This window comes from Coturnix japonica, chromosome 6 (genome assembly GCF_054131305.1).
Source record: "Coturnix japonica strain WE chromosome 6, WE-NBRP24, whole genome shotgun sequence".
Taxonomy (NCBI): Eukaryota; Metazoa; Chordata; class Aves; order Galliformes; family Phasianidae; genus Coturnix; species Coturnix japonica.
In genome coordinates this window covers 14,185,789-14,257,877 of record NC_140668.1, presented here as the reverse complement: position 1 = coordinate 14,257,877, position 72,089 = coordinate 14,185,789, and the positions used below count along the sequence as shown (strand labels likewise).

General features: G+C 46.7%; 1 protein-coding gene across 1 annotated transcript; it reads right to left on the bottom strand.

The window, feature by feature from the left end:
- Nucleotides 1-15,311: 15,311 nt before the first annotated feature.
- On the bottom strand, nucleotides 15,312-71,737 carry LOC146760332 (myosin-binding protein C, cardiac-type-like). The gene is made up of 3 exons (XM_085551413.1): nucleotides 71,680-71,737; nucleotides 24,773-25,048; nucleotides 15,312-15,581 (listed from the first exon to the last, which is right to left on the bottom strand). Exons 1-3 carry the CDS (start codon nucleotides 71,735-71,737, stop codon nucleotides 15,466-15,468), a joined length of 450 nt encoding a protein of 149 aa, XP_085407539.1. The 3' UTR covers nucleotides 15,312-15,465.
- Between the last annotated feature and the right edge of the window lie 352 nt (nucleotides 71,738-72,089).

Below are 72,089 nucleotides of genomic sequence, written 5' to 3'. Positions count from 1 at the left end.
ATCTCTTGGAGGTTGCTCCCCAGTTGAGACTGCCTCAGCTTTCCAGTCAAGGCATTGACATTGGTGACTTTCCCTTTGCTAATATCCTTTGACTATTTACCACCATCTTGGTTAACATCTTTTTACTAGCCACCCTTACAGAGACCAAAAGGGTTTGGGCTTCCAAACACTCAGCAAGCATTTGGATCAGCCAGCTTCCTGCTGGGGAGCCCCCTGCATCACTGCTGCCTCCTTTGGTACCAGACCCGCAGATGCTTCAGAGCTCATTAGCATGGACTTCCTTCCTCCCCTCAGCAGCCGCTCCTGCGCTCACCTTCATTCCTACTCAGATACCGGCCGCTTCCAGCACCAGCTGACCTGCAAGACACAGAAAGGAAAGGTGGGAGTCATGCAAACGCACAAGCCCAAGGCTGTGTCACCACGACGTATGGCAGCCTCGGGAAGTCAGCTGAAACTACATCCTTTGTCAGAATGGAGACAGGCACCGTCAATTAAGTGTGACCTCTGAACTCATTGCCACCATCAGAAATAGGCACTGAAATCGCTCACTTCTCTGCAGCTGGTTAACTCCAAATTCTTTTGCTTTTGGGAAAATGCGGACACGGAATTGAAGGACACCAGAAAAATGACATCTACTACATTGTGGGTGGTTAAGCTTGGAAGCAGGACTTGAGCAAGAAAAGCTTCTCAGCTCCTTGCAAGGCACTAAGTGATGGGATATATCCCATACCTTCAGAAATCCTGACCTCTGCCACAGGTGGCTGAGTGACACAAAAGCTGTGTCCTTGGTTCCTAGCCTTACCTTCTCATGCTGTTCATCTTGCTCTGCAGCTCTTGCTCTGAATAGTCTTCTTATGTTCCCACATGACAAGTAGAAAATGAAGACACAGCCCCTGCCAGGTCAGCTCTGCAGCACACGTTACCTGAGGAGCACTTGGCTACTCATGCAAACTGCACAGTGCCAGGAAGATTGTTACATGTTGCACTTCTTCTTCTCCTGGCTCAGAAATTAGTTTTCCTACCTAGTAAATGGGAAAATAATAATAATAATTAAAAAAATAAAACAAAACCCTAACCTGACATAAAGCAGACGTGATTGTTACTATGGAATTCTGGGGGCAAGGGATTTGCCCTCTCTATGAAGAAGCTGACTGCAAAGGACTAAGAACAGCCATGATCACGTTGAGAACTTGCGGGTAAAATTCGGGACTGAACCAATAATGGGCTTCTGGCGGTGAGGGTCTGCTCCAGGCCGCCTGGTCAAGGGAGCCTGTTGATGGGCCCTGCTTACTGCAGCTACCAGAAGCACCGCGCTCACTGACTCTCAACTTGATGGGGGATTCCAGTCAGGCTGGGAAATCAGCATGGCTGGCTGCAAGCTGTCTGAGAGACTGCTGGACTGCACTGGGAATAACTTTGTGGGCCAAGCATTAAGCACACCAAGCAGAAGGGAAGCATTACTGGACATGCTGCACAGCAGGGGTTAAGACTGGAGGTGGTCAGGGCTGTAGTGACCATGCCCTCCTAGAGTTCCTCATCTCAAGGAATGCGGGCCTGGCAAAAAGCAAAGTCAGGACCGGAAGCATCAGGAGAGTCAGCTGCAGGCTGTTCAAAGAATTCTTGGACGAGAGACACTGGAGAACTGCTTTTAGGGGCAAAGGGTTGAAACATTCCTTTGTCTGCACCTGTGTGCAACCCAACTCCTCAGCACAGCCCTGTGCAAGCACACATTTGTGCCACCGCATCCACGCACTATCTATGTGCTCACACACACTCACACAACCACATCCCTTAGTGCAGCCCTGTGCGCACACACACTCACACATGTGTAACCCCTTCCTTTCACTCCCAAAGTGCACGCACACACCGGTACCACAATGTCCTTGTGCAGCTCCAACACTCTGCACACCCCTGTGCACGTACATATATGTGCATGCTCGTCCTTGCACACATACCCACAGACCTACACACACCTGAGCAACACCACTGGTTTGTACACTCATGGACACAAATGTGTGTACAACACCATCCATGCACAAATACACACACACACACACAACCATGGATCCCCACTGCTTTGCACAATCCTGTGCACACTCACGTGTGTCATGCACTGATTTCCCATCCAGTCCTCGAGGGGTCTCTTACTTAGGACAGGAGTGCAGGGGAGCAGCCAGAAGCTGTTTGCATTCCCTGCTGTCTGCTGGGCAGCTTTGCTGGAGATGCTTGAGTTGCTTTGCTTTTCCTTGGGAGGTGGGAAGGAGCTTTGAATTTGAGGCACATCCCGTGCCAGAGCATCCCGATAGCACAAGGGGGATCAGGGCCCCTCTATTGGTTACCTCGGTGGCTTGCAGCAACTGGAACTTTCCCCCTTTTGGAAGGGTTCACCTTGGTGGTTGTTTTGTGTTTTAATTCTTTCACTCGTGCCTGATGTAGATGAATCCACGGTGGTACCAGATGATGGAGACCAGGATTCCTACAATCGCCTATTGAAAAAGCTAAAAAGTGTGAGTTCCTCCTGACCCATATCAACAAAAATCTCAACCATAAAAAAGAGACGTCTTCGTATTCAAGCAAATGACAACAGTAAGACCATGCATGTTGTTTTGTTGTATTTCCTCTGTAATCATGGGGAGGATATGAAGAAGTGGTATAATTCATCCACTTCTGCACTTCAGGCACGAGTTCCTTAGAATTGGAAGAGACCCTTAAAGGCCATCTAGCCCAGCTCCCCTGCAATAAAAAGGGACATTCACAGCTAGATCAGGTTGCTCACAGCCTGGTCATTAGTCATCCCAGAGGCAAAACACACACTGAATGATCTCTCCTTCAGTCATAAATCCTTGGAGACAACAGCATTGACACCGCATGTTACTGAAGCAGTAAAAGAAATTGCTCCTGTAACTCTCCTTGTGTTAAGTAAAATGATGATAAAAAGCAATGGAATGCTTTGGCAGGACACCAAAACCATCCTCCTTCCTTGATATCTGCTGCAATGGAACCTTCCACTGGAAGAAAGCCTCTGATGACTTGTCACCCCAGAGAGGTCAGCTTTAGAAGCAGGATTGCTGCACAATAGAATGAACTGGAGCTCCTTAGCATCTCTTACATCCAGGAGGGGTGTGATCAGACCCACCTATCACCTTCAGGTGCGCTTTCTGACACCTTGTCTGACTTCACTGTCACTGTGCCAGCATCCTCAGGCTTAACCTGCTTCATTGTCAGTGTGCAGCAATTGCCAACGTTCTTGATGTCATTGTAATTGTTGGTGTAAAGGAGGTTGCCATTCAGGAACCATTCCACGTCCTCGTCATTATGGGACAGCTCGCAGGAGAAGACAGCAGAGCTCTCTTCTTCAATTTCTACATCCTGCAGGTGCTTCGTTACTTCTACATTGCGGGCTGTGGGGAAACAAGGTGAACTGTTACCACTGTTACTATAAATCATACTGGGATGTGGTAGAATGGTTGGACTAGATGATCTTTGTGTAATCTTCACAGTAAAGATAGTACATTTATAAAGTTAGCAGGAGAGAACGGCAGAAGTCAACCTCAAGAAGAGAAATCTGAGGTGAAATAGGACATGGAAGAGGCCACACTCCCTGCTCATACCTTCAGCTGTCAGCGTGGCCTCAGTCTCTGCAATTCCTGCCTTGCACTTGTACACACCAGCATCATCGGGCTTCAGCTTCAGAATTCTGAGCTCTACTGAATGCTTATCCCTCTTGATCTTGTACTTCTCAGAGGGCTCGATGGGTGTGCGGCCCTTGAACCATTTCACAACCTTTGGAGACGGCCTGAAGTCACAGGACAGGATGACAGAATGACGTTCCAAAGCTGTCTTGTCCTCCAACTTCCTGGTGATTTCTATATGGTAATCTGCAAAGCAGGGCTGGAAGAGAAGAAAGGATGAGGACAATTGGAAGAAGAGGAAAGTCTCTTGCGTGTATTCCATTCCAATTAATGTCATGTTCACAATGGTTCTTTGAACGACTCTAAAGATAAAACAAACGATTGTCTATAGGGAATGCCATTGACTACATTTCTATGAAGTAATACTGTACAGTATCTACCAAATGCAAGGTCCAGCTCTTGTTTTGTGCTTATTAAATTGCTCCCAGTTGAGGCTTTTATTCAAATAAGAGTGAGTTGAAAATATAACAAGTACTTTAGGATGTGAATGGATAATCTTACGCTGGGGACAACAGCAGATAAAAAGCCTGCAAGTTTCTTTCAGATGAAATCAATGACAAACCGCACCAAATTTAGGTGCTACCAAACTTAAACTTGTCTAGTTCAGAAATACAATTAATTTCACCTGACTTGACTTCTTTGCTATAGCCAAGGACAAAACCTCAGCTCTGTAGATCTGAATAGTAAGCACATCACAGCTATTCAAACAGATCTTTTACTGAGATGCAGCTGTCTCATTTAGTGTCCAACGACTTTGAACTGGAAATGGAGCAGACCAAAGCAGAATCTAAACATGGCTTCTACAAGGACTGATCAAATGCGGCCACCGTCAAATTCAAAGTATCTGATACAGAAGGATCACACTCACAGTCAGACAAAACCTCTTTGGAGAGGTGAACTGACTGCCCTGTTCACCCCCACTTTGGAAATAACTGCACTCATTTCCTACCTGCTCCCGGCAGTGTGGGATGGTGGGATAGCATCACACTTCCCACACTAAGCATCCCACCATGTCACTTGTTCCACCTAAACCTCAGTCCCAAAACAAAAGGGGAACTCCCTTCTGAACCCTCTTCACTTCATTTCAGATGTCTTATATGCTTGATCTCCAACCCACCCCCCACTCAGGAGAAAGATCCCCCTCTTACACCCTACCATCTTGCCGCATTCTGATGTTGTCATCAGCCTTCAGCTTGTTGTCCTCTTTGTACCACTGGGTCTGAACCTCATCGTGTGAAATCTCACAGACAAAAGATGCACTCCCATATTCATTCACTTCCACATCTTCCAGTGCTTTAACAATCTTGATATCTCCAGCTGTGAAACAGTAGAGACATATTTGTCAGGGTATTTCTTTAACTGAGTGCAGCATCTTTTCTTTACACCTATTTGCATAGAAAATAAGTAGGATTATGTTTTATTCTAAACCATCATCCATTCCTGAGTCATTTCCCTTTTGAACACAGTCAATGCATTATTGCCCTTGAACACAAAGATAGACTTACTAGCTACAATGGAGCTCCCTGCAAACAGTTTTCATGGAAACCAGAATCTCATTTATTCTAAAACCTTTCAAGCAAAATTAAGGGTAGAAAAACAATAGAACTGACTGAATCTTTAAGGTCATTTAGTTCCAGTCCCCCTGCTATAGGCAGGGACACCTCCCTCCACACCAACTCTTCTCCTCAGGGTCAAGGCTTCTCTCAAATCATTCTCCTCTAAGCCTGTGCCTGTGCTTGGGATTGCCCTGACCCAGGTGCAGGGCCTTGTACTTGGCCACACTCAAGTTCATGAGGCTGCCAAGGGCCCACCTCTCCAGCCTGTCCAGGTCCCTCTGAGTAGCATCCCTTCCCTCTAGCACATCAACAGTACCGCTCAGCTTGGTGTCATCTGCAAACTTGCTGAGGCTGCATTTGATTCCACTGTCCATGTTGCCTACAAAAATGTTAAATAACACTGGTCCCAACACCACCCTCCACCTGGACACTGAGCTATTGACTGCAGCTCTCTGAGTGTGACCATCCAGACAGTTCCCTATCCTGCAACTGGTCCATCCATCAAAACTATTTTTCTCCAGTTTGGTGACCAGGATGTCATGCAGGACGGGATCAAATGCTCTGCACAAGTCCATGTAGATGATGTCAGTTGCTCTCCCATTATCCACTGATGCTGTTACTCCATCATGAAAGGCCACCAAGTTTGTCAGGCATGGCTTGAATTTGATGAACCCATATTGGTTACCACCAATCACCTCATCTTTATTTTCCAAACTATGCCAAGGAGAACTAGACAGAACTCTACAATGTCGTGTCACTACAAACCTGTCTGAACCATTGGCTTCTCTGCATGCTCATCACTAGTCTCTTCTTAGCTTGTGTGCCCACAAACAATGTATGGGGAATGTCAGCCACAAATCTTACCTGAGGGACATCTTTGCTTCAAAATCCTTTGAACATCACACAATCCCTTTTAACTCTCCAGGTCTGCATTTATTTATGTCAGAATCAGGCCATATTTCTGTGCTGCTATATCCCTTTTCTTCTGAAGGGCCTGGATACAACTTGGATTAACCTCAGGGGAAGAGTTCCTGTATAGAATCATAGATTTACCCAGGTTGGAAAAGACATTGAAGATCATCAAGTCCAACCGCAGCCTAACCAGTACCCTAACTCTAAAAACCCTACACTAAATCATATCCCTGAGTACCACATCCAAAAGGCTCTAAAACACAACCAGGGATGGTGATTCAACCACCTTTCTGGGGAGCCTATTCCAGTACCTAAAATCTCTAGTACCTAAATCTCTCTAAAAAAGCACAGGTATTAATCTGACCAGAAAGGTTCCTGTTTGTTCATAAAATGAGCCTTTTCCGCTCCATCTTGCATAGGCCACTGGGCACAGGGTAGCTGGGAGGCCACAGAAAAAGTGGTTCTGTGAGCAATAGGGAAACTACTGCCTAATCCAACTCCTCCAATCTCTGCGCTCTGCCAGCATGTCTAAATAGGGTGGCAGATACACACAGGAGATAAATATTTCCACTTCCCTCAGCCAACACTGCTCTGAATTTCTATGGGACACACAGTTAGATGAAAAGGCATTTGACAAAGAAGGAAATGAAAGAGTTTAATCTGCTGTGTCATTCTCTCGGTAGCCAGAATAACTAACCCTCGCCAGTGTTAGTTCAAAGAATAGGCAGATTTTATCTCCTGACATGAGCAGTAATTCAAAGAAGCTGGTATATGATCCAGTATCCTGCATATTCACTGCAGGCAGGCAAAGACATTATGAGATAAGGGAGATCTACACATCACTTGTTATGAACACCTCATAAAGATAAAACCACACACAAGAGGAGAGTTTAGGAAGAGGACCACTCTTGGACTACTTTCCAAGAGGCATCAATTAGTAACTCTCTTCGCTCATTTTTCACACTACTCCACAGTGTCCTCCTGAGCCCCCTTACTCCTGTTGCCAACTGCTGATGCAGGGAATCCTGAGGAACCAAGGATTCATAGTTGTTCCATCAGTAGTCCTTGGTCAGCTCTCCCTCCCTGCCCCTTCTGTTTTGATCCTACTAACCAAATTTTAGTTAGTCTGAAAAGAGGATGGAAACCTCCGCAGCAATTAGTTTCTAAATATCTTGCAATGGGCAGCTTGTAGGAGCCCCATCTCAATGCCCACAGCACAGGAGGCAGGACTGCTTAGCCCATGCACTAGTGCATTTACCAGCACAGATGTAAGCCCAGATCTATGCACACCAAATACAGGCTCTCAGTTTGCACAAGGAGGCATCCATGGAGCTGAAGTATTAGGCAGATATTGTGGTGGGGCAGCAGTTATTGAGACGCCAGACAGAAAGGACACAGATAACGTGGCAACTCAGCTTTACCATTATGACTGATGATGGAACATCTAATTTCACTGCTCAAAAGAGAACTTCCATATAACTGGAAAGAATGAAATTCACAGGGGAAACCACACACAGACACACACAAAAGCAATACAAAGGAGATGAAGGATGGTTCACATACTAGTGATTCACTCTGAGACGCAAGCAAATGAAAGAGTATCCCCAACCATTTGCCTCCTGAAATGCTAAGTATATAAACTCATTGCTGTGATAACTCTGCCAGACGTGAGTCATACACTGTAAAACCTTATGGGGTCAATCAGTTTAACTTCATAAATTCATTACACCAACAAAAACAGACCATCGTGTCCAGGCTGGTTCATTTCAGCTCTTCAAAGCTGTTGGTAAAACTGCCTGAGAGCTGAAATGCTTACCAGCAAAAGCTAAAAACTGTAAATCAAATGTAATAGGCTGGCTTTGTCTACTGTATAGAAATGATGCCTGAAAAAAAGAAAATAAAAAAGAACGTAAACCAGAACAAATGGAATGGCTACATAAAACAGCCAGTACTGAAACAGCAACCCAACCTGGTTGCAGAATGAGAGAGAAAATGAGAGTTCACCAAAGTCATGGGACAGGACACATGTTCATGTTCATGCTAACACTGAACCCAAGTGGCCACATGAGGACAGCATCTAGTAGGAAATCAGAAAAAAGCATCCTTTCATACGTCCCTTGGGAAGGTGGCATCTACCAGGGCACAGCAGACCCGTGTGTTCAGTAACAAGTCTGATGCTTCAGAGCCCAATGATGAGCTACAAACTGGGGTTTAACCAATGCAACACATGGAGGGAAAATCTGTCTTGAGCATAAAGAAGAAAGAGAAAGGTATCCAAAAGGACTAACCAAGAAATGCCCAAACTGCCCATGAAGCATTTCTTCCCGTGGTGCAAAATACCACAAGAGGATTTATTTGCTCTTTCAGTTAAACATAAAATGAACCTTTAGGGTAGCTGATGTCTTGTCTTAGGCTGCTCAGCATGTGGATGTTCCCTGATCTTCATATTCACACTTGTGAATAATGAGACTTCTCTTATTTCCCTGGGAAGTAATGCCCACTTTTTTACTTTGACAGAGCTCCTTCCCATCCTAGAAGGGAAAATATCAAGTCAGATCTCCATTAGTCCTTCCATCTCTGCACTCAGCAAAGGGAGCCTTCAGATCTATGCTTAATTCACCCACTCCCCTAGAATTAATGGAACTGTGCTTACTGGAACATATGCTGAAGCTTAAGCACAGTGCAGTGTTTTCAACATGAAGGAATGGCTATAGAACATGCATAAATTCTGGCTGACCTATGACAGCTTAAAGCACTGCGGAGGACTGTTAACAAGCCTGTTTGGACATCACCTTGAATAAATGACGTTATCCCCAAGTAAGGGAAGGAACAGCTGAGCACCAGGGAGGTACACAAAGTGCCAGAGCAAATTCTCACACTGTCAGGTGCAAAGAAAACTGAGATTTCACCCCAAAAACCCAGTTCACAACAAGGCTACAAAATCCCGGCTGAGAATTTCTGTGTTAGACTTGAAGCTCAAGACTGTACTGTAGTTCAACCAACAATATTTTGTGCAGCATGACCTAAAAAGTTCACAATAAAACCAAAACAAACTTCAATTTCAACTTGATAAATGAACTCAGGACATAATAACAAAGAGTGCTGATCTGGGCAAATAAAAGAGCATAAAGAAAAGAGAGCAGTGAAAAAGCTATCAAGGAAAAGCTCAGACTCGCATCCCTTGGAAGTGAAATTAAAGGCTCTCATTCATTTCCAGAGAAGTCAGAAAGGAAAATACCATTACATGCTATACCTTGAACCACTTGACGTCCATGTTGGGCCTGGACAGCTCACACTCAAATGTGACCTTGTCCTTCTCAATGACGCTACTGTCTGCCAATGGTTTGCTGATTTTCACAGGCAATTCTGAGAAGGAGAAAGAAGAATGTGGATTTAGTTGGGAACTTAGTTTTGTTCATAACCAGGTCCATGTGTGCTCCTAAATGAATCCTTCCAGATGGAAAAAACATTTCAGGTGGCCTCCTAGATTTTACCCCTTTTTGTGTTGCACGCAAGACTGAAAAAAAAAATTATTTCTGCAAAGTTCTTCTTGTCATAAGGAAACAAATATTTGGGGAATGGCAGAACCAGGTAAAATTTTCCTTCACGTCAAGAAAGTATAAATTTCACTCTCATGCTCTTGGTGTGGTTTCTGCTATGATTATTTGGACTAATTAAGCTTCTCCCTGATGAAAGCCTAGAAGTATATCACAAGAAGGACCAACTTACCCGTGACCTTTTATTTGTCTTACTCAAGCATCTCCTCCTGACCAAAACTGACAATAAAAGATTCAGCCAGACTACAGGTTTGAGCAGCTGAGTTGTTTCTAGGATCTCCTGCAATCTCAAGCTTGGAACACACACTTGTCTTTTGACTAAGTGTCTCTTATAGTGCAGTAAAACAACAGGTTTTCACACAGCGATTCCTCATTTACCTTGATCTGAAATCATTCTCAAACCATGTGGGATCAGTCCAGGGAGAAGGGGAGGAGAGGGGAAGGGAAAGGGGAAGTCCACAGTCCTCTAAAATCAGGCTTCTTAGCCTAAAGCTCAACAGCAAATAGCAGTCCACTTCCCCACATTGCTAGACTCCGAGCATTTAAAGAACATCAGCTGACCTCATTATGAGCTCTAACATAGCCAAAGGAATTCATATATTCAAATATTCTCTTGAGTGATGAGAAATATGGAGCATAACTTCAGACTTCTGCTGTTAAACTCTCACTTCTATCATAAACCAGAGTAAGAGTTCAATGCTGTTTTAGATGGAGGACTCATATTTTAAATAACTCATCTCATTAAGGCTTGGATTCCCTACTACAATTAGTTAAATTCCAGTTTGGATCATGCTTCACCTTGGATCACTTAGGGATTCAGCCACGTAATGGAACTAACTCAATTTGTCTACAGAGAAGCTGTTTTCTATAGCAACAATAAGCTGTGATTGCAACTGGATGTCGGGAGAGCACAAATCCCGCAGTTATCCTGTACCAACATCCTCTCCTTCCATCAGAACAGCAAGTTTTTAAACCAGACTCATGCAAGCTTGCATGACACACCTTGTGTAAAACTGTTGGCAGCCATCAGGACAGCCAGTTGCTTCCTGTATAGACACTGTTCCATCAGTTTTGGTTTTTTGTCTCGCTAGAACAACAGCCAGTGTCTGAAAACTCCCACAACTGAAGCAACCACGCTGATATACCGCAGTCACTGGAGGTGCTCAAGAGCCACGGGTATGTGGCACTGGGGACGTGGTTAGTAAGTCCAGTGAGGGTGGGCTGGGTTGGACTCAGCTATCTCAGTGGTCTTTTCCAGCCTTGGGTGCAACTTGTAAGAGGGAATGAAGCAGCAAACTGCCCAGCACTGAGCTGCATTCTTCTGACACATGGTATCAGTGAACTGCTGTATTTCCCTATCTTCTCTGGAGCTATTGATCTAACCTAACTGAAAAAGTAAGCCTGAACCTAGATATAAATCAGGATCATAGTCACCCATGGTTGCTTATATATTCAGAAAGACACTCCAGAGGGTAATTCAGCGCATCTAGAAATTAAAGTAGAAGTTCCTTAGTCAAAAATATTCCACAGCCAGATTTTCACCTCGCTACCACTACATTAAAAAGGAGAATCCAACTTGTGGTGTGGGTCATTGATGTTGTTCCGGGGGGAATTGTGGCTGTTCCATGCCCACAGGGTAGAAGACAGCCAGTCTTCCTCTAAGCCACATAAAAAGCTGCTTAGTGCTCCCAAAGCGAATGCTCACCAGTTGTTTCCAACTTGAAGGTCATCTTCTGGCCAGCAGCCTCGCAGATGTATTCTCCAGCATCTTTCTTCTCCAGCTGCTCCACAACCAGACGCCGTGTTTTGCCCACAGATTCCATTCTGAACTTTCTGGAGGAGGCAAGCAGTCTTCCATCCTTGTACCATTTTACTTCTGTTGGATCCTGTGCTACTTCACAGCTGAGGGAGGCACTTGCTGCCAGGGCAGCACTCACCTCTTTCTGCACCTGCTCCTGGTTTATAAACACAGGTTTTGGCTCTGAGGGAAGAAAAGAAAAAGTATTGACTGAGGGACCGAAATGAGACCAACTGGCAGGTTTGTATGTACAGGTTGGAACAGGTTTAGGTTACCACTTGTGCCCAAACTAATAGCCTTCACTAGAGAATATCAGCTCTTCTGTTGAAACTAAGTGTCAAATCTAGGCAAGAAAGAACCTAGGAACTGAAGGAACCAAGAGGGTCCTTGAACACCATCCCATGGTTGCAAGTCACTATGCAAACATATTGAACCCAAAAGAACATCTGTCCTGCAGGCAACCAAAACCTGAGTTCCTTTTACTTAAGACCCACTGTGAAACATCAAAACACATAAACATGTGATAGTCAAACCACTGGCTGCCTTTTCATGACCCAGAACAGTACTCCTGGCTTCCTGAACAGACTCCTCATGGCCTCTACCATTGCCACAACTGTGACTGTCAAAGGCACAAAGGAAATATGCTCACCAACGCAGTCCTTTGTTCTTTGTGTGTGATTTGCAGATATCTATCTTACTTTGAGCTCTGGCAATAGTCAGCTCTACCAGGTCTCTTACTGTGAGTAGCAGACTCACCTATCCAGATGCAGCCTCCAACATAAAGGCATAGTAAAAAGGCAGTGTACTACTAGGAGAAGTTCCTGCTTCTCCTGCCATGAAAGGCTGCACGTAGAACATGCACTCCAGCCTCACTGCACATACTTATCTTAGTCAAATGTTTAGGTGAACAAGAATTACAGTTTGGGATCTCAGGCACAGGAGAGATTTGAATAATATCTTGAATATTGCTTCCACTGTACATATATTACTAATTATTGCTCTACAGACAGACTGAAACAGGTCTTTGTGTCATACTGAAACCAAATACTTTCTACAAACCCAGGCAATCAAGTCTAGGGAAAAAACCTCAGCACAGACTACAGTGATCCAGGTGCAGTATAATAGAAACTAGATTTTACTTTACTGTTCTCTGCTGTATTTCATACAACACCTGTCTTACCTGTGACATGAATCTTGAAGGTGAGTTTCTGGCCAGCAGCCTCGCAGCTGTACTCCCCTGCATCTTTCTTCTCCACCTGGCTCACCACCAGCCGACGCTGTTTGCCCTCTGACTCTACCTTGAACTTCTTGCTCGAGGTGATCAGTTTCCCCTCCTTTTATCACTTGACCTCTGTGATAAAATGTTTGCTCATTAAGACCGGGATGTGGTAGCATTGTGGTGGAGTGCTTGTTCATTAGGACCGGGATATAATGGTGGAATATGGAGGCCACAAAGGTTGCAGAACACTCTAATTTTATGGGTAGATTGTGTACTCTGCGTAGTTACAGGCAAAGCGCGCCCCGATGGATACAAAGTTCCACGGAAGGACCAACCAAGGAACGACACACCAAGTCGCACGATCACAACCGACCAATTAAAGGACAATACGCTCGGGATGGACAATACAAAAGAAGTTGCAAGGGACGGGACGGCGCGGCAGTTGGAGGAACAATAATCCCCCTGTCGCCCAGCGCTGAATTGCCTTTTAGTTTTACCCGCTACAATTAATAAAAGTTTATAATTGGAACATTATTGGCTCATTGCTTATAAATTGATGACAACCTCCATCTTCTCTTGGGCCACCTCGCAGCTCAGCGTGGCATTTTCTGTTGTTGCAGCCTTCACCACCTTCTGTACCTTCTCCTTGTTTGTAAATACAAATTCTGGCTCTGAAAAGAGAGAGATACATTAGTTTGGCCTCTTGAAAGAAGAGCAGGTTTTGGGGAAGGAGTCAGAAAAATGAATCAGTTCTCCCAGTCTGATGCCCCAAGAGAATGATGTGGAGAGAAGTTGTGCAATTTATGGATGCCCCATCCCTGAAAACATTCAAGTCTAGGCTGGATGGGTGTTAGAGCAACCTAGTCACAAAGAATGTGTTCCTTTCCAGGACAGAGATTGGAACTGGATGATCCTCCAGGTCCCTTCCAACAAAAGGCATTCTGTGATGCTTCTTGTATGACTCTCATGACTCTTTCGTCCCCTAGCTGCCATTTACTTATGTCTTCAAAACATCAACTTATACAAAACATTCCTGTAGTATTCTCTCCCATGCTAAATGAGCCCTTCCAAGACAAAAACATGTTACATAGAGCACACCCCCTAGTGCTTGACACAAAGCCCCTGTTCTGAAACTTCCTGAGACGCAGCTGCATTGCAGAGTTGTTCTAGTGGTACAGGCACGTGGGAATGGAGAAGTGCAATCAGAACTTTCTTGTCTATGGCCTCATTCCCACAGCAAAAGGAAATTCCTGAAGATTTTAAAAGATGGAGCTGCCTCACAACTGTATTTAGAATAATTTGTTCAATTTCCTCATCAGAAATTAACCACCCCAAAGTTCAGCTCCAAAAATTTTAAGCATAGCAGGGAAAACTTACAAACTAATGACCGTTTTCTAAAACATTCTAGAATGAAAGGCCAAAATGTGTTCTCTCTCACCTGTGACATGAATCTTGAAGGTGAGTTTCTGGCCAGCAGCCTCGCAGCTGTACTCCCCTGCATCTTTCTTCTCTACCTGGATCACCACCAGCCGACACTGTTTGCCCTCTGACTCCACCTTGAACTTCTTGCTCGAGGTGATCAGTTTCCCCTCCTTGTACCACTTCACCTCCATCTTCTCCTGGGCCACCTCGCAGCTCAGCGTGGCATTTTGAGTCAGTGCAGCCTTCACCTCCTTTTGTACCTTGTCCTTGTTTGTAAACACGTCTTCTTTCTCTGCAGGGACATCACAACAGTCACACCATTTTGCTGTAGTCTGCTGCAGAGCTTACTCCAGTTCCCCATTTTCATTATACTTGCCCTTCACAGGGACCATCATGATGCCTCATTAAGACAGGAAAATACTTTCCCCTCTATTTTGCCTTGGGAAATGAATAGGCATATCATTTCATATCATATCATAAATCTAAACATTTCGCAGTCTGATAGCAGATTTGGACATGAGATTTAGAACACCTGCATGCACTGCTGAACCTCCTCCCTTCTCTTTGTTTCTTCTGATGTCTCTCTACATTTCCAGTAAATCAGAAGGGAATGGCCCTCTAGAACAGGTTGCCCAAGGAGACTGTGGATGCTCCATCCCTGCAGGCATTCAAGGCCAGGCTGGATGTGGTTCTGGGCAGCCTGGGCTGCTGCTTGGCAACCCTGCACATAGGAAGAAGGGGGTTGGAACTGGATGAGCACTGTGGGCCTTTGCAACCCAGGCCATTTATGAGTCTGATTAGTGGCATTTTCCACCTCATTGTGTCATTCAAATTTTGTAACCAGATCTCATCAAACACCTCCCCTTTTCTCACTCCTTGCATGCCTGGTGTGCTCTTGCACTGTAACCCTGCAGACACCAGCTGACTACAAGAGCTGCACAAGTTACCCTCCTTGCCTATTGTTTGTTGCAGTAATTCATTCCTGGATGGAAAAGCACATGTAGAAAAGTGTTGCTATGACACTAGATGACAAAGAAAGTCCTATAGCCAAAATGTTTTGCACCAGAGAGGCTGTAAGTTGATCCTCCAAATGCAAGACACACAAAATGAAGTGTTCCTTTATCTCTGGGATTCCAAGCATTTTCTCACCTCTGACTTTCACTTGGAATGTTGCTTTGTCATCTTTTGTTTCACAGCTGTAGCTCCCTTGGTCTTTCAGGGTCACATTTTTGACCATGAGCTTGCGGTGCGTCCCCTGGGAGATGATGGTTGTCCTCTGGTCCTGCTTCACCTCTGTTTGATCTTTCTTCTATACGACAGCTCCGCTTGCAGCTGACACCTCACACACCAGCTCCAGGTCTTCAGAAGGACTGACTGATATTTCTGGAGTCGTTTTGGACTTGCTGACAACATTAATGGCTTCATCTGAAGAAAAAAAGAGAAAGTGGTTTACATCCTGACTCAGGCTTATTCAGCACAGCATTAAGATACAGTTAGAACTGATTGTAATGTCTCTGCTCATTACATCTGGGGGATCAAGTTTCACCTCTGGAGGTACTCACATACAAACGTGTGCTTGATTCTCCTGTGTAAGGAAAGAGTAAGTTCTATGCAGACAGTTCTTATTTCTTCTAATCAATTCTGTATTCTGCACATGTTCTTCTGAAGCTAAAATGAAGGCAGCTAAGTAACCTGTTTGCAATACATGAACAAACCAATTCAACACCTTGTCTCTAAGCTAACAAGCAGCGTTTGATGAGCACATCAGTATTTCATGCCCTTCATTCCATCCAGACTGTATTGGCAATAACTATGCTGGTATTAACAAGGATAGCAATTACAAGCAAAATGGTAGAAATACAGAAGATATAAGGAAAAGGGAACTCACCAGAGCTGAGGCGATCCTCCCTGGTGAGCAATCTCCAAGAGATGCTGCCTCAGTGAGGGTCAGCCCTTAAATGAGGTCTCAGAGGAGGTGGAGTCGAACTCCACCCCTCCAGGGAGCACAGCTACATAACTTTCACCTGTGCTCCCACAGCTGACCCCACACTTGCCTCAGCTGATCAATCAGTGGTTCACATTGTGATCTCCCATACACTCCACCCCTTCACAACGTGAACCAATGATTAGGTGAGTTCCCCTTATTACAGAGACCCAATCACGACGCTGATACAATCTCCCGTCGCATTAGATGTTGATATTATTCAAATGATGATGATTGGATGGGTGTTTATGATCTTCCATGGGCCAGTGCTTGATAGATGTTACCGGAGACAAATCATCTTGAAGTGCAGGTCCGTCTGCGTTTCATCAGTCCAGAGTAATGGTCCTAGAGGCTTAGAATCAATCTTAAGGGGAGTAATATAGATGTTTCAAGGGTACTAGGAGGGGAAGATCCGCCCTCCAGGGCAAGATACAGGCCGTATTCTTATCTTGGGTCAATACTTCTGCATGTACTGGATTATGTCCCGGCCTCCGATACCATACCCTCTGGCCAGATATCTGTGGCTGTATAACTATATCTGGCACCAGAGGAGGAGTCTTGATCTGCCATAGGGACATAATAGGTGTTCCTTTAGCAATAAAGGCCGGAGTATTGACCACGATGTCAGTAGGCCATGTACCTATCACCGAGGGGGTGACTGAACCTCCCACCTCCAATAATCTCCCCCAAGGTGCAAGTAGGCCACACCATTTGGGTCCTACCTGCACCTTCCAAGGCCAATTTATCTTATGGATTCCCGGTTCTAAATTCTCAGGGGCAGGGAGCAGAAGATTATTTTCAGTACCAACCTGCGGTTTTACCTTATTATCGGTGCCTGTAATTTGGATCCTAAGAGGGGAGGCCCATATAGTTTGTAACATTTTCAGGGCACTGGGTCTGCCATCCCGAGGTCTTTCATTCAGGTCCCGCACGGTTTCATATAATCTTTTTGTCCACCCCTGCAGGGACTGAGAGTCTGTTTTCAGGGCAGCCTTAAGGATACCATTATAACGTTCAATAAGGCCTGCCCCTGTTGGGTTATATGGCAGGTGGAATCGCCATTCAATGTTGTTTTCTTCTGCCCAGCGCTGTATCATCGCTCCAGTGAAGTGAGTCCCTTGGTCACTCTCGATAACTTGAGGTGTCCCGTATGCAGACATCAGTTTAGTAAGTGCCTTAATTGTGTATGCTTGATTTGCCTTTGGTACAGGATAGGCTTGCAGCAGTCCACTTACAGTGTCAACGCAGGTCAGGGCATATCTCGCCCCCTCAGACCGAGGGAGGGGCCCAATGTAGTCGACCTGCCATCTCTGAAGAGGACTATATCCTCTAGCAATGTGGGATGTTGTTTCAGGCAACGGTCTCGGTCTCATCTTTGAGCAAGCATCGCAATCCTGACATGCTTGAACGATATCAGATAGTTGTACAGGCAGCCCCCATGCTTTAGCAGCTGCCCACATTATCTTCTGTCCAGCATGCCGTAGCTTCTGATGTAACCAACGGGCAATATTTTCAGATTGTGAATTCTCAATCCATCGGATTCGGGCCAGTGTGTCAGCTTCATCATTTCCTGGTGACTGCAAGGGTTGATGACCAGAGACATGGTAGACACATACTGTCCTGTGTTTGACCGTATTCCAAATGTCTACCCACATGTCTTTACCCCAAATCGGTCGGGCGTGGATAGTCCATTCCTGGGTAGCCCATTGCGTAATCCACAGAGTGAGCCCCCGGTACACAGCCCAACTATCTGTACAGATGTTCAGGATGCCGTCACCAGGTTCTTTAGTTATAACCATCCACACGGCTCGCAATTCTGCCCATTGGCTGCTTTGACCATCCCCCTCATCAAACCAGATGGTCTCAGTAGAGGGATGGTATGCTATTGCTCGCCACTTGCTCGGGTTGCCTCTGCTGGACCCATCCGTATACCAGGCATCTTCAGGAATAGGATATCTTCCTTCCTGAACGGGACTCTTTTCTGGAAACGCTTGGACTTTATCTACTACCGCACTGGGTAGTACTTTGGTTTTCCCGGACCAAATTACTCCCAGGAATTTTACAGATAGCCCCGGACCTTGCACCTTCTGTGGGTTTATAGCCCACCCTCTTTTCTGCAGGTAAGCTATCAACAAATCTGCTGCTTGTCTCACCGCCTCTAACGAATCGGATGTTAACAGGAGGTCATCAATATAATGATATAAATTGACATTATTTGGCTTTTCCCACTTAGCCAGATCACGTGCCACTAAATTATGACAAAAAGTGGGCGAATGTACGTACCCTTGGGGTAGGACCTGGAAAGTCCATTGCCTCCCTTCCCATGTAAATGCAAACTGATCTTGCGATTCTTCACTGATTGGAATACTGAAGAATGCATTCGCCAAATCCAAGACACAGTGATATGTTTTGATTTCCCTGCTTAGTGTGTCCATTAGGGAGGCAATATTGGGTACAGCCGCATGAACAGGTGGCGTGACCTTATTTAATTCCCTATAGTCTACTGTCATCCTCCATGTTCCATCCAGTTTTCGCACTGGCCATATTGGGGAGTTATATGGGCTATGTGCAGGCCTTATAATACCCACTCTTTCTAATTCCTGCACCGTCTTTGTTATTTCATCCTGCCCACCCGGGAGTCTGTACTGTTTCACATTAGTAATCCGGCGTGGCTTCGGCAAACAAATAGGCTCATGTTTTGCATGGCCTCTCAATATTGTCTGGATTGCCCGGATACTAATGCATCTCTGCCGCAATCGGAACTCTCCCACTGTTGTATGGAGAGCCAGACCCCACAGGATATCAATTCCTAATATATACTCTGGAATTGGGGCAATGGATACCTTGTACTCCCGTGGTGGAAGACGCCCGACCCCCAGTTTTACCCAGGTTTGGGTGACCGGAATGGTTTGTCCCCCAAAACCTCCAATCATCACTCTATTACCTTTAAATTTAGTTGGGTCTCCATATATTATAGATGTCTCTGCCCCGGTATCAACTAGGGCCATAACCTTCTGTATATTCTTTCGGGACCAGTATATCGTCAGTTCCACATAGGGCCTCCGGTCCCGTCTAGAGGCCCTAGGAGGACTGACATCCCTCGTCAAGCCATGAACTGAGCCAGATTCAAGTCTTTTACCTCCGATACCTCCGGTGTCATAACCCGAGGCACCTGAGGTGGCTTCTTTTTCCTATTTGGAACTATAAAATCTTCTAAATTCCATGTTGTTGTTGGTCGCCGCTCTATAAATCTTATCCCTGGCCGTTTGGGTTTATTCTGAAATTTTTGTTCATCCTTCAGTTGCTTCCACAACTGAAGGAGAACCTGATTGGGCTGCCCATCAATTTTTGAAAACTGAACGCCTGCCCGGAGCAGATCATTAAACATTTGTTTCCGGGATACCCTAACAGGTCCTGCCCGAGAAGTTCGCGGGGCCGATCTTCTGGCTCGCACTATTGGAAAAGCCCCGGCATCCTCAATCACCCTGATATTGCGCTTAGCTCGTAAACGCTCAGTTTCTCCGAGGTCTGCTACCAATTGGGCGGCTTGTTGGACTACTGCCTCTGCGGATACTACTGGATTAAGTATGGAAACCAAGGTTCCATACATATGAGAGGGTGCTTACTGTAAAATTAGGTCCCTCATTCCCGCAGAAAATTTAACCATATCAGGGCTATCGAATGTGTCTTCGTAGATAGCCTCTCTCATACCTAATTCGCCTATATAATTTTGAAGGTCTTCCATAGAAGACCACATCCCTGTGTTTACTGGCATGTCAGTTTTATTTGTCCACACCATGCGGCAAGCAGCCGTTATCCATTCTACAATTGAATGGTTTTCTTCAGGGAACTGAGTCCCAGCATACAGTCTCTGCCGAAGGGCAGGATGTACTGTTATTGTGGCCAACTTAGATACTTCGGGGCCACTAACCAGTACACTATCTGCCCCTGAATCCCATAACCGTAATAACCAAGCCGGAACACTTTCCCTTGGCCTTTGCCTAAATCGTTGCACTAGGTCCATGAGTTCAGTAGGCGTATATGGACGGGCTGTTACATGTAAAACAGATTCGGCAGGGGGCCATTGATCAGGAGGCACTCCTGCTGGTCGATCTTGAATTTTCTTTGTTTTTTGAGTTATTACTGGACGGACTTCTAGTGAGTCCGTCTCAGATGGTTTTTCTAGATCAGATTTAGTGATCTTATTTTGATTCATTTCTTCAGGATCTTGATCGTCATTAAATGAAATGTATCTAATTTGAGGGTTGGAGGAAGAAAATGACGGTTTTTTTCCTGTCAATAGATTGATCTCACCCTCCAATTTTTCAATACGGGCCTTTAACAATTCATTTTCATGTGCAATGTTGTTTGATTTTATCTCTGCCCGATTTAAAGCATTTAATAATGGCCAGGCTGCCATAGATGCAGCCATTCGCTTTTCTTTTGTAATTAAGATATCTTTTTGTAGTCCTAGAAAGTAATCAGTTAGACAATAGGCGTCCATGTTATTTGGTACTCTTAAAGGGCCCCATTGTTCAATAATTGTTGCTAATTGGTAATATGGGGACGCCTCAAAACCTGGAATTTGTCCAGGAAGGCATGTCCCTAAGGGGGTGGTCTTCTCCCCCTTGTACCAATTAAAGATTTTCCACACAAAGGACATTTTTTTTTTTCCTTATATTTCTAGAAGCCAAGTCAGTGGCTCCTGCCTGGCTTGCCAAATGTATTGGCAATAACTATGCTGGTATTAACAAGGATAGCAATTACAAGTAAAATGGTAGAAAAACAGAAGATATAAGGAAAAGGGAACTCACCAGAGCTGAGGTGATCCTCCCTGGTGAGCAATCTCCAAGAGATGCTGCCTCAGTGAGGGTCAGCCCTTAAATGAGGTCTCAGAGGAGGTGGAGTCGAACTCCACCCCTCCAGGGAGCACAGCTACATAACTTTCACCTGTGCTCCCACAGCTGACCCCACACTTGCCTCAGCTGATCAATCAGTGGTTCACATTGTGATCTCCCATACACAGACAGAACCTGCCTGAGGAGCAAGCTGATGGCTGTCAGCTACAGGCAGACCTAGCTTTGTACTGCATTTCTTAGAGCAACAACTGTTGCTTTCAGTCACTGAATATACCAAGGCCAATTACTATGCCAGGAACATTTATGGCATCAGTGAACAAAAAATGCGTTAAAAATTGTAATAGACAGGAGCCATTTATTCTTTTATAACTAGGTGACCAAAGAACAACAGTCCTTCTAGAGTCAAGCTGTTAAGAACTAATAGCATCAATCAATATCACATAGATAGATTACTTCCCTGCCCTAAGACCATCTTGCGACCATTTGGTGCTCCTAATTAAGCCCTCTTGATGGCATTTTGTCTGAGCCATGTGACATTTTGTGATAGGAGTTACTGCTAGTGTTCCCTTAACCCTACACCAAAGTAGGAGGTATCCATTCTCAGGGAATCATGCAGGCTTCCTCTGTATTTGATGCTCAGAGACAGCCCCAGAACTTTTTAAATCTTAGCTTAGCTCTCATCCAATAATGTTCATCAAACAGTGCAACTTGTCCTTTGGGGATGCCTTTGTTCTGCATCAACCAGTTCCAACGGAGTCTTCTTGGCTTGTTTTAGATCAGTTTTTCAACAGATAAAGCCAGGGTCTTTGAATTACAAAGTGAAATTGCAGAATGCATGATTCTCAACCAAACAGAACAGGAGGTGGGATGCAGGGTGAATACCTGAGCCAATACCACCTGCAAGCAATCCTTCAATATCTTAGGAATCTCTAGCCACCCCAAATCCAGTGTTGTGCTTGATCTATCATCTCTGCTGAGTTTTTAGCTAAGCTGATGGTGAGCATCACGGTGGTGATGGGTGAGCAGTCAGACTAGAGGGTCTTAATCAACCGTAAGGATCCTGTGATCAGAGGAACGTGAATGTGCTGTTAAAGGTCACAAGCGCTGCACTGCAGCATGAGCATACACAGCGAAAGGCTTTCAGTAGAGCTTCAGTTCATAAATGAGGACTGGGTTATGGAAAATAGGCTCAAGATATAAAACAGAAAACAGATCTTAACGCCAGGTTCTGTGAATGCAACCAGCTGAATTTCACAGATATTGAATTTCAATGACAATTTCTTGTGTTATTTTACCCTCCAGCTCCACCCTGAACAGGAACATGTCAGTGACAAGCATTACTCCTCCAGGCTTGACCTAACAGTGCTTTACTTGCACTATGAGCTAATGGCTGTGCTTACAGCACCTCAGGGAGACACCTCAGAGATCACAATGTCCTTCGGGTACAGCAGGAGACACTCAACTCTCCAAATGTGGAGTTTAATTTGTCCAAAGAGGAGACAGGATTCCCATGCTAATAACTTAGGACCATTTCAGTCATAGGTTTAAAGATGATGTAAGTGCTGAGGCAATACATGAACTAGATGAATGAAGCCCAGATGTCATGGCTCAAGTCGTGACTCCAGCCCCAGCTGGAGCTAAGGCTGTCTTGAATTCATCACAACACAGTTACATTATTTGCTCATACTGTGGATTTGCATAGGGACAACAGGAAGGTCAGAATTGCTTCAATAGAGCTATGCAATCTTTGTCCTAAATACTGGAAACCCACAGCGTTGGACAAATAAAATGAATTAAGTCTGAAGTGCTTTACATGGATTGTGATCCTATGTTTGCCTCACAAACTTACCTGAGACTTTCCAATCAAAAATCAGAGTGTCATCTCCAATTGTGTAGATGTATGTTCCCTCGTCTTCTTTCGTTACAGCTGAAGCCACAAGCTTATGCAGTTTCCCTTTATCTTCCATTGTGAATTTCTTAGTGGTCTTGATTTCTTTGCCATTTTTGTACCACTTCACCATGACATTGGCTTCAGAGGTCTCAGAAACAAATTCAGCTTGTTTTCCAGCAACGGCCCTGATTACTCCTCCACTTGTCTCTTTGATTACGAAGTTTGCCAGTGCTGAAACAAAATATGAAGACACAAAATACATATGATGGTAAAGAACTGCAGGGACATTGGTGACCATGAGGCATTCATTTATCATAAGATCAAACGTGCACGTTTAATCCTAGTTCTAATTGCTAGATTCTAATTCAGAAGCTGGCAAATTGGCAGCTTTTATAAACCACGTACCAGATTACCTTATCTCCACAAGTTGAAGGACGTACACTGTACAGGGGACAGAGCCAAAGGAAGAAGCCCAAGGCTTCAAGAAAATTCTAAAATAGGAAAACTGAGGAAAGAATTGGAACAAGCAAACTAGAAGGAAATCAATGGAGGGGGTATCTATTACTGCACTGTAACCCCCTGGCAAACAAATCAAGCCTAAAAGATAGAGATATCACTTAGGACTGAAAAGAAAAAAGAAAAAAAATAATTCCTTTATGGAAATTAATTGGAGTGCAAAAGTTAGATGATAAAACTGGCCCTTATTAACACACAGTGGAATAATTGACTTCAAAGATTCAAAATCTCACCACTGTCTTAGCCAAAAGTTCAAGCCTAAGTCCACGGTCCTATTTTACTGAGGGTAATTGAGCTTGTTTTCCAACTTCTTGTTAACATATCATTTCAAAACAGCGCACACAACTGAGTTGGGTCTGTTGAGACAGCACAGTCAGAGCTGCTAAAATCAAAGTCTGGATTATGCATGCATTTGTTCTGCAGTTCCAAGAACACGCATGTATAATACAAATTCAACAACGTTCTACAGAATGCCTGTATTTAGGAGCTCGAGAGCCAGCTGATGGACACTGGGATGACTGAGATCCTGTCAATACATTTAACTCCATCCTATCATACAGTCAAATTTCATTCATTTTTTCAGCAACTGTCTCTTATCATTGTAGTTCCCTCACCACTGCTGGATGTGAGCCCAACCACACAAAAGCAGCTGCTGGTTTTCACTGCAGATACTGCAGTAAGGAGAAACAGCCTCCAGACTGGACCAGCTGAGCGTGGCCCTACCAGGATTTGCTCCAAAGGTCTTATTACCAGTAGTGCTTCCCGATGAAATACATGGGGGTCCTCCTTTGATTCCAACCCCAACCCACCCCACCATGCCCCCTGATAACATCCATCAGGGCCACATCTCGACAGCTCCTGAACACCTCCAGGGATCCCACCGCCTACCTGGGCAGCCTGTGCCAGTTAATTCTATGGGCAGACCTGCCAGTATGAAATATTATGCTAACATGACAAAGAGAGAGAAGAAAAGCAAAATTAAGACTAGCTGACAAGCCTTGGCAGGAAGTTCTGCTCTCCATCAATTTAGTCCCTGTGACTCTTCACAGGTGTTTTCTACATTTGGGATCACTGCTACAAAAAGAGATGTTGACATCATCTCTTGTGGCCACCCTGACAGAAGAGCAGGAAGGCTGGGATGCTCTTTTTCCTGTCTTTCCCTTGATTTCCTCTATATCTTAGGGACGAATCACAGGACAGAACACAGAAATCAAATGGCTCTACAAAGCAGATTGGCCAGTTCAAGTCAAAACAGCCACTGAAAACACCCCAGATGCTGTCTGACAACAGCTGGACTGTCGGGGAGTCAGGTGAATGCAGTCTGCTGGCCCTGGGCAGGAGGAGCACAGCCCAGACTGTCACATACCTTTCACTGAAAGCTGATAGAGCATTTTATCCCCCTCACAGATGCACTGATAACTTGCAGCATCATCCATTGAGTCGTTGTGAATTTTCAGGGTGTGTTTCTTCCCCACAATTTGCAGTTCATAATTTTCACTGGCCTTGAGCTCCTTCCCATCCTTCATCCACTCCACAGTAGCGCCTGTGTCTGAAAGCTCAGCCTGCAGTTTGGCTTCCTCACGCAGCCGAGCGCAGATCTTTTCTACATCTTTGCTCTTCTTGGTAAATCTCACTGCAGCACCTGTCAGGAGCAAAGGCCTCGTTATTTCAATTTATATCAGGCTAACGTGGTCAATGTTTGCTGCAACATCTCTGAAAAAGTATCACCTTCTGTTCCTGCACTCATCATTGTGTCAGTGCTGAGCAATTCAAGATATTTCATTTGGTCTTCTTGCTGGATTTACTAAGTAAAAATCAACCAAACATCTCCTTCTACTGATTAATAATGCTCTAAACATGCTTCTGCAGAGGTTTCCACCCAATGACAAACAGGTCCTCCCATCATGAATGTTTATTTGTTCTACTTTGTCATGCAAAGCTGATTGATAGAGATATTATTGGAATGATTGCTCCCCTACTTCTAAACTATTCCAGTGCAATCAGAAAGGCTGTCTGAACCTGCAGCTGAAAGTACTGCTCTATGGTCATGTAGTGGTAAACCTGGTGACTGAATGCACTGGCCAATAGCTGTGAACTGCAGACATTCATCAGCTGGCATGCTTGCACGTTGTTGTAAGGTCAATAGTAAACATGGCATCCCCTCCAGGTACAGCTTCACCAGTTGTTAGGGGGGATTTCACAGCCAGGACTGGGTCTGAGGAAGAACATGTATGTCTTAATGCTCTTTAGATGCAAGTCTGGTATCTCATTTAGAGATGGAAGATTAAATCATAGGTACATTTCTACTTCTCCCTTTGCATGAGTGCTAGAAGAAGCACTTCTGTGCTTAAGATCTGTTACAGAAAGTTCTGCCTCTTGCACATGTGAGATATCAAAAGATAAGGATATTCATGTCTCTGTCACAGAAACAACTCGTATCACTTTAGTGGTAGCTGGAGGTTGATAGGAGATAGGAGAACTAGGAATAAAGGAAAGCCTTTGGTGTGTTAATGCACTGCTAACCTTAAAGTCAAAGGAAGCATCTTTAGGGAACCAACACAGCTGCTCAGCACACACTGACCCATTTCCATTGGGGTTTTTGTGCTTACCAAGGTGCACGCTCCCTGGGAATTCCAGAGACGGGCTCTGTCCATGCGCATTGACTGCAGACACTCGGAACTGATCATCAGCCTCTTCAGACAGATTGCTCACCGTGAACTCTGGGACGGGGACATGAGACTCGTGGCACCTCACCCAGGTGAAGCCAGTTAGTTTCTTGCATTCCACAATGTAGCCATCGACTGGAATGGGGCGGTGCATCTTCGGAGGGGACCATGCCAGCGTCACTGAGGTTTCTGTTTTATTTTTCACCACGGGGTCAGTTGGGGGCTGGGTGGGAGGTTTTCTGGGAGCTGAACAGAAATAAATTTCAGAAATATTAGCATAAGGTCATGTAGGCTGGAAAAGACCTTCAAAAGACCTTCAAAATCAGCAGACTCAACTTTCAGCATGACCTACTGAGTCCCACCATTAACTACTGTGGTACCTGAGGACATACATGACAAGCTTATTCCTGCAGGTATTTACATAGTGAATATATTCACCCTCTGGTTGCTTTGGAACATTTTAGAGGTTAAAATCCCATCAGACTTTTTCACTGTGTGCAGCCACTGATACAGGCAGGAGGCTGGGAATTACCTGATGGGCTCTAGTTACAGACTACTGACACAGTAAAGGATTGATTTCATTTAATTTTGGCCATCAGAAAGTTTGGTGTCTGGTTTCAGTCACCCATCTGGACTCCAATTATAATCATATGGAGAACAGCACATTCAGGAGAACTCATCTCAATAAACCTGAATGAAATCACAGAATCATAGGATCATGGGAGGGCTTGGGTTGGAAGAAACCTTCAAGATCATTAAGTGCTAGATGCCAAAGGTCCCACTAACACAGTATTAAGCCAAAAGCTAGATGCTGGAATCAGATCTCCTGACCTTACCATCAGAAATTGAGATGTCATATTTTGCTCAGAGGTGCCTGCTTGTAGGAGGGACAGCTTCCGAGCTTTTTCTGCTCCAGGAACCAGCTCGAGCTTCAGAATTTAAACAGCAGTCAGAAATTAAACTGAGCTTTGTCACCTCCATCAAATAGAAGGAGTGGTTGGGTGGTACAGCTTTCCAAATCGCTTAGAAACTGTCACAACAATCAGATGCCTACCTTTTCTTTTTTAACTTGTTAATACATAGAGCTTAATAGCATCAGAATGCCCCAAGCACTTCAGACAACAGGACAGCTGTAAACCCTTCTTTAAGGATTCCTTTGTTTAACCACTGAGTAACTGTAATTCAGTGGTGCTGGTAGGAGAAGGGAAGTCCTAATCTTCCCAGATGGTGAACAGAGTTGATGTTCACATGCAGACTGGTGCTGCAGCACAGCCAGAAACCACTCATTTGGGAAACACAGCACCAAGAAAATAATGGGAATAGCTTCATAAAATCAGGCAGCTTCACCCAAATTTCATGTCAGATCTATAATTCTTCCTATTTTCAGGAAGAAATGATTTCCCTTTTTCTTGTAGTTTTATTTTCTTTTCCTTTCCAGCAAGCAGCTTTGTAGCTTACAAATTGTTTTCTAATCACCTCCTGGTGTGGACAAATCACACAGGTCTGACTCCATGTTTTACATAGTTAGCATATTATATTTGTTCCACTATGGAACTGTACAGTCATAGAATGGCCTGGGTTGAAAAGGATCCCAAAAATCATCCAGTTCCAACCCCCTGCTATGTGCAGGGACGCCATCCACCAGACCAGGCTGCCCAGAGCCACATCCAGCCTGGCCTTGAATGCCTGCAGGGATGGGGCATCCACAGCCTCCTTGGGCAACCTGTTCCAGTGCGTCACCACCCTCTGAGTGAAAAACATCTTCCTAAGATCCAACCTGATCCACAACCCCTACACACCCTCAGAGCCCCCTAGAGCCCCTAGTCCTCCTATTGCCCACCACAGCCCCATATGCCCACTAGAGTCCCCCTCAACTCTCTTTACAGGCCCTGCACAGCTCTATATAACAGTCTTATAGAACTACCTCTAGTAGAAGCAATCTCCACACAGAGATCCTTTCCCAGCACACTGCGCCACGGGGGGAGCAAAACGGGGGGGGGGCACATACACACACAGCGCCGGGGGGGCCCGTAACCGACCCCCACCCATCCTTTAAAGGGGTGGGGGGTCCGTTTTAATGGGGGGGGGGGCGAGATCACCTTCACCCCCCACCCCCCCATCCCCACCCCATCCTTTAAAAGGGGGGTGTCCATTTTGGTGTTGGGGGGCAGTGACAATCCGCCCCCCCACCCCATCGTTTAAAGGAGGGGGGGTCCGAGACCACCCCCCCCACCCCATCTTTTAAGGGGGGGGGTCAGGGGCTCATGGGGGGCAGCACATCGTGCACAACATTGTGGGGGGGGGGGGGCTTTAAAAGGCGGGGGTTACAAAAAGCATAGCTCTCAACTATAGATGGGATTGGGGGGGGCTCAATCGATGGGGGGGGGGCCCTTCATGCAGGGGGGGCACAGCGTAAGTCAGCGGCTTTGAGGGGGGGTGTTGGGGCTGTTTGGCCTTTGGGGGGGTTATTGTGTGCCCCACCCCCACCACCCCCACACACAATGGGGTGTTAATGTGGGGGGGGGGGGCTTAGATTAGTTGCGTTCCCTATAGCACTGCCCCCCCCCGTCATTAACCCCCCCGCTTTATCCTTACGGCTGAGCCCCCCCCCGACAGCGCCCCATTCATCTTGATGGGGGGGGGGGGTTTGTCACACGACCCCGGCGCGGCTTACGGCACATCGTCGACCCCACCCCACCCCCCATAACCCCACCCGGGGGGGGAGGGGGCGATGTGGTGAGTGGGGGGGGGTTCCGGAGGTGGGGGTGAGCAAAGCGCAATATGGGGGGGGGGGTCCTATAACTGGAGGGCAGCGGCTGCACAAAGAGCCCGCGGGGGTCGGAGAGCAGCACTTTGGCTGGGGGGGGTCCACGGGGTCCGGAGGTAATGCTGCCCCACCCCCTCCCCCACCCCCCACTGCCGACCCCCCCCCCCGCGTTGCCCCCCCGCCCCAACGTCAGCTCCTGCGGCAGCTCCTCGTCGCTCTCCTCCTCCTCTTCCTCGTCTGGGGGGTCAATATGTGGGGGGGGGGGTCCCATCGGGCAGCGGCAGCTCCGCCGGCTCCGATTGGCTGAGCCGCAGTGCGCGGGAGCGGCTGTTGTGTGCCGGTCGGTGGAGGGGCGGCTCTTCATGGAGCTGCCCCGCAGCCAACAACAGCCTGAATGAGATCCTGGAGTCCCAGACGCTGGAGGATGAGCTGGGAAAGAGCAGAGGCTCCCCACAGAAGGGCAAATCACGTCTGATAACGTGAGTGTGGAGCACAGCCAGCCCCTTCCTCACATGTGTGGGGCTTCCATGTTCCTCTGTGCCCATTGCAATGTGCCACCCCAATCCTGCTGCCCAGCCAGGAGTGGATGGGATGAGCAGGTTGGGATGCACAGAGCAGTGCTCAGACATTGCTGGGACATTTGTGCACTGCTGTTGAGCTTCCCTTTGTGCAGCAGGGGAGAGGATGGAGGTTTACAGGTGGATGGTTGTTATTTCTATGGCATTGCACAGGTGGTAGAACCATGTCCATTCCCAAACTTATTCCAGGGCATGCGGGAATTTGTGCAGTTGTAGTTCCTGAATTGTGCTATTTAAAACCCTCCTGTAAATGGGGATGTTTTGTAATGCCTGCTGGGGCTGCAGGCAGCATTGCCTTCCTCCTTAGGGGGCAGGTTTAATCACAAGCCTCCCTATTTCCTATCACAAACGTCCTACAAACCATGTCTGGGCATTGCTGTCTCGGCCTGGATCTCAGCTCCTGAGACTGTCAGATGTGAAGCAGCAGCAGCTGGGTCAGGGCTGGCTCTGTGTGCCCTCTCTGGGTCTGTGGGCACAGAGTGGGGCAGAGGGATGACTGTGAGAGGGAGGAATTGCCCAGCCACTAGAAAGAGGAAATCAGCTGAAAAGGGGAGTTTTGAGAAGCACTGAGGCTGTGGCTGCTTTGACAGTAAGAAGAAACCAAGCTGTCACTGTGCAGATGGGAACTCCAGTAGGAGAGCTGTGGTGGCTTTACAGATGGCAGACAGCAGCTGGAGTGTAGAGCCAAGGGTAGGGGGGGGATCTTCCTCTTAGCAATGCCATGCAAAGAATGATGCAGACTCCTGCAGGGTCGGCTTTGCTGTGTGACCCTGGGTGGAAGCAGCTGGAAGGTCTCAGCCCTTCTGCGTTATCCCAGGAGCTGGGGCAGTGCTCGGTCTCATCCCACCTCTGCTAATAGCAAATGCAGAATCCCTTATCTGAGTGCCCTTTTCTCTCATGTAGAGTCATCAACCCTGGGAAGTTCACAAAAAGTTTGGGTGTTGTGTTGAGGGATGTGATTTAACTGGGAAGTATTGGTGATGGTTGGACTGGATGATCATAAGATCATCCAGATCATAAGATCTGAGATCATAAGATCATAAGATCATCCAGGTCTTTTCCAACCTTGAAAATTCTATGGAGTTGTAGCAGATTGTGGGGGTGTAGGTGTGGTATATATATGTACACAGATGGGAATATCCGTATGGAAAAGATAGATCCATGTGTGTTCTGGGCTGCACTGAAAAAGGGGTGGCCAGCATGAGAGGGAGGTGATTGTCCCCTCCTGCTCAGCTCTTGTGAGGCCATATTTGCAGCACTGTGTCCAGGCCTGGGAAGGATGTGGAGCTGTTGGGGGGGGTCCAGAGGAGGGCCACTGTGATGATCAGAGGGCTGGAGCAGCTCTCCTATGAGGAAAGGTGGAGGGATCTGGGCTTGTTTAGCCTGGAGAATGGAAGGCTGTGGGGAGACCTCATTGTGGCCTTTGAGTACTTGAAGGGAGCGTATAAACAGGAGGGGGAATGGCTGTTTATGAGGGTGGATAATGATAGGACAAGGGGGAATGGTTTAAAACTGAGACTGGGGAGGTATAGGTTGGATCTTAGGTAAATGTTTTTTGCTCAGAGGGTGGTGACACACTGGAACAGGTTGCCCAAGGAGGCTGTGGATGCCCCATTCAAGGCCTGCAGGCATTCAAGGCCAGGTTGGATGGGCTCTGTCCATGAGCATTGACTGCAGACACTTGGAACTGATCATCACCCTCTGCAGACAGATTTACAGCCCCTGCACAGCTCTATATAACAGTCTTATAGAACTACCTCTAGTAGAAGCAATCTCCACACAGAGATCTTTTCCCAGCGCCCCTTTGTGACATCATAATGCCCCTTTGTGACATCATAACACCCTTTGTGACATCATAATGCACCTTTCTGATGCCATAATGCCCCTTTCTGACGTCATAATGACCCATTGTGATGTCTTAATGCCCCTTTGTGACGTCATAATGCCCTTTGTGATGTCATAATGCCATTTGAGACGTCATAAGGCTCCTTTGTTTCCATAATGCCTCTTTGTGACGTGATAATGCCTCTTTGTGACGTCATAATGCCCTTTGTGACGTCTTAATTCCCCTTTGTGATGTCTTAATGCTCTTTTGTGATGTCACAGTACCCCTTTGTGATGTCATAACACCCCTTTGTGACATCACAATGCCCCTTTCAGACGCCATAATGACCCTTTTTGACGTCATAATTCCCCTTTGTGATGTCATAATGCTTCTTTGTGGTGTCATAATGCTTCTTTGTGATGTCATAATGCTACTTTGTGACGTCACAACGCCCTTTGTGACGTCATAATGCCCTTTGAGACGTCATAATGCTCCTTTGTGATGTCATAATGCTCCTTTGTGGTTCATAATGCCCTTTGTGATGTCATAATGCCCTTTCTGACGTCATAATGCCCCTTTGTGGAGTCATAATGCTTCTTTGTAAGGTATCTGTGGTGCCAGTGATAATTAAGTGTGATGAACTGGAAGGCTTTCAGTAGAATTGCAGCCCTAACATAAACAATGACTTGAACTCTGGAATTCTGTGTAAAATCATTAGCTAGCTTGTGGTCCGGGTCTTCAAACCAAAGGCTGTGAGGTGCTGCTCTTGTTGACGCAGGCTGTGAAAGATGACTTGAGCTCTAAGAGTAATTTCCCTTCTGCTCTTTATATGAACGTCAAATCCACAATTAGAATATTAAGAAGATAATATAAAATTTTGTGCTGCTGGACTGAGGACTTCCATTAGCTGTTAGCCATAGTTTGGAACTTGCAAAGCAATCATATTGGAGCCTTGCTGGGCAACCTGCTCCAGTGTCTCACCACACCCACAGTAAAGCATTTCTTCCTAATATCCAATCCTAATCTACCTTCTTCCCATGTAAAGCCATTTCCCCTCATTCTGTTGCTACCTGCCCTTATGAAAAGTCCCTCCCCAGCCTTCCCTGTAGGCCCTCTTCAGATACTGGAAGGCCACTCTAAGGTCTCCTTGGAGTCTTCTCCAGGCTGAAGAGCCCCATCTCTCTCAGCCTGTGCACATAGTAGAGGTGCTTTCAGCCCTCTCTGATCACCTTCATGGCCCTCCTCTGGACCTGCCTGAACATCTCCAAGTCCTTCTTGTGTTGAGGGCTCCAGAACTGCGTGCAGTGCTCCAGATGGGGTTTCAATGAGAGGAGTGTGGAGGGGCAGCACCACCTCCCTCGACCTGCTGGTCATGCTTCTGTGCTTTAAGCTTATGCTTTAAGGTCCTATATGCTTTAAGGTTTAGATAGTGCAGTCGCCTCACCTCTTCAGGTTTATCTGTGAAGGTCCCTTCCAAGTGAACCGTGCTGATCCAGACAGTTCGGATTGCTCATTAAAGTGTTTTAGTAAGTTGGGCTGGTCCTACGAAGCAGTATGACTGCAGTAAGCAGTGTACATGGTGCGCTGTGAGTACTGCACACATTCCTCTTGGCAGCTTGTGGAACAGAAACTGTGCATTGTTTGGATTGTGTAAGTATTCCTGTTGGTCTCTTGTGATGCTTACCTTCTTAGAGCACCTTTCCTCGTTTGGCTCTACATATTTTGGTACCTTACTTGTTCTGTTTGGCTTAGCAGGGAAGGTCTTCTTCTGAAGCATCCTCAGTCTTGGTCTGGGCAGCATACTTAGAAATGACATGGACGTTACATGAGTGGGTGGTCAAAGGGGGGAAGAACTCACCTTTCTGATCTGTTTCCTTTTAGAACACAGTCCTGGAGAGGATTTGCTTTCCTTGTTTCCTGGAGACTTGGATTCTTAGATGGTTTTGACTGCAGCTATTTCTGATGTTAATTCCTTTTTCTGTACTTTAGTAGCCAAGTGCAAGTGGAGTGCTTTGGGAATTGTCTGAAGTTGCCAGGTTGCGTGTGATCACATATGTAACGTGGAGTTATGTGTGGTGCCAGTGATAATTAAGTGTGATGAACTTGAAGGCTTTCAGTACAATTTCAGCCCTAATGTAAACAGTGACTTGAACTCTGGAATTCTGTGTAAAATCATTAGCTAGCTTGTGGTCCAGGTCTTGAAACCAAAGGCTATGAGGTGCTGCTCTTGTTGACGCAGGCTGTGAAAGATGACTTGAGCTCTAAGAGTAATTTCCCTTCTGCTCTTTATATGAACGTCATATCAACAATTAGAATATTAAGAACATAATATAAAAGTTGTTGCTGCTGGCCTGTGGACTTCCATTAGCTGTTAGCCATAGTTTGGAACTTGCAAACCAATCTTATTTAGACTTTAGTGGTGAAATCTTCTGATGAAATCTTCCTTCTAATTCTGCAAAAGAATCTCGGTGGAACATTTCTGTCTGAAAAGGCTCTGGCATATGAAGATGTGCCAGACTGCAGCCATGTGCCAGATGCGTTTGGATCCATGGAATTTTCTGATGTAGCTTCAGTGTTTGAAGAATCTCCACTCGATCTAAATACTCAGAAAACAAAGCAGGTGTGTGAAGATGTACAGCTAGTTTCTTACAGAAAAAATACAGCTCTTAATCTAGAAATCTGCTTCTCATTGTATCTAGTGCTTACTCCATATTTAAGTATCTAGTGGACCTTGACCAAAGGAAGATAAAGATAGAGCAAAGAAGTATGTTAAGCATAAATTTTGTTGCCTTCTACCTGTAGGCCATGGTTGGTTTGACGTGATCCCTAACTCCAGTGTTTGGTTTGCACAGAAACAGCAAGCAAGGGAACAAGTAAAGGAGTCAGTGAGGATTTTAAAACACAATGGGAAGCGATAAGGCACAGTTAATAAGATTCTGGAGTTAGGCTGGAGGTAGGCAGAGGTTGAAAGGTACCGAAAGAAATTCAATCTTACTGTGTTGGACAACAAAATCCACTGTGATATTATTCAAATTTTTAACTAAACCAAGTGATAATTCATATTTATGTTTAGATAAGCTGGTGAGGGTTAATCCTCAATGGAGAATTGAGATGAACAAATAAAAAAATGGTGTTTGACAGTCTATAAGAAACGAACTTATTCTAGGAGAGAATCAGAGTTTTCAACTGTTTGGTTCAATAGCCAAATAATGTATGATATTTTTATAAGCATTGTGTCTGACCTTCTCAGCTGTTAGAATTTCTTTGACAGTAACTTCTCCGGCTGTGATCAGAAAACCTTTTGTTCCGTCTCTGGCACCATTCGAGGCATGATACTCAACTGGGTGATATGGAATTCACACTGTCAACTCCAGTGACAAGAAAAGTGGCATCTAAGAAGCGTGCAAACACAGAGAATGTTGATGCAGAGTCAGTGTTAAGAAATGAGCTGCCCTTTGCATTTCCTGCTCCAAAGGCCTTCTTTTCGAAGAGCCAGACAGAGAAGCAAGTAGAAGGCATATCTTTTTAGGCGCCTACTTCCAAAGGTATGTTGTATCTAACAAATGGAAACCTAGAACATGTGTAGCTTAGGAATTTTTTACTTTTAATATGAATGCAGTACTTGTAGGTCCTAAAATTCTGAAAGGTTTCAGTGTGGGGTTTATTTGGTCACAGCACATACAGCTGCCATCCTGTACATCTGACAGTGCACTGCAAGCGGTTTAACCATATATCAGGGCATGGTACACGTCTGTTAATGATAGAAGTTCTCACAGTTTCACAAGGAGCATGCCTTGAGATGCATTCAGATAATGAGATAAGTGCTGTGTTCCTAAAACTAGCATGTGTCTCCACTCTCCATCGAGATTTAGTAGATAATTTCTTTAACAATTATGATGAGAGTTTTGTTTTGTTTTTATTTTTTTCTGGGCTATTATTTTGAGTGAAAGAAAAGGGTATGCTTTTATTTAAGCGAGCTTTTGATTGCATCATGCTTCTAAATTAAATGTAACCTACTGAATTCCTCATGATAGCATACGAGTACTTGCGTGTATCTGTTCTCCCTAATAGAGGGAGAAGAGACTCAGTGAACCTGGACAGTGTTACCCAGGGTTGTGAGAACAGCTAAATGATTGTTGAGAACTGGTCAACTCGTGAGCCTGAGACCTGGGATCCTCCATCCTAGGGTGGAACTTTACTGGAGCACGTGGGTGCCACAGCAAAAAAAGGACTGTGTACAATAGACTGAGAGTTTGCTGAGTTTCTTGGTTTACAGAAAGCACAAATAACTCAGCAGCAAGTGACGTATTTGGGATAGGAGATGACAGCTGGACTTTGAACCTTAAGGACTGCCAAGAAAGAAGCCATCTGCTCAACCCCTGAGCTGCAAACTGCCAAGGAACTCCATACGTTGCCAGGAATGACAGGAGGGTGCCAACCATGGATACACAGCTACGGACTGATGGTAAACTTGAAACAGCTTGAAGTGAGTAAGGGATATCCAGGGTGCACTGGTGCTCAATATTCAAGAAGCCCATCAATCTACACTGGGCCAAAGGATACCAGTTTTAATATCTCATGCAGTGTTTACTGTATTGGAGGCAAAAGGGGGACATTGGCTTTCACCCCACAGAATCACAGAATCACAGAATTACCCGGGTTGGAAGGGACCTCAAGGATCATGTAGTTCCAACCCCCCTGCCTAGCAGGGCCACCAAACATACGCCTTTACTAGATCAGGTTGCCCAGGGCCCCGTCCAACCTGGTCTTGAACACCTCCAAGGACGGGGCATCCACAACCTCACTGGGCAGCCTGTTCCAGGACCTAACCACCCTTCTAGTAAAGAACTTTCCCCTAACATCCAACCTAAATCTTCCCTCCTTCAACTTAAAACCATTTCCCCTAGTCCTGCTATTATCAGCCCTTTCGAAGAGTTTACTCCCCTCCTGGGAGTAAGTTCCCTTCAGGTACTGAAAGGCTGCAATGAGGTCAGCCCGCAACCTTCTCTTCTCCAGGCTGAACAAACCCAACTCCCTCAGCCTGTCCTCATAGGGGAGGTGCTCCAGCCCCCTGATCATCTTCCTGTCCCTCCTCTGGACCCTTTCCAAAATCTCCATATCTTTTTTGTACTGAGGGCTCCGCACCTGGACACAGTACTCCAGATGGGGCCTCACAAGAGCAGAGTAGAGAGGGACGATCACCTCCCTATCCCTGCTGACCACCCCTCTCCTGATGGAGCCCAGGATCCCATTTGCTTTACGGGCTGCCAGAGCGCACTGCTGGCTCATGTTAAGTTTCTCATCTATCAGGACCCCTAGGTCTTTTTCAGCCGAGCTGCTCTCAAGGACAACTCCTCCCAGCCTGTACAGGTGCCTGGGGTTCTTCCGGCCCAAGTGCAAAACCTTGCACTTTGCTGTGTTGAACCTCATTAGGTTCACCCGAGCCCAGCTTTCCAGCCTGTCAAGGTCCCTCTGAATGGCATCTGTTCACCCCAAAGATTCCCGAAATACCAGGCCATCCTGGTAGAGCAGGGTGATATAGAAATAATTGTAACTACTATTGCCAACCCAGTATCTTTCCTTAGCGGAACTCCCCTGGTGGAGAACCAGGATGACATCACTGCTTTGAAACAACTGATGCTGCACATTACATCCAGTCGGTTGGAGCTGAAGGACGAACCCTTAGAAGATGCAGAAGACGCCTGATTTACCAGCAGCTGCAGTTTTGTGAGACAAGGAGGCTTTAAGGCAGGACATGCAGTAACTGCTACTGAGCAGGGAATGGAAGCACAACCATCAGCCATGGGGACTACCCCTCAGAAGGCTGAAATAACTGCCTTGACGAGAGCCTTAATGATATGGACAGATGCTAACTATGTGTTTGGGGTGTCACACGCTCATAGTACCATCTGAAAAGAGCAAGGATTGCTCACACACAAGGAAAAGAGCGTGATGTAAATGTACCTATGTTGTAGGGCACAGTTCTCTATCCAGGCCCAAGTCTGTGTGGGTGTCTCCTCTATCCACAAAGCTGCTCACCCTGCAGGAGGCACAGGCTGAGAGGAGAGGCCAGAGCAGCTCTCCCACTGTGACACGGAGCAGCAGGATACAAGTAAAGGAAGGCCCCACAGCTGTACTGGGAAGATTCCACACAGTCATCAATTTTTCATCTGAAAGGTAAAGAGGAATTCCCTTTTCTGCCCCTATCATCATTGGTCGGGTGAGTAGCAATGATGCCCGGTGTGCTTCCATCAATGGAGCAGAATAGGCGGAAGGCTGGGGTGCAGGCTGACCTCTGCTGAGGTGAGTGGGGGCTCAGGGTGTTGCTCAGTGGTAGATTTGTTCACACTGAGTTCTAACAGGAAACTTGCTCAACATCGAAGGCCTTGCAAAAGTCTGGCTGAGTGATGTCAGTTGCTTTTCCTTTCCCTACTGATGCTGTCACTCCACTGTAGAAGGCCACCAAAGTGACCAGGCTGCATGTCTCCGTTTCCGCTGTTTCTCCATTTCCTTCTTGTTGCTCCCTGTAACCAGCAGGTTCAGCCATGCTGCTTTCCTGCCTCCTCTACTGTGTTTCGTGTGGTCGGGATGGAGCTCAGAGCTCCAGCTCTGAGTAAGGTTTTCTGAGAAAGTTACCATCTCTTTTCCATTCCTTTACCCCTAAAAACAGTTTTCCAGTGTCTCTCATGCAAGAATTCTTTGAACAGCCTGCAGCTGACTCTCCTGAAGCTCAGGATCCTGACTTTGCTTTTTGCCAGGCCTGCATTCCTTGAGATGAGGAACTCTAGGAGGGCATGGTCACTACAGCCCTGACCACCTCCAGTCTTAACCCCTGCTGTGCACCATGTCCAGTAATGCTTCCCTTCTGCTTGGTGTGCTTAATACTTGACCCACAAAGTTATTGTCAGTGCACTCCAGCAGGCTCTCAGACAGCTTGCAGCAACTGGGATTGGTGCTGGGTGGTTGCTGGGAGGTGTCTCAGCAGAAAAGCTGGGCTGGGGTGGGCGTGCTATGTCAGTCCTCATCGCAGCTGGCAGAGAGAGTTAGAGGAGGGTGATGGGTGCTGCCTGCTCTCAGTGCTACTGCACTGAATTTGGGGCACAGCAGCACACTGGTGAGTGAGCTGGGAGGGAGACGGACTGCTGCTGTGCATGGCTAGGCCAGAGCTGGAGGATTGTCAAACGTGAGTCATGCTGGTGCAGCCATTGCAGCTGCAGCAGGAGTAGAAGACAAAGAGGTTTTGTAGAGGATAGAGGGTGGTGATTCATGGTTTGATGTCCAGGTGGAGGCCGATAACAAGTGGTGTCATCCAGGAGTCTGTCTTGGGACCAGTGCTTTTTTACATGGTTATCAGAGACACCAATGATGCAATGGAGTGCACCCTCTGCTGTTTGCTGAGTGGTGCGGCTGACGCAGTGGAAGGAAGGGATGCCATTCAGAGGGAGCTCAACCGAGAGGTTGGCCTACGTGAATCTAATGAGGTTGAACACAGCAAAGTGCAAGGTTTTGCACTTGGGCTGGAGGAATCCCAGGCATTTCTACAGACTGGGAGGAGCAGTCCTTAAGAGAAGCCCCGCAGAGAAGGACCTGGGGGTCCTGGTGGATGAAAAACAGAACGTGAGCCATCAGCGTGCTCTTGCAGCTCAGAGAGCAAATGGTCCCCTGGGCTCCATCAGAAGAGGGGATGGCCAGCAGGGACAGGGAGGTGATTGATCTTCATGGTCCTTGAGGTCCCTTCCAACCCGGGCCATTCTATGATTCTGTGATTACACTCGCTGTCAGAAATAACAGCAGCTGTACAGAAGCTGGATATATTTTGGGACAGTTCTTGTAACCAGCTGATTTTAAGACCTTGCCCGAATTGGGGGTCTAAATTGCATGTTAGGAGAAAGCTGGTAAAGTGGCTATTGCTCATTCTTTTTCATTTGCTGATTCTTTCATTCGGGTTCCTTTTCCAAAGGAGATTCTGGTGATGGAAGCAATTGAAGAAAGAACAAAAGCAGCTCTTGCCAAGAATGCTTGAAGTCCCTGTGGAGAGAAGCAAAGAACTTGGGCTTCCTCTGGGATGCTCCCCACCATGTCTCAGGAAGGAGACAACTGCTGTTCCACTTTCTGCTCTTTGTGTGGAAAGGTACGTCTGGGTTTTCTTCTACCTGTTTTTCTTTTTCTGGCTTTGAAGGAGAAGGGGTGGAGCAAGAGGAGACCCACTGGTCATTTGTTACCTCAAGAACAGGATGGATTCTGCATTCACTGTGAGAAACTTGGGCTAGTAGCATGGGCATGTTTCAGGCTGGACTCTTCTTTTGCTACTTGGTTTCCTTTTGGCTACAGGGAGACAGCTGTCTAAAGGTGTGTTTTCAGACCCACTCTCCAAAACCATGTTTCATTGTTGCAGGTGGTTCAGTGTGCTCTTGCAGGGTAGATGCTGTAGTTTGCTGTAGAATCTAAATGGTTTCTGTTCCTAGGGGAGGACTGAGAGGAGGTAGTGAGAAGAGAATTCAATGCCTTAGGTGTATCTTAGTGAGAAATGTTGGCATGAGGTGCTGAAAGTCTTGAGTTGTCAAAGGCCAGTGAGGCTCAGACTCCTTAACCTGCTGGAGCAGGGTGGAAGCAAGGAGTGGGCACTGCCGTCACACAAGCTGCACTTGGTTCTGGTCTGCCAGGTCTGTGCTGGCCTGGATTTCTTCTGAGAAGTTTGTTGGAGCTGCTTGGAGTAGTGAAGGGTGGGGAAGAAGTGCTGCTCCAGAGCTATGAGACGTGCAGCTCCTTCTGAAGTGCTCCTGATAAGGACGGAGCGCATTTGCTGCAGCTTTCTCTGCAGATGTGCTCCTCACCTTGAAATCCTCCTGGTTTGTCCTCAGCTCCTGACCACGGCCTGTTCTCTGTTTTGCAGGCTGATAACATGCAGAAGCCGCAGCTGGTGCGTGCTATGTCATCTTTAAACGTACCAGCATTTGCGGCAGCCCATGTTATTAAGAGCCACGTCACCCAGGGGCCAGATGAGCTCTCTCTGGAGGTAAGCAGTTCCAGGCATTCCGTGTTGTCGTGCATAGAAGAAGGCAGTCCTTTCTGCTTTGTTTTCCTACCAGATTTGCTGAATCTGGGATTGATGTTTCAATCTCTTTCAGGTCGGAGATCTGGTGAGCATTGTTGATATGAGGACATATCAACAGGCTGAGCCCCTGGTGGAGAGGCAAGCGTGGCTTTGAGGTAGGCACACGTTTTTGACTAGAGAGCACAACTTCAGTAGAGTTGGGAATCTCAGCTTGGAGCTGCTCTGCCTGCACAGGATGGCTGCTGGATGCAAACAGTTGCCCTGTGTCACTGTCAGTGGACCTTCCCTTTGGCTCTGGGCTCGGGCTAATGCTCACCTGTCTTTTTGTTCTAATTACAGGTTGGGCTTTTCCCTGGTGAGTGCATGGAACTCATCAGCGGAAAAGTTCCCGATTCCCTCCTCAATTCATTGCCAAAGCCAGGTGCGTAATTTACATTTGACAACGCGAGTTAGTCAAATAGGGTCAGAACGTTACTTTCAGGGGGTTTGTTTATGCCCAAGTTCAGCAAGCTTAGAAAGAGAACTACAGTAATCTCCTTGGGCACCTCCAGGGATGGGGAAAATCCATTCTTACGTGTCCTTGTTGGGAATGTTCTTCCCGTTGTTACATGCTCTGTCGAATGCATTGCGCTCAGCTTCGTCCAACCGAGCCAGGCCTGAAATGAACTGGTTTCTTTGTTTTGTTGCGCAGAGCCAAAGAAATGGGGCAAGCTCATCAACCGCCTTTGTTCCCTGGTGAAGGCCAGCCCCGGGAGAGCAAAGCAGCCTGAGCCTCTGACATTCTCCGGATCCATGTCCTTGCTTGACATCGTTGAGAGGTATTTAGCCTTCAGGACTTGAGGGCTGAGCTGTAGGAATGGAAGCATCCTCTGCTGTTTGAAACAGAGGGCGTTTCTAAGCTGTGTTTCAGCAGAAAGCAGGCAGTGCCCAGAACAGGCAACTTTTGGCCAGGGCTCGGTGCAGCTCTTCCATCACCCTGCACCACATCTGACAGCATGCTCTGTTTTCTCTGCAGAATGAGTTCTCCCAGTAAGAGGGCAGAGTCAGCAGCTGGCAGTTGGTGTTCCTGCTTCTGCCTGGGCAAACCATCCCCTGTGGCCAAACGCCAACTGCAGAGCAGTGCCAGGGAGCCCTCTGAAGCAGAAGTCTTGGTCCTGGCAGGTAAGGGTGCAAGTCCAGCTTACAAAACACTGCTTGTCAGCAACACAGGTAGAATTCATGCTTTCAGTGGGCTTGTACCTCCTTCTGGCGTTCAAGCCCGTCTTGATCCCTGTCTTTCCCAAATGAGTCTCTTGTCAACACAAGAGCTGGACCTGCACGTGGATCACTTTCAAGACAGTGACACTGTTGCTAGAAGCCTATTTGCTTCTGCCCACCACCACTACATAGCCAAATGTCAAGAATCTCCATGGTTCATCTTGTGAACGTTCGACACTAACTGCTGTACATCTGCTCCTTCCTAGGTGACCCGAGCCCTTGTATATCCCCAAGACGCAGGGCATGTTACGATGACGCATCTTCCATCAATGAAGAGTTGTTACTAAGCACAGAATGCTGCAGTTCAGATGAAAGCCTTCCGTATAACATCAGCTATCAAGAGAAGAAGGTCATCATCGTTGAAGCCTTCATTCATCCCATCCCTACTGAAGCTGCTGACCTGAGCCCACCAGACACCTCAGGCACCAGCCTGGACTCAATGTCTCTGCAGTGCAGCCCAGCCCAAGCACAGCCCGAGTGCCCCGACAGCAGCACCACCATGCAGGCTCAGGTCAGCATCACCGAGGAGAAGCTGAGCATCTCGCAGGGGGGCACAGAATCAGGACACGAGTCCCAGGCTCCGGGCAACAGCACGGTCTCTGAGCAGCTCTCATGATTACAAGAGAGGATGAGTCCCATCTTTCCTCCAGACCTCACACCCCCTCCTTTCTCCTATTGAATAAAGGCACGCTCGTGCTCAATCAATGCCTTGACTGAATTCCGAGTTTTCATTCGCAGAGATTGGGATGAGTGCAAGAAACTGCAAGGCAGCTCAGCTTACAACACTCTGGCTGTGGGGTTTGTGCGGCCGAGCTCTGGGTGTGTTCCCATTTTGCCTGACTTTGGGATGCCTGCAGCGAGAGCTCTGCTGCCGTTGTGTATGGCAGCAAATAGTCTCTAGCATCCTGGATGCTGCTCATGAAAACCCCAAGCTTCCTGGCTGTGGCTGTGATGCGTTTCAGGGCCTTTTGATGCTCTTTGATGCCGTGGCTGCTCCCTAACACCTCTGTCCTCCCGCCGTGTCCATTCCTGGCTCTCACCTGTGAGCTGTCCCTGCAGATCATCTCCAGCCCTGCCATCATCGTGCTGTGGCAGGAGGAACTCGCCCTGACCAACATCAGGCAGTGCTGCCTGCCTCTCTCACTCTCTAGACCAAGTGTAACTACGCTGTCATGGAGACAAATGCTTCTGTCACATCCTCCATCCCTGCAGACATTTACCGGTAGGTGGCTCTTGCAGAAGAAGATTCAAGCAGCAGAACCTTTTGCTCAGCTACAGCACACAAATGCTACAAAAGCAGGAATAACCCGCAAGCTCTGGGTCTGTTTGTCTTGCACAGGCATGCACTAACTGCGTTTGATGGTACCCCCCATCCTTGATTTCCTTCCCTGCTCCTTGTCTGATGGCGCTGCTGAGCCAGGAACAAGCTGCCCAGTGTGGCAGAGCATGGTGCAGGGCTGTGCTGGGACCTCCTCCCCTTCATCTGCTGCAGATCAGTGCCACACACGTGCCATTGGGATGCTCTGGCACGGGATGTGCCTCCAACACAAAGCTCCTTCCCACCTCCCAAGGAAAAGCAAAGCAACCCAAGCATCTCCAGCAAAGCTGCCCAGCAGACAGCAGGGAATGCAAACAGCTTCTGGCTGCTCCCCTACACTCCTGTCCTAAGTAATAGACCCCATGAGGACTGGCTGGGAAATCAGTGCATGACACATGTGAGTGTGCACAGGATTGTGCAAAGCAGTGGGGTTCCATGAGTTTGTGTGTGTGTGTATCTCTGCTGTTATGAAAGCATGGGAAGACTTACTGAGTCCCAGATAATTACTTATCCTCAAATGATTTTTCCTGGCCAAAGTTAGAGCCTCTCACAGGTAATCGAGACCAACAGGCTGTTGTTGCACAATCAACAGACACAATCTAGATGAATAGCTGAGGAAAATAAAGCATCATGCCAAGGGTACTAGATAAGTGAGCAGCTTGAGATCTGCACATTTATGTGATACTCATGGTCTTAGACAATATTTGCTTAGTGAGGTCACATAGAATGAAAGTAAAATAGAAGAAGTGCAATTGGTCTCAGTTCACAGCTGGCTGGTTCGTCTCAGGCTAATCCTGAACTGCCTCAAGCGACTGCTTTGGTGCTCTACAGAACAGCAACTTCAGAGATCTCTTTCTATTACTAAGTGTTTGAAAGAGCAATTTGCTCTGTTAATTATCCATCATTTCTGTGCAGTCTGTTTTGTCAGACTTGTCTTTAGCTTCCAAGTTGTATGTGAAGAATTGTTTCCGTTGTAATGCACAATGTACTAAAAATTGAGAGATGAAAATGTGAAGAGTTTTTCCAGCTTTGATTTCATGTCTGGAATTTTGGAACCCACTACTTGCAGTTGTTAATCTGTCCAAACTGGTCTGGTTTGGAATGCCCTCATCCTTCTTGAATCGCTGTTAAAGGCGGAGCAATTCCTACAAGTGCCATGGCCCCACTGTTGTTCTAATTCTTGTTTCTTTGTTTTCCACACGCTGCTTTTCAAGCCTCCTTTTTCTTTACAGTCAAAGTGAGAACTGCACTGTGAGGTGTCTGAACCTTGTTGTGCCTCTACATAAAGAGAACAGCAGCAAAGCCTGACAGGTGACTGTGCTGACAGCTCTCGTAGCCAGTAACATGTAACTGTGCTAAATCCCTTGTGACGGCTTTGATTTCATTTTTGCCAGTGAAATCCTTGTAAAAGGAACTGCAGCAGTGTGATGAGCTAAGGTGAAGATGCTGGTTTTAGTAGTGCTCTAAGCTGAGTGGAAGGGCAATTGAATGAGGGTTATATGCTTTCTCTGGGACGATAAGGTTTTATTTCCTGAGGGAAAGAGCCAGCTTTTCATGGGCTATATGTGGGCTTTGGCAAGGGCAGACAATCCAGTCTGTCAGGAAGCCATTTGAGGTGCTTCAGGTTTGTAAGCTTGTCTTTTTGTTTTTCAGGCGGATATTTGGAGCATGGGTGTAGTGCTGTATGCTCTGCTGTGTGGGTTTTCCCTTTGGATGATGACAATATGATGGCACTCTACAGGAGGATACCAGTGGGTATCAGTGGTGCTAGAATACACTGAGAAGGGAAATAGCTGAGCTTGACAAGAGGCCTTGCTTTTCAGATGGCAGAACATGCTGAGCTGTGGGTAGAAAGGCCACAGCACAGTCTGCTGAATATTGTCCCTGTTTTTGCTGCTTTGTCTACCAGTATTTTGTGGATTTGGTTCTACACTTGGTTGGCCTATGTGGCACTGTAGCCTGATTCTATACCATGATAGCATACAGAATTTAAGGAGAAGTATTTTCTTGCCAATGGGCTGGATTTTTTGTATCTGGTTCTTCAACTGGCTGCTCCCTATACTATCTGTAGTAAAAATATAGACACATCATTTGATTTCCCAGAAATGAATGTTCCTAAATGCCAGCTCTTCTCATGTCTACAAAGATCAAAGTTCTGCATTTGCTATTAGAATTTCCTCTTCCAGAATCAGGAGGTAATGTAGGACCCCACAGATTGCCTTCAGAATCCAACAGTTAGTTCTGTTTCCTTTCGGAGTGCATAACAACCTGAGCACATGAATTGAATGGCATGGCTTTTTAGTCTGGTACAAACTCTGCTGTACACTGAAACTTGGTCCATTTGTAAGCAGGACTTTGTCCATCTCTGCAGGACAGCAGAAAACCCTTTGTGCTAATCATGATGCCAAGAAGCAGAATGCGGCAGATGATCCAACTGCTTCAGGTGTTCATTTCCTTAAAACTGAGAATAGTTTTGGACTGAGAGTTTGTAAGCAGAACGGAGCTCTTAAAGCTGTCAGAGATTATTTCTGCACTGTTCAATTCTATCTGCACAACATACACAGGATCTCAGAACTGCGTTGCTTGAATTGGTGGAAATTGCTGAAGTGAACTGGGATGAGCAAGTTTTAGAACTTAGTCAGAGTGCTGTAAAAAATGGATAATCTCATGAGTATTAAGGTACAGGCTTGCTATTTCTGCACTGAATTTGTTTTTATTTTACATGGCTGTGATCTGAAAGTTGCTTGAAACGCAGGCACCTAGGCACTGTTGTGTAACTGAATTTCACACGATAGGTCCTGAAATATCCTGGAATCAAAAACTCTGACTTGTTTTAAGTCTGCTGCTTGAGTCTAATCAGGGTCATAGTGTCTGTGTGCAGTGTTTCTTTCCCTGTAATGCTCCACATCATTTCATTTTGGGAATATTGAAGGAAATGGACTATGTGCCATAACTGTTGTTAGAACAAAGTATGTCTGGTGTGATCTTATGCATAGGTTCTGTAACTGCTCTTCACAGCTCAGGTGTTTGACCTTCTTTTTGATGAAGTGATGAAATACTGCTGGTTTCTATTTGTGCTTCTAGGCACCTTGAAGCTCTTAGGAATAGAACAATTGTCTCCAGTTCTTTTCAGTGATAACAGTAACACCTCGAGTGTTGCTGCCCACTAGGTAGACCCAAAGAAGCAGATTACAGTGAAACAACTCACGAGCTGGACCTGCATGAGGATCACTTTCAAGACAGTGGCTCTGTTGCTTGAAGCCTATTTGCTTCTTCCTGCCGCCACTCTATTACCAAGTATCAACAACCTTTCATGATTCAACTTGCAAACGTTTGACACTAACCCTTGTGTTTCTATGCCTTCCTAGGTGATTCGAGCCCTTGTCAACCCCAAAGATCCAAACCAAGCAGTGTCTTTCCATCAATGGAGAGTTCTTATTAAGCATGAATCGCTGCAATTCGGATGACAGCCTTCCACATGGTAACAGTGATGGACACAAGGGGCTCATCCACGTTCATGCTCTCATATCTCCTGGCTCTGCTGAAGATGCTGACCTGAGCCTGCCAGACACAGCAGTCACCTGCCAGGATTGTGACCCAGCGCCTTTGCAGTGCTGCCCATCCCAAGCACAGCCCGAGTGCCCCAACAGCAGCAGCACCACCATGCAGGAGCAGGTCAGCATCAGTGAGGTGAAGCTGAGCATCTTAGATGGGGACTTAGAGTCAGGCTGCCAGTCCCAGGCACCAGGCAGCAGCACCAGCTCTAAGCCACTCTCATCTTGACAAGAGGAGTCCCATCTTCACCCTTGACCTCTCAAGCCCTCCTGTCTTTTAATGAATAAAGTCACTCTCATGCTCAGTCATCGCCTTGACTGCATTCCGAGTCTTCATTCACAGGGATTGGGATGAATGCAACAAACAGCAAGGCAGCTCAGCTTGCAACACTCTGGCTGTGGGGTTCGTGCAGGCAGAGCTCTGGGTTCCCATTTTGCCTGGCTTTGGGATGTCTGCAGCAAGATCTCTACCATTTTGTATGGGAGCAAATAATCCCTAGCATCCAGGTTGCTGCTCATGATAATCCCAGTCTTCCTGGCTGTTGCTTTGTGATACCTTTCAAAGCCTTCTGATACTCTTTGATGCCTTGGCTGCTCCCTAACACCTCTGTCCTCCTGCCATGTTGACTCACGTCTCCCACTTTTAAGCTGGCTTTGCAGATCATCTCCAGCCCTGTCATCATCACGCTGCAGCAGGAGGTGCTCACCTGGCCCAATGTCTGGCAGTACTGCTTGTTCTGCAGATGAGCAGCTGCCTCCTCATCTCTTCAGCTACAGTAGTTTTTCTCAGGGCAGTTAGATGCAGTCGTGCTCCTCTGGATTTGGTGTGTTAAATCCATGCTGCATGGCAGCAGTCAGTGCAATACAAAGGTGTTCTGTGTGCCACAGCATTTCTCCAGGGGCTGCCAAAGGTAGAAGCACAACACAGCACCATCCTTCTGACAGTAATTTCTGTGAGTGTTAGACATGTGAGCACTGCATCATCCCCAGCGTGTCAGTGCTTTTCCACACCAACCTGACTCTCACACTCTCTGCACTGAATGTAACTCTGCTCTTGTGGAGACAAATGCTTTCTGTCACATCCTCCATCCCTGCAACCATTTGCCAGTAGGCAGCTCTTGCAGAAGAATCAAGCAGCAGAACCTTTTGCTCACCCTATAGCATGCAAATGCTATGAAAGCAGAAATAACCTGGCATGCTCTGGGTCTGCAAGGCTGCACAGATGGGAGAGGTAGATTGTGTTTTTGCAGTGGAAGTTTCCAGTATTTTCAGTACATAGTGTAGGCCCTAACTGAATGTATAACCCTCTTGTAAAACAGCTGTATAAGTAGTTTTTGCACCAAGAAAGTTGCTGAACAGAGTTAAGTTCAGACTGGGGGCATTCTGACATGGGGAGAATTGAGACAAGCACAAGATAAATACACAGGGTGGGTAGAGCCCAGCACAGCACAGAATGAATGTACTGACTTTTGGAAACATTGCCCTTCTCTGTCCGCAGAAAAGTACAAGGCAGACCTAAAAACAAGAGGTTGGTAATTGACCTTCTATGGAAATGAATCCTAGCCACAGTCTCGAGGAGTCTGTGAGCCTGAGATGCTCAACCAATGAGAGCCATGAGAGCATCACCTGCATTGGGTTTAGGGCACAGAACAGAATTGATTTCACTGACTGGTGTGCAGTTTCTCCCTTGCCAATAGGGGATGTGCGCGCAGTATTGCAGTAATGAATAAGCACTGCTGCTATCGCTGCCATCTTTGCCTAACTAGAAATCTTTGACTTTGAGAGTTTCTCACACAAGGGGAGAGGGTAAGAAAGTAAAGAGGCACAGAAAACTAAGGAAAACTGCTCTTCTTATCTATAAAAATTGATACAATTGATGCTGTCGTGCATTTATTTATTTATTTTTAATTTTTTGCCAATGTCAGATTGTTTTAAAATATCCACACACCAAAATCTGACTACCAAGCAAATTTAATGAAAATGAAATGAAGGTGAGTTAGCGGAAAGCACAAGGCCATATTATATTGGGCTCCAGCAAATTTACAGGCAGTCACTGCACGAAGAGGTAGATCTGAGTTGCACATTATATGATTCCCACAAAGATTAAGGAAATCTGAAGCTTTCAATATATTTTTTTAATTCTTTTTTCATTTCATTTTTTAAACACCTGACCCAGACCCCAACCCTCACAGGAGCTGTAAAGATAACAGCAATAACCTGCAATGTAACTCTAATCCTAACCCTTACCCTGATTCTACAGGGGACTGTCTGAAACGGACATCAATTCAATTACTCATTTATTTATTGACAGACATTCAAGTTTGCTACGTTTGGAGAAGTTTTTATTTGTTTGCTGTGGTTTGGTTTTTTCTTTTTTTCTTTTTTTTTTCCCCCTTCCCTCCTCTTCCATCTTTGTGTTCTTCCCCTATAATCAAAAGAGAACGGATCCCCAGGGTCTGTCCCGCAGACGTTCTTTCCGTGGTCTCTGCTGCCACCTGCTGGCCAATACACGGAACTGCCACTGTTGGGCGTTTGGTGCCACAGGAAGCACAACGCAGATCTGAGTTCTGACCGGTCTACGCAGCAAATCCGCCAATCTTTATTGCGATAAGCCCTCCACATGGCATTGCGCATGCACTCGAACACGCAACAGGCATAGATTTCTCCAAACTCCGTGAGGAGCAGGCAAGCAGAACAACTGAGCGCACCACTGCTTGTGATTGGGCCACCCCCATCATAGAGATGTGTGTTAGATCTTTTACCCACCCCTGGACTGGCCTTGTTGTTTAATGATAACCTCTGAAATCTGAGTTACTGGTTCTACCACCTGTAGTGTAGAATAGGTAGCCAATAAATGCTTTTCAACTGTGATGTATCTTTATTCTGCTCCATGCCAAACCTGTGGCCAAAACCTCATAGGGGTTCACAAAGAACTCTGGCTCTGCCAGAGCCCCCATCCAGACCCTTCTTGAGTTACATTCACATCTAGTTTGGCTGAAAAGGTTGGACTATAAATACTCAGTGCTTGGGCCTGTTTAACAGATATTTTTTCCTGATTATGCTGTCCATCGATCTTTTTAAACTGAACTCCTGCTCTAATCTGGTCTTTAAACATTTGTTGTCTCAAGACCCTAATGGGTCCAGACTGGATTACCTTAGGGGCTGGACGCCTAAGTCATGGCAGCAGATGGTTCTCTGCCTTTCTCAGACCTTTCCACCACCATTCAGAGCCTGCATCTGGCCGTAGGCACTCTTGTCTCCCCATCAATTGGGCAGCCTGTTGTATTACAGCACCTGAGGGCCACTGGGGGGTTCAGTATGGATAACATAGACCCATACTGATGTAAAGGTGATGGCTGTAGGATGAGATCCCTCGTTCCTGATGAAAAATTTATTGACTGGGCTCTCAAAATCATCTTCATAGATTGCCTCTTTCATGCCTAATTCTCTAATATAATTTTGTTAGTCCTCCATAGAGGACCACAGGCTGATATTTAATGGTATGTCATTCTTATTTGGCCATGTTATATGACACACAGCCATAAATCATTCACTGATCAAATGGCTATCCTCATTATGTTGGACAGAGCATACAGTCTTTGCCTGAGGGCAGGGTGAGTAGTAATGGATGTCAGTTTTGAAATTTCCAGTCCATTCACCACAGCGCTTTCTGCCTCCATGTCCCATAACCAGAGCAGCTATGCTGGCATGCTCTCTTGGTTTCTGTCTAAACCACTGTACTATATCCATCAGTTCAGCTGCTGTATTATGGGCAGCAGGGTTTGGGGGGTTGGATACTGGTCAGGGCACTCCCACCAGCCTATCCTGCATTTTTTTTTTTTTTTTTTTCATTTTTGGGTTACAATCAGTCAGATCTCAAATAGATCTAGTCCAAATGGAACCTCAAAATCTGACCTTTTAGTGCCTTCATTTACAGAGTCCATTTTATACAGATTCCCTTGTACAGGGTCCCTATGGTCTTCCAGAGAGATGTTCCTGATCTTCCATAGGAGAATGATTGAATTAGGTTTTTTCCCCATCAAAACTGCCACCTGTCTTTCCAGTTTTTCAACACTATCATTCAATAGCTGATTTGCATCAGCCTGAGCCTCTTCAGTTATGTTCAGACAGTTCAAGGCCATTAAAAGTGGCCATGCCACCATGAACACAGCTAACTGTCATTCTCAAGTTGTAAGTATGTCTTTGCTAAGACCATGGAAATACTCAGTCAGGTGGGCCAGGGACTCATGGACCCTCCCTCCGTCCCACACAGGGCCCCATTTTTCAGTGACAGAAGCAGTGCTGCATTTTGAGGATCCTAGGAATCCCAGGACATGCCCTGACAAAAGGTCATTCAAAGGGGTCGTCTTTCCCCATCCAAACAACTCCATGATATTCACAGAATCACAGAATTGTAGGGGTTGGAAGGGACCTCCAGAGACCACTGAGTCCAGCCCCCTGCCAAAGCAGGTTCCCTACACCACGTTGCACAGCTCAGCATCCAGGCAGGTCTTGAATATCTCCAGAGAAGGAGATTCCACAACCACCCTAGGCAGCCTGTTCCAGTGCTCTGTCACTCTCACCGTAAAGAAGTTATTGCACATATTAGTGCAGAACTTCCTATGGTGCAGTTTCTGTCTGTTTCCCCTTGTCCCGTCTCCACACACTGCTGAAAAGAGTCTGGCCTCAACACTTTGCCCCCCACACCTCAAATATTTATAGAACCTGGATCCTGTCCCCTCTCAGCCTTCTTTTCTCAAGGCTAAACAGACCCAGTTCCCTCAGTCTCTCCTCATTGGGGAGATGCTCCAGGCCCTTCACCATCTTAGTGGCCCTCTGCTGGACTCTTTCTAAGAGATCCCTGTCTTTTTTGTACTGGGGAGCCCAGAACTGGACACAATATTCCAGATGAGGCCTCACCAGGGCAGAGTAGAGGGGGAGGATCACCTCCTTCGACCTGCTGGACACGCTCTTTTTAATGCACCCCAGGATGCCATTGGCTTTTTTGGCTACAAGGGCACACTGCTGGCTCATGGTCAATCTGTCGTCCACCAGGACGCCCAGGTCCCTCTCAGCAGAGCTCCTCCCCAGCAGCTCTTCCCCCAGCCTGTACCGGTGCATGCAATTATTTCTCCCTAGGTGCAAGACTCTACACTTGCTTTTGTTAAACCTCATCCGGTTTCTTACTGCCCGGCTCTCCAGCCTGTCCAGGTCTCGCTGAATGGCAGCACAGCCTTCAGGTGTGTCAGCCAATCCTCCCAACTTCGTGTCATCAGCAAACTTGCTGAGGGTGGTCATTGATGAAGATGTTGAACAAGACCGGACTGAGCACAGACCCCTGGGGGATGCCGCTCGTTACAGGCCCTCAGCCAGACACTGCACCGCCAACGACAACACTCTGCACTCTGCCAGTCAGCCAATTCTCGACCCACTTCACTGTCCAATCACCTATCCCATACTTCCTCAGCTTTGTTATAAGGATGTCATGGGAGACTGTATCAGTTATAGAGGTTATAGAGTTCAATTCCTGTAGTCAATTTGGCGGCCCAGGTGGGACCAGCTCTGTTCGCTGCAGGACCAGCTGAGAGGGAGACACTTTTGGCGCACCCTGAGATTTCTCTGAAGGACTCCCTTCCTCACCTGATCACTGCAGGGACAGACAAGGACCACCCATAGGTGGACCAGGTATGTGTATGGTAAGTGGAGCCCATATGTCTTGAGGAGACATCCTACACAGTTTACAGCCATACGTGCTGCTCCCAGGGAGGTGAGCTCATGGCTTTGGTTGCCAGCTGGGGTAGGAAGACTCCTTGGGTGAGTTCCTATGAAAGGGAACTGTATGTCATATGAATGGAAACAAGAACAAGTACTCTCTCCCAGGTGGGTGACAATAGGAGGGACCTAGGTTGGTCTCTCCTACGGGTATGGGATATAGTGGATAGCCTGTCAAATGGTAGCCTGGGTTCTCCAAGTTGTAATCACGGGGGTTATAGGTTGTATGTTTGTCATGGTTTTGTAATTTGTACAAAATTACAAAACCATGACAATGTTCAATATTATCATCTGCTTTAAGTGTTTGGTACCGTGTGTCAAGCCGACTCTGGGAAAAACATTAACGTTTGCAACTGGTCGACCACAGTATGAGTGTTATTAAGATTCCAGCTAGAAAACGTTGTCAGCATTGTGTAGTATGAATAAACCATGGTTTTTGATCTAAATGTCAGAGTGAGTGTGGTGTGAGTGAGACACAGAACAGCTGCAGGGTGAGTGCCGAGTCCCGATCCATGTTTCCTTCCTCCTGTGAGGGAAATGGCCAGACACGGACAAAGTGAAAGACTGTGTTGTGTGTCCACTCATATGTACTTTCTGCTTGTATGTAAGAAGACAGGAGTTTGTACTCTGTAGATTAGTAAGATTGTCCTGAGGAGAGGTGTACATTCCACCCGACCAATGAGTGTCAACCCATTTATGTAATACTATGTACTGCTTGCGAGGAAGTGTGTGAGGGAGGTGGTTCAATCAGTGCTGGTTCTGTGGCACAGTGTTTATAACTGAAGAATACAGACTGTATTAAGGGAGTTTATGTGAACTGAAGAACTGTACGTTTTGACAAACTGTTTTGATGGTATAAGAAAGTGTAATTGTTAATGATATATGAAAGTGTAGTTGAGGGAATGTGGAAGTGTATCTGAGCATAGAAATAGAGGAAGCATTTACAGAGGAAAAAGGATTAAAGTGAGTTTACCTGCATTGACATGAGAGCAACACCCTGCCAGACCGCTGCCCTGTGAGCTGAGCAGAGCAGAGCAGAGACACAGTCCCCATGTATCAGGTAGTGTTATTCTGCTTACCAAAAGAATGAGTTCACTACAGAAGAGGCAAATCTTCCCCTCTGCTCCATCTGTGGCATACTCTGGAGTTCAAGGCATTGCAAAGCTATGGCACATCTACTTTCTTTCAATGATGAAAACTTAGTGTGCTCTGGGCTCTCATTTCAATAGCATCTAAAGAAGTCTAGGGTCATGCCAGCTGACAGGAAGCTGGCAAATGTTGTCTCATTGTAAGGAAGAGCAAGAAAGATGACATGGGCAATTATGGACCTGTCAGTCCAGAGCCTGGTAAAATTATGGAGAAAATGATGGTGGGAGTTATGGAAAAACAGCTGAAGGACAATTCTGTCATTGGTCGCAGCCAACACAAGTTTGTGAGGCAAAGGTCCTGTTTAATTTAAGCTCATTTTGTGACACAGTTATCCGTTTAGTTGACCAAGGGAAGCCAGTTGATGTAATCCTTGAGGATTTCAGTGGAGATTTTGATACTGTTTCTCACAACAACCTTCTGGACAGAATGTTCTGCATATGGCTAGACAGAAACACAATGTGGTGGGTGAGCAGTTGGCCAGTAGGTCAGTCCCAAAGGATTATAGTCAGTTTTTTCCATCAGGCTGGTAGATGGTCACTGTCGGGGTCCCCAGGGTTCCATTTTGGGGCCACTTTCCTTTCATGTTTATGCAGATGACTTGAATGCAGGACTAGAAGACGTTCTGAGCAAGTTTGCTGATGAGACCAGATGAGGAGGTGCTGTTGCCTCCACTGAGGGTGGAGAGGACTTGCAGAGAGATGTGGACAAGTCAGAGAAGTGGGTACCAGTTGGTACTAAGCACCAAGTGCATAAAGCATAACAAGAACAAGTGCCTGATTGTGCACCTGGGTAGGGGCAATGCTGGACATACACACTGACTGGATATGGGACACTGGAGAGGATTCTGACTGGAAAGGGTTGGGGTGCTGGTCAGCATCACACTGAATGTGAGTCAGCAGTGTGCCAAGGCAGCCAGGAAAGCCAACAGTCCCCTGGAGTGCATGAAGCAACTTATTGCCAGCTGGGTGAGGGAAAGGGTTGTCCCTCTGCTCTGCATTGCTACTGCCTCACTATGTTCTGGGCACCACAGAACATAAAGGACTTCAAACTCTGGGAGAATGTGCAAAGGAGGGCACTGGAACTGAGAGATCTGAAGTTCAGAGTTTCACAGGGATTGGCTGCTTGTTCAGACTGGGCCCTTCTCACATCCCTGCTCACATCCTGCAATGAAACATAGGTCTCATATGGGACATGAACCTCACAGCGTCCTTGCACCACATGTAGAGCCTGGGATCTTCTGTCCCCATGTCTTTCATTTAACATCATACGGACCTCCAACCCATTGCCCCAGGAAATGCCAGGAGCCAACATGAGAGACAGGATCTCTCTACCACTGGTCTTGCAATCAGGGCTTGACCTGTCTGCTTTGTAAGGCAAAGGAGAGGTTTCTTAGCATGCCAGTGCCTTTGCCTGCCTGTAGTCATGGCTTCCAGTTATCTTCTCTAACAAGTCCCTTGGGAAGCTTACTTGGTAATGGCCCTCAGTGGGCCCATTAATACTCCAAGAAACTTCACTGTTACTTCCGACTTTGTCTTGTTGAGCACTTTGTGCAAACTTCTCTCTGCACTAGAGGCTGATGAACTCAGCATCAAATGCACCCTGGGGCCCATTATAACCTAAAGAATCTCCTGTGCCTTATGCCATCTTGTTATCTTCTTCAGGTTATCAGAACTTGTTCAGCAAAAAGGAGGGATATCTGGAGAGAGCTTAAAGAATCCAGTATAAATTTATTGTCTATTTATTTATAGTTGGGTTTAAAGAAGACATTAAAGCAGCACTGTGCAACTGATACCAATCCAGGATGTCCCAATGAGTTCTGTACTGTTACTGTGTTGACAAAGGTCCTTCTCAACCTCCCCACCCAATTTCTGCTCACAATGGACCTATGGGACTTGCATCACTTTTCTTCACATCACTCTTCTCCTCTGCATTCATCCGCTCAGTGTTAAAACTGCTTTGCACCAACTCCCACTGGCTTTCCTCAGAGAACCAGCTGCACATGGACAAGGAAAGATTTCTCTTTTTTATCTGGCCAGCAAATGGAAAGAAAGGTGATGCAATTGAATGAACAGTAAAACACAGTGATCAACTGCATGCAATGTTCAAGCGGCATCTATTGAAGTTTGTCTTTCATATGGAATATTTTTAAAAGAAATGATTTATACTGAGGTAGGATAGGATAGATTGAATCACAGTGAAGTAGTTGACAACAGAGGCCATCAGACTCTGAGAGATGGAGCAAATTCCAGTAATCTTCCTGGGATAGATCAGCCAGGTAGTTGAGAGGTATCAACTTAAAATTGATCAGGACTTGTGAGTATTTCACACATTGAGATGGGTTAACACATTCTCATTGATTTATATCTTTGTCTCCAACTCTGTTTTTCACTTTTACTGACATTAATGAACATCTTTCAGACTTCGTGCATTAATAAAAAAAAGACAGTGATTGAGAAAAAGAAAAAGTATAAGAAGAAAAAGAAAAAGAATAGATAGGAAGGGATAGAGCAAATCACAGTGAAGGAGTTGACAACACATTCCATCAGACTTTGGGGAGATGGAACAAATTCCAGTAATCCCCCTGAAAATCAGAAATCAGACAGATAATTGGGAGGTATCTGACTGAACAAAGAGCAAGGGATGGAGAAATCTGGAGGGCAGTGGGAGTAGTGTGTGCCCAAATGGCCTGCTGAAAACATGCCCTTAACCATGGCCATTTCTTTAGGAGAGCTGAAAAAACTTGGAGGATGAGGCACATCAAATAGGCAGCAGGGAAGAGTAGTGCTGGGCACCAGGCTACAGTCACAGGGCATTGGCACTGGCACCGCTGTCTGTGTCTCTGAACCTGAAGGCATTTGTGTCCAGCGAACACAGTTCTGGAAAACATTGAAGTTTCAGTAAAAGAAAAAAAAAGACATCAAATCACCTCAAAGATTCATATTTACAACTTAAAATGGAACAAGACTCATGAGAATTTTTCATGTTGAGAAGGGTTAACACATTTTCATTGATTTCCATCTTTGTCTTCAATTATTTGTTTCAGTTTTATTGACATTTATGATCAACTATTAAGCTTACAGCCTCAAAATAAATAAATAAATTAAAAGAGATACATTTGCATCTTGCACGTGGCCTGATGCCCCTTTCACCTTCACAGTTCCCACAAGTCCTTCCATGCCGGAGAGTATGAGATCCAGCAGAGCACCTCTCCTCTTTGGTTCCTCCACTGCTTGGTCAAGAAGCTGCCATCTGTGCTCTCCATGGATCTGCTGGATGCCACATGCCCTGCTGTGCTGTCCCTGCCACAGATAATGGAGTGACAAAGGCCACCAAATGGGACAAGGGACAGACAACATCAGATTCCCATCTGTCTGCAGAGGGCACCTTCCATTTACTCTCCCTGATCAGGAAGACAGGAAAAGACACTGATGGTCTCCTCTGTTTGCCATTTCCATTAGCTCTGACCTGTCTGCTCTGCCATCCCCAGGCAGAGCTCAGTGCACTCTCACAGAGGGCAGTCGCCCTTCTTTGTCTCCTCGCCCATCCATCCTAAAGACTCGGTATCCCCCTTGTGCTACAGTGCAGTTGTGGAAACCATTAAACTGTGTCCCCATGGTCCAAACAGGAGCTCAGGCCTGCAGCTCTATCAAGATTTCTAGCTTCTTGTGTGTTGGTGTTTGCATTAGTGCAAAACCACAGAAGTAAATATCCTAATTGAAAAGCATCACTGGACATTGCCTGACTGGATAGCTCATCTATGGTATCAGTGTGCAGAAGGTGGCACACAAACATTAGACCGATCGTGGGTCTTGGAGGTGACGTAGCAGCACGGACACACCATGGGCATGGCTTTCCTGAAGGCCCTGTGCTGCTCTTGTAGCTGTGAGTGAATTCACCGGACAGCCAGTGCTATCCCCTCTCTGGCCCTCAGCTGATGCCCAGGAAGGAGGTGTCTATCTCAGGGATTTCCCACACGGTTTACAAGCACTTGCAAACATCAGGAGCAGCCCAGGCACCTTGGGCATCACCCAGTGTCTGTGTGTGAGCAGCTGCCTCCCAGCTGAAGGACCGAGGACTCAGAGCAGGAGCTCACATGCAGGCAACTCCTTGTGCACTTCTGAACTGAACCAAAGAAATCCCAGCTCCTGTGGTTCTGTGGGGAGCCGAATCCCATTTCAGCTCCAGGATTTCTGTCAACAGATGAGACTCCTGCACTACCTCAGCTGGATCACTGCCCTGCACAGGGAAAGTCCAAACCTCCTGTCCTTGTCTGGGTGCCCTTATTGTTTCATCAAACGATCTCTGGGAGCACTCCCCATATGTCTCCAATCAGTCACTGACCACTGGACATGTGGTGGTTAATTGAGCGGATTTCAAAGCACAGTCATGATGCTGTTGTCTTTCAGGAGCTGTTGGCCATGAGGACCCAGGGACATGCCAGGGGAAATGAGTGGGAAGGATAAAAATGACATAATCTGCTGCTTGCTTGTCCAGGTTCCTGGGACACAGGGAGCTCATAAAAGTGGGCAGAGCTGCAGAGAGACAGCTGTGCCCAGGAGCAGATCTCGTGCACAGCACAGCCTGCAGGTGACAGAAGGAGAGGAGAGAAACTGGAGAGAGCTTGCAGGATGTGTGTGGTGTGAACGGGCTGTGAACTCACTGCAGGAGCATTGCTCACAGACCATGACAAGGTAAGTCTCACTGCAGACCATGAGCTGCTTTTCATAGAGGGTCAACTTAATTTGGGACATCCCATAGCAGATCTGACTGCAGGCACTGCATGTTTCTTTACTGTGGAAAAAGCTTTCTGCTCCAGCTGAGACGGGTGCCCAGGGCTGTCCTGCAGAGCAGGGTCCCTGCTGTGCCCCAGGGGCTGTGTGCCGGGTATGGGACTCTGCCGCCTGCCAGGCTCAGCACTCAGCCTGCCCGGGGAGCTGCCCAGGGCACTGCGGGGAGACGGGTGGGGGGAAGGAGCCCCCGGCAGGGTTTGTGCTGCCACAGCTGCTGCCTGGGGCAGGGGATCACAGCTCCACTGCACAACTGAATGTTTCTGAGGGCACTTTGCAAGAGGAGAGCCAAGGCAGGTGGTTTCCATTTCCTGTTCTGAGGCAAAGAGGTTTGGAGTCAGAAATCTAAAAGGGGCAATAAGAGTTCTGAGAATTTTTCGTCAATCAATTGCTTGTTTTGTGAACACTCACACATGATGTGCTTTCAGTCTCCCCTTTCTCAAAGGATGGAATTATCATCATTTTCTGTAGGCATGAATAATTCACTTATCCTACAAACAGGCAGCATTTTCTAACTGAAACTGAATGCCACAGAAGCTCGGGTAGGGGGCTCTAAGAGCACTTGGGGTAAAGATATGAGACTTGAAACAGATGAAAATATCCAGGGAGAAGGGATAAGAAAATAAGAGGAAGGTTAGAGCTCCATATGCTGCTTCTGCTTAAGGAATGCTGATCTACATGAAATTAAATGCAAGTAATGGTGCTAAATGTACACTGTTGTAGGAGAATTAAAACATTTCATAGTATAGCAGGAGTAGTGCCTCTGAGAATGGTCTGGACTTGTCATTATCTTCTGCACTCTGAGCAGGACTCCAAGCCCAACAACAGCAGATGCCCAACAGCAGCTCCATCAGTGAGTTCCTCCTGCTGCCGTTGGCAGACACGCGGCAGCTGCAGCTCCTGCACTTCTGGCTCTTCCTGGGCATCTACCTGGCTGCCCTCCTGGGCAACGGCCTCATCAGCACAGCCGTAGCCTGCGACCGCCGCCTGCACACCCCCATGTACTTCTTCCTCCTCAACCTGGCCCTCCTCGAACTGGGCAGCATCTCCACCACTCTCCCCAAAGCCATGGCCAACGCCCTCTGGGACAACAGGGCCATCTCCTACACAGGATGTGCTGCACAGCTCTTTTTCTTTACCTTCTTCATGTCAGCAGAGTATTCCCTTCTCACCATCATGTCCTATGACCGCTATGTTGCCATCTGCAAGCCCCTGCACTACGGGACCTTGATGGACAGCAGAGCTTGTGCCACCATGGCAGCAGCTGCCTGGGGCACTGGGGTTCTCAATTCCCTGCTGCACACTGCCAGTACGTTTTCACTGCCTCTCTGCCAAGGCAATGTTGTCAACCAGTTTTTCTGTGAAATTCCCCAGATCCTCAAGCTCTCCTGCTCAGAATCAAATCTCAGGGAAGTTGTGTTTCTCATTTTTACTATCAGTTTAGACGTAGGCTGCTATGTTTTCATAGTTGTGTCCTATGTGCAGATCTTCGTGGCTGTGCTGAGGATGCCCTCTGAGCAGGGACGGCACAAAGCCTTCTCCACGTGCCTCCCTCACCTGGCTGTGGTCTCCCTGTTTCTCAGCACTGGTGCTTTTGCCTACCTGAAGCCCCCCTCCATTCCCTCCCCACTCCTGGATCTGACAGTGGCACTTCTGTACTCAGTGGTTCCTCCAACACTGAACCCTATTATCTACAGCATGAGGAACAGGGAGATCAAGCACGCTCTCAGGAAGGTGTTGCAATACTCACTATTCCCGCTTCAATAAAGTGCACATCTTCATCGCATGATTCCCAGTGATGGTTCTTCATCTTTTATGCATCTTTGATTGATTGATTATGTGAGATATAGCAACATGCAAAAAAATGTTATTGAACTTATAAATAAAAATTTGTTTCACTTCTTTCACACCTACTATCCATTTTCTCACTCCAAGAGCTCATGTAAACATGGAACCAGATTCCCCGAATAGGTTAAGAGATAAATAAATAGCATTCAAAATACGCTTTTCCTTAGCTCTTCTCTTATCCAACTTTGTCTGGATTTGGGGAAGGTACAGCCACAGATAGAAGCATGACTAGTTCTTTTCATTCCTCCTCTCTTTACACTGATACAGTGCACAGAGGATTCGAGTCCTCTCATTTCTACAGGCCTGAAGGTCTTGTGTGTCTCACAGCAGTCCCGTCGTCTCTACAGCAGCACTCAGGGGTTTGCTTAATTTTCTTATCTCAATACTTGGAACAGCTACAGGACCTGTAGCATAAGTGACCGCAGAGCTCCTTATGAGGGGTGGAGTGACAGTGGGATCTGTCCAGAGCTTGGAGCAACTGCAGGATGTGTAGCAAAAACTTGGAGCTATTGCAGGGACTGTGCCAGGAGTTGCAGAGGCTGCAGCAATGTCAGCAGATCCAGCTCTCTTCCCCTTGAAGATGCTGAATAGTGTTGAACACAGCTCAGTAGGTGTGGGCCAGGCCCTGGCACACTGCAGTCATTTGGGCCTTTTTAGGATTACCAGTGCCACAGCAGACCTGTCTCCAATATTCTACCAGTTTATCAGGATCCTGCAGTTGCTCGGAGATGAAGTTCCAAAGCCCTGGGGGTGCCCACCGCTCCAGGCAGCTGCCCAGACTGTCCCACACCCCCTGCCATGCAGAGCCTTCTCACCTTGGGGCAGATCTCTCACTGATATTCCTGAATAATTGTTTAACCTCAATCCTAGAATCATAGAATCACCAAGGCTGGAAAAGGCCTGAAAGATCATCCAATCCAACCGTTCACCTATTACCTATAGCTCCCACTAAACCATGTCCCTCAACACAATATCCAGTCTCTCCTTGAATACCCCTGGTCTCCCAGAGACGACAGTGTAAAATGTGTAATTCCTAATCATACCAACAATATTACTTCCAAAACCCAAAGATGTCCAAAGAGCTGAATGTGCACAAAACTTCACTTTGCCAATTTTATCGTGGTACAAACCAAGGTCAAACAGCATAGCAAAATAAATACCCTAATCCAGCATCCAGAGTTGACAAATGATGCAGCAGGGAAAACAAGCAGCAAGCAAGGAGCTGTGAAATGCAGCTTCATGAGAAGACTCAGCAAGCTTCACAAATAGGGAAACTATCAGCACCATGGCCTGCACATCTCCAACTCCCACAAAGCCCTGTCCACTCTGGACAGATGTGCTGTTACCACAACCCTTGGAGCCTCACATCAGGCACCAAAATGACTGTGGTTGTTGAACCCAACATGTGGCTCAGCAGCACACAGTGCTTTGTGCACTGCCCCATTCCCAGTGGGATGGGGATGAGAACTGGGAAAAAGAGTACAACTTCTGGGTTGTAACAAAACAGTTTACTAAGAGAGATAAAAGGAGAGGAGTAATAGTTATCACTATATATCCGTTGATATAGAATCGTATGTAACAACTGATGCACAAGCACTTGCTCAGCACCACCAGACTGATGCTCAGCTGGGCCCTGAGCAGTGAAGAGACTGAGATGAACTCCCACCCCTTTCAATACAATTTCTGCTTGCTGTCAGCTGATAGAGAACGTCCCTTTGGCCACTATCAGTCAGCTGTCCTCACTCTGTTCCCTCCCAGCTCCATGTGCCCTTTACTGACCATGGCCTTGGCTCCGTACAACACTGCTTAGCAGCAGCTGTAAACATCAGAGTGTTATCAATGGTTTTCTCCTAGAACCAAAACACTGCACCATAGCAGGCAGTCTGAAGAAAAATATTCATCTGAGCTGTAACTCAGATTCCTGCCTGTCCTCCTGCTCTTGTTCTTCCTGATCAGGAAGCAAGGAACAGAATCTGCTGCTCTTCTTTTTGAAACCTTTCCATCAGTATTCAGGTGGCTCCTCTGCCATCCCCAGGCAGAGCTCAGTGCACTCTCACAGATGGCAGCAGCCTTTCTTCATCTTCATTGCCTAATCGTAATGAAGAGTCTGTACCTACTTTGCTACAGTTCAGAGGTGGGAACCATCCCACCATGTCTCTGTGAGACAAACAAGACCCTAGGCCTGCAAAGGCACAGAGATTTGGAGTTCGCTGAGTGAATGTTTGTGGTCCTCTCATTAGTGTAAGGATTCTTCAGAAAGCATCCCCTTCCAGAAGCATGCTTTGATTTAGCCTGTCTGGGTCTTGCATCTACACTGTGGTACTGATGTTCAGGGCCTTGCTCAGAAGCAGCAGCCTGCATGAAAGGAAAAGCTCTGTGGTTTTCTCTTGATTTGTCCCGTTTATTTCCCATGCTACCCGCACTGGTCTACAGGCACTTTAGGGCAGCAGTAGGTTGGGGTTACCCCCAGAGGGTACACAGTAAGATTTAGGACGGGGTATTGGCAACAAGACTTTCTCTGAGGAATCCTCACACAATCCTATAGAACAACTCAGAGGCTTTCCATTCAATCTCCAACAGCAACAATATCCCTCAGCCCTTCTCTGTCACATCCAATTCCCCACCCTTCCCCATTTGGACCTGGTTTAAAGCCCTATAATCAATCAGTGCAGGAGCATTTCAGATGGGGTCATGGAGGAGGCAGACTGCCATTCTTGGGGTGGCCATTTTCCCAGGAGGGCATGGTGGGAGGGCTTTGTCCCATCTGGTTCCACCAACACTTGCATCCACACAGCAGAAGGCTGTGCCCTCTGTGTCCCACTTGACCTCTGCATGGAGCTTACAGTTGACAGGGACATGGCTGAGAAGCTCTGGGCATGGATTAAGGGACAGGGAAGTAATGTGCCTTCCTAACTTCCTCCCTTCATACCTTAGCAACTTCCTTGTAATCTCCCCAAGTATCCTGTCCCTTCTTCCAGAGGACGGAGATTCTCTTTTTCTTCCTGAGTCTCAATAGTTTTTCCCAGTTCATCTGCACTGGTCTTCTTCCCCTATGGCTCACCTTATAGCATTTAGGGACAGCCTGATCTTGTGCCTTTAAGATTTCCATCTTGAGGAGTGTCCAGGCTTCCTGGACCCCTTTACCCATAAGGAGCGACTCCCAAGGGACCTGTGCTACAAGTGTCCTGAACAGGTCAAAGTCCGCCCTCTAGAAGTTCAGGATAGTAGTTTTGCTAGTCACCCTTCTGACATCTCCAAGAATAGAGACTTCTACCATTTCATGGCCACTCTGCCCAAGACAGTCCCCAACCTTCTCAACTCCTACCAGTCCTTCACTGTTAGTGAAGAGCAGGTCTAGCAAGGAACCACCCCTGGTAGGACTTCATACCAACTGAGTAAGGAAGCTGTCTTGCATGCAATCTATAAACCTCTTGGACTGATTCCTCTGCTATTTATTATATTCCCAGCATATATCAGAGAAGTTGTAGTCTCCCAAGAAAATGAGTGCTGGCAATCTTGCGACTTCAGTAAGCTGCTCATAGAATGCCTCACCCATCAATTAGGCGGTCTATAAGAAACCTTTAGCAAGATGTCACACTTACAGGTCTTTTCCCTGATCCTTACAAACATGCACTTCATTCTGAAGCCCAAGCTCTTCAACATCAAAACTCTCTTTAATATAAGGGGCCACACCACCACCCTTCCTTCCTCCTCTATCCCTTCTGAAGAGCTTGTAACCATCCATCATAGCACTCCAGTCATGGCAGTGGTCCCACCATGGGTCAGTAATAGCAACTAGGTTATGGTTTGTCAGATGCAGAGTTGCTTCCAGCTCCTCCTGCTTGTTGACCAAGCTGCGTGCGCTGGTGTAGACGCACTTCAGCTGAGGCATCTGCCTCTCTCCCAGCTCAAACAGCATTTCCCTAGGCTTATCTCTGGTAAGCCCTGTTTTGTCCACTCCCCCATCGTAGCTAGTTTAAAGCTCTTTCGATAAGCCCCACTACCGTCTGTGCTAGGATTCACTTCCCCCTTTGAGACAGTTGGGTTCCATTCATGGATAACAGACCATGGGCCAAGTAAACTGTCCTGTGATCAAAGAACTCAAAGTTTCTGGCTCAGTACCAACCTCTGAGACAATTGTTCATTGCTTTGCTTTCCAAGCCTGCTCTGTGTCCCTCACTGCCACTGAAGGTATAGAACAAAAAATCACTTGATCTCCCACTCTGTGAACTAAATGGCCTAAATTCCTGAAATCTCTTTTTATAGTTTGTAGTCTTATCTAAGAAATTTCATCACTGCCCACCTAAACTATGAGTAGTGGAAAATAATCAGTGGACCTAACCAGCATTGGGAGTTTCCTCATTATGTCCCTGACCTGAAACCAAGAAGGCAGCAGACTTACTGACAACTGGGGTCCAGTCTGCAAATGGGGCCCTCTATTCCTCTGAGAAGGGAGTCACCCACCACGGCCACCCTTCTTTCTTTCATGGCAGAGGAAGTCACAAGGCTTGGTAGTGACTGCCTTGCAATAGGCTCCCTCCTAGGCAGATCCTCCATTGCCTCCCTATTCTTATCTCCTTCAGATTTCAGAGTGTCAAACCTGTTGCTTAGATGGATCAGGGGTCAAGGGCTAGGCAGGCATGGGGGGGCTCCTGTGATGTTGAGTTGGGACTCTCTTCCAACCCTCCTCATCAGTCAGGTCTGTCTGACTGTGACAGGGCAGGGAGTCAACCACTTTTCTGGGGGTATCTGCCTGGCAGCCTTCCCTCGGTGATGCCAGCAAGTCACTCCACCAGCCCATCTCCAGATCACACTCCCTGATGGTAAACTGTGAGTAAAACCTTGAGTAAAGTGAGAGTTCACCTAGAGAAAAGTATGAGTAGAAACATGGACTGACGTGAGGGTAAACCCAGAGTAAAACCAGGATCCCATCCATCATCATGCTCAGCCTCTAAGAGGAACATTTTCCAGTGTTGCTGTGTAAAAATATAGGTTCCTCACATCTAACCTATGTCTCCCCTTTTTAATTTAAATCCATTTCCATTTGTCCTGTTATCAACAGACCATCCCATCCTTATTCTAGCGTTAGGCATCTCATCCTCAGATGGAAACCCTGGGGCTGAATTGGGATCAGTTTTTCAAAGAACCACGGGAGCTACAAGTTCACCTAGCTGAGTTCAGATGTGCACAGTGAGGTGTCTGTGTGTGAGTCCCTCATCTGAATCCTTGGTTTTTATTCCACAGGGACTGCACTGCTCGTACACAGTCTCTCAGTGAAGCCCAAGATGCCTTGGGTGATCCTAGTTTTGTGCTAGTGCTTGTAAACTGTGACGGAAAATCTATGAGATAGACACCTCTTTCTGGAGCATCAGCTGAGGGCCAGAAGGGAGGTATTCTTGGCCATCCTAAATACCACCTCAGCCACGTGCTTAGGGCACCCATTGTGTCTTTTGCACCTGACCCCATGGAGTATGTAGTGATATTCAGCTTATCAAAAGGATGAGCTCACAACAGAAGAGGCAGATCTTCCTCTCTGCTCCATCTGTGGCATGGTCTGGATTTCAAGGCATTGCAAAGCTATGGCACATCTACGTTCTTGCACTGATGACACTTTAGTATGCTCTGGGCTCGCATTTCAATGGCATCTAATAAATCTAGGGTCATACCAGTTGACAGGAAGCTGGCAAATGTTGTCTCATTGTAAGGAAGAGCAAGAAAGATGACACGGGCAACTATGGACCTGTCAGTCTCACTACAGTGCTTGATAAAATTATGGAGAAAATGATGGTGGGAGTTATGGAAAAACAACTGAAGGACAGGTCACAGACAACACAAGATACAGAGGGGAAGGTCCTATTTAATTTCAGGTCTTTTTATGACACCTTTATCCATTGAGCTGAACAAGGGAAGGCAGTTGATGTAATCCTTGAGGATTTCAGTAGAGCTTTTGATACTATTTCTCCAGCACCCTTCTGGACAGAAATTCCTGCATACAGCTAGACAGAAAGAGAACATGGTGTTTTGTAATACAAGAAGAATTTTACAGAGCAGCAGCCATGGATTGAGATAAGGAGTTCACAGAGCAGCAGCTGCGGAGCAGGATAAACAGCATGAGAACCAAGGACATCTCTAGGAAAAGAATGAATGGCTCATGGCTTTGAAGGGGGGTTATAGGGTTGTTATTGCAGTAGCTTTCCTCCAATTAGCGTGTGTGATTTTTGGACACCCTTGTCTGTCTCCTTTAAAATCATGGCTTTTCGGGCAATAAATTGACGCAGCTATATGTAACCATATTGGTGTTTGTCTGTTTGTCCCAGCATGCTGACATTTTGCCTTTCAGGTTCACCAGCAGTGGTGGGTGAGCAGTTGGCCAGTAGTTCTGTCCCAAAGGATTATAGTCAGTGGGTTCCATTGGGCTGGTAGATGGTCACTGTCAGAGCTCCCCAGGGTTCCATTTTGGGGCCACTTTCCTTTCATGTTTATGCAGATGACTTGCATGCAGGACTAGAAGATGTTCTGAGCAAGTTTGCTGATGAGACCAGATGAGGAGGTGCTGTTGCCTCCACTGAGGGTGGAGAGGACTTGCAGAGAGATGTGGACAAGTCAGAGAACTGGGTACCAGTTGGTACTAAGCACCAAGTGCATAATGCATAACAAGAACAAGTGCCTGATTGTGCACCTGGGTATACCTGGACATAAACACTGTCTGTATATTGGACACATGAGAGACGTCTGACTGAAAAGGATTGGGGGTCCTGCTCAACATAAAATTTTAAGTGAGTCAGCAGTGTGCCCAGCCAGCCAAGAAGGCCAACAGTCCCCTAAAGTGCATCAAGCAATTTATTGCCAGCTGGGTGGGAGAAAGGTTTGTCCCTCTTTGCTCTGCACTGCTACAGCCTCACCTGGAGCACTGGGTGCACTTCTGGGCAAGCACTTCTGGGCAATGCAGAACATAAAGAACATCAAACTATGGGAGAGTGTGCACAGGAGGGCACTGGAACTGAGAGATCTGAAGTTCAGAGTTTCACTGGGATTGACTGCTTGTTCAGACTGGGCCCTTCTCACACCCCACATCCTGTGATGAGACACAGGGCACATGTGGGATATGAACTTTAACAGCATCCTTGCACCACATGCAAATGCTTTTCCCAGTGCTTCAGTGTTCCACCACCCATTGCTTTCAACGTAGTTTTCAACACCCCATTGTATCTTTTAATTTTTCCAGAAGCTGGTGCATGGTAGGGGATATGATAAATCCACTCAATGCCGTGAACTTTGGCCCGAGTATTTATTAAGGGAATTTTTGAAATGTGTCCCATTATGAGACTCAGTTCTTTCTGAGGTGTCATGTCTCTATAGGACTTGTTTCTAACAACCCAATATTGTGTTTCTGGCAGTAGCATGGGGTACTGCGTATGTTTCAAGCCACCCAGTGGTTGCTTCCACCATGGTAAGCACAAAACGCTTATCATTATGAGATCCTGGCAAGGTGACGTCATTCACCTGTCACTCCTCCCCATATTTATACTTTTGCCTTGGCCTTCCCCCCAGAGAGGCTTCATATTCTTGGCTTGTTTAATTATGGCACATGATTCACAGTCATGAATAACCAGTGCAATAGCATCCATAGTTAAGTCCACCCCTCAGTCTCTAGCCCAGTTATATGTTATGTCCATTCCTTGATGGCCTGAGGTCTCATGGAACCATCAAGCTTGAAATAATTCACTCTTGTTCTGCCAGTCCAAGTCTATTTGAGCCACCTCAATTCTGGCAGCTCGACCTACCTGATGGTTGTTTTGTTGTTCTGCAATAGCCCAACTCTTGGGCAAGTGTGCATCCACGTGACACACCTTTACAATCATATCTTTTTTTTGAGCAGTTATGTTTTTCTACAGTTCAGCAGCCCAAATAGGTTTACACCTCCGTTGCCAGTTATTTTGTTCCCACTGCTGTAACAACCCCCATAAGGCATTTGCCACCATCCATGAGTCAGTATAAAGATAAAGCATTGGCCACCTCTCCCATTCAGCCACATCTAAGGTCAGCTGGACAGCTTTTACCTCTGCAAACTGACTTGATTCTCCTTTACCTTCAGTGGCCTCTGCAACCTGTCGTGTGGGGCTCCAAACAGCAGCTTTCCATCTCTGATGCTTCCCTACAATATGAAATGATCCATCAGTGAAAAGAGCATATTTCTTTTCATTTTCTGGTAGTTCGATGTATGGTGGGGCCGCTTTAGCACATGACACCTCTTCTCCTGGTGATGTTCCAAACTTTTTATCTTCAGTCCAGTTCATGATCACTTCTAAAATTCCTGGACGGTTGAGGTTCCCCATCCGCGCTTGTTGTCTAATCAGTGCAATCCACTTGCTCCAGGTGGCATCGGTAGCATGATGGGTGGAGGGAACCTCCCCTTTCAACATCCGGTTCATCATTGACAGTCGAGGTGCCAGAAAGAGCTGCATTTCAGTACCAGCTACTTCGGAAGCAGCCCGAGCCCCCTTATACGTGGCTAAGATCTCCTTCTCAGTTGGAGTGTAGCACTCTTCAGACCCCTTGTACGCTCAGCTCCAAAGTCCCGGGGGTTGGTCTTGGGTCCCTCCTGAGGCTCTCTGCCACAAACTCCAAGTGGGACCTTTCTCTCCAGCAGCAGTATAGAGGATGTTCTTTACATCCTGTCCAGTCCGTACTGGCCCCAGGTCCACGGCACAGGCTATCTCCTGTTTAATCTGTTTAAAAGCCTGCTGATGCTCTGGGCCCTATGCAAAATCATTCTTCTTCTGCATCACCTGATAAAGGGGGCTTACAATGAGGCTGTAGTTTGGAATGTGCATCCTCCAAAAGCCCACTGCACCCAGGAAAGATTGTGTCTCTTTCTTGCTAGTTGGTGGAGACATGGCAGTGATTTTGTCAATCACTGTTGGGATGTGATGACATCCATCCTGCCACTTTATACCTAAGAACTGAATTTCCTGGGCAGGCCCTTTTACTTTGCTTCACTTAATAGCAAAACTGGCTCATAGAAGAATTTGAATTATTTGCTCTCCAGCACAGCAGCACTCAGTGGGGGTGTGACCTCATTCAGGCCACGGTAGTCTACTGTCAGCCTCCATTCTCCACTGGCTTTACGCACTGGCCATATGGGACTGTTAAAAGGTGAGTGAGTTTTACTGATCACTCCCTGATTCTCCAACTGGCGAATCAAATCATGAATGGGGAGCAAGGAATCCCTGTTGGTGCGATACTGCCGTCTGTGCACTGTCTTTGTAGCAATCAGTACCTGCTGCTCTTTTATTTTTACTCGTAGCAGCCTCACAACAGACGGGTCCTCTGACAGGCCAGGTAAAAATGACAGCTGCTTAATGTTGTCCGTATCTACAACAGCGATTCCAAAGGCCCAGTGATACCCCTTAGTATCCTTGAAATGCCCTCTTCTGAGGTAATCAATACCAAGTATGAACGGAAACACTGGGCCACTCACATAGGATGTTTTTTCCAGTCTTTGCCAGTGAGGCTTATTTCAGCCTCCAACACAGTCAATTCTTGAGAGATATCCAGAAATATGGATTGATTCTGTCCCTTCATGACTGGAGGGCATTAGGGTGCACTGTGCACCAGTATCCACCAGTGCCTTATATTTCTGTGGTTCTGATGTGCTAGGCCATCAAATCCACACAGTCCAATAAACTCTATTATCCCTTCCACTCCCTTGACTGAGGGCAGGGCCCCTCTATTGGTTACCTGTGATAACTGGAGCAGCCGTACTGGTGGTTGGACTGTTTTGTAGTTCCCTCACCCATGCTCATAGTACAGGAGTAGGCTGGTCATGCCACTTCCTCATGTCTTCTCTGTGGGCACATAGGTAACACCACAAGGAAACACGTGGTGCAATTGTACTGTTGTTCCTTGCTCGATCTGGAAAGCGTTTGTGTCTAATAGCTGAGAATTTTAATGATACACATGAAGGCTTTATGATCATTAATTTCTTTACGATCTCTCGCCTTCAACTGAAGCAGCAGCTAGGCCAATTACCAAGTGACACCAAGGAGATGAAGTGGCAAAATGGCGATTTATTGAAACAGACACATCCTTATATAACCTACGCCTTTTTGTCTACACCCACTGTATTACACTAAGATTCTTCCAGAATATGGGGAAGGGACTGTCACATCACAACAAGCTACCGTCCCAGCTGTCCCAACAGCGAAGCAACCAGGTAACAAGAGATTCATTCTGGTGCCGTGTGTACTCCTTTCTTACGCCTTGGATTTCAGTCATCTTCAGGGGTCGACAAACAGTAATAGAGATTTCCTCCTCATCACTCTCTTCTTCATGCCACTTTTCCTTTTGCCTTTTTCGGTGCTGATCCAAACCTGTCACCTGGATCTTCTGTTGACTCCTCCTCCACTTCGTTTTTCCGTTCTAGACGTGAGGACATCCATTTCCATTTCTTGCCTTCCACAGGGGCAACTGATATTGTTACTGGTGCCTCCTGTGACTGATCAAAATTGACTTGGGGATTTCACTTTTTGGCTTGAACCTCAGCTCGGAAACTCTCTCTTTTCGGAACAGTGTTCTATAGAGCACGGTAAGCACAAGCCAAGCCCCAAATAAGTCGTACCCCCTTGGACATCTCCAGGGATGAACAGGGCATAAACCTCAATGTCTAAAAGCAACAAACCTACAAGCATCATTCCCCATTGGTTCCCCTAGAAACTGTACCAAGAAATTACCAACAAGCCATTTTTGGACTCTTCTAGACCTGTTTTATACCAGCTGTGTGGTATTCACACTTAATGTCTGGCAAGTTGAAGTCACCATAAGGACAAGAGTGCCTGATCCACAGGTACCTCTCAGGTCCTTAAAGAATACATCATCAGTGTCATCATCCCAGGCTGGTGGCCTATGGTAGATGACACTTCACTTCCTCTCCCACAACTGCCCTGCCTGTCACTGATGGTCAGTAACAGTCCATCATGACACAACAGGCACAGGGCTCTTCCCAACACATTTTGCTAATGCCAATGACACTGCAGCTATGGGACACTGCCAAGACTTCCAGCTGCTCTACCTACTTCCACCTGCTGTGTGCACTGGTGTATAAATGTTTCAAATGCGCTCCACTGTACCCAGAACTCATGCAAATGACTGAAGGATCTCAATAGCACACACTGCCTCAAAGTTTGTTGGCTTGTCTGTTTATTACTGTGAGCTGGTTTTATTTCTATTCATCTTTCAGATTATATGCACCCTCCATCCCCATTGAAAACTTTGGCTGCTCTCAGGCCACTGCCTCCCCACGCCCAACACAGCCATGTTTTGGTCACCATGGGACATTCTAACGGTCACACTACCACGGCTTTCTGATGTCACAAACCACCTCCCTGACAACCGCTATAAATACAGGGACCCTGACAACAGAACATCAGTCCTTAGTCGACTCGCGACTTGGTGACACACTTGTGGCCCGAGGAGCAACTCAAAGTCATTTCCCACCTTCCGTGTTGTCCCTCGTGGAGGAGGATGGATCCTCCTCCACCAAAGAAGCGGCGGCTTCAGGTGAGCAGCAGCAAACCTGAGCCGATGGATGTCGATCCACCACAGAGCAGCGTCGAGCCCATGGAGGTGGACATCCCTCTGCAGGAGGAACCCATGGAGGTGGATCCACCTCCATCGAGGCAGGGCAGACACCCCAACATCGTGTCTGCCTGGCGACGCTGCTACCTCCATCGGCGGCGCACCAGGGGCTCTCCATTTCCATCTTGGCGTTGAAATGGCACCATCCGCCAGAGAGCCCCTGCGCCAGCTGCTGCTCCCTGCCGCCCTTTCTTCCCCGCCCTCCATCCTCAGCCTTCCCCAAGACCTCTCACCTCTTCTTCCCCTAACTCTGAGGAGACGGGAAGGACTGGCACTGCTGTCCTAGAAGCTGCTGCGCCGGGACAAGACAAGGAGTCCAACAGATGGCTTTCAGCTTCCTGCAGCCTCCAGCTGAGCCCTGACAAGAGGGCAGGACTGGGACTGGTGTCCTCTCAGCTGCTGCACCACCACAGCACGAGGAGTCCAGCGGACGGCCCCGAGCTCCCTGCGGCCTCCAGGCGCTGGCACAG

Bases quoted from the DNA above. Each gene is read 5' to 3' on its own strand.
- LOC146760332 (XM_085551413.1), bottom strand. From the start codon at position 71,737: ATGGAGAGCCCCTGGTGCGCCGCCGATGGAGGTAGCAGCGTCGCCAGG. The intron at 25,049-71,679 runs GTTGGGGTGTCT...TGCTCCTGACAG, and splicing joins CGTCGCCAGGCAGACACGAT to GTGCTGCAGTGAGATTTACC. The intron at 15,582-24,772 runs GTATGTGACAGT...TTTTTTCTTCAG, and splicing joins CTATCAGCTTTCAGTGAAAG to ATGAAGCCATTAATGTTGTC.